Source organism: Alnus glutinosa, chromosome 12, assembly GCF_958979055.1.
Source record: "Alnus glutinosa chromosome 12, dhAlnGlut1.1, whole genome shotgun sequence".
NCBI lineage: Eukaryota > Viridiplantae > Streptophyta > Magnoliopsida > Fagales > Betulaceae > Alnus > Alnus glutinosa.
This window is the reverse complement of record NC_084897.1, coordinates 24,333,555-24,390,991: the sequence shown is the minus strand read 5'-3', so window position 1 is coordinate 24,390,991 and position 57,437 is coordinate 24,333,555. Positions and strand designations below refer to the sequence as shown.

The 57,437-nt window shown below is 37.0% G+C and overlaps 7 protein-coding genes and 2 long non-coding RNA genes across 10 annotated transcripts; 3 read left to right on the top strand and 6 right to left on the bottom strand.

Annotated features, from left to right (window-relative positions):
- Positions 1-5,639: 5,639 nt before the first annotated feature.
- Positions 5,640-8,168, top strand: LOC133852256 (uncharacterized). The gene is made up of 2 exons (XR_009895908.1): positions 5,640-6,110; positions 7,736-8,168. It is a non-coding gene; the product is annotated as an uncharacterized LOC133852256 (long non-coding RNA).
- A 185-nt stretch (positions 8,169-8,353) lies between these two features.
- Positions 8,354-10,606, bottom strand: LOC133852384 (uncharacterized). Of its 2 annotated transcripts, none has more exons than XM_062289130.1 (3): positions 10,302-10,606; positions 9,098-9,217; positions 8,354-8,902 (listed from the first exon to the last, which is right to left on the bottom strand). In XM_062289130.1, the coding sequence occupies exons 1-3, from the start codon at positions 10,308-10,310 to the stop codon at positions 8,555-8,557; spliced, it is 477 nt and encodes a 158-aa protein (XP_062145114.1). In that variant the 5' UTR covers positions 10,311-10,606; the 3' UTR covers positions 8,354-8,554. The 2 variants fall into 2 exon arrangements, with proteins under 2 accessions (XP_062145114.1, XP_062145113.1); XM_062289129.1 differs by having other exon boundaries at positions 10,406-10,606.
- An 825-nt stretch (positions 10,607-11,431) lies between these two features.
- LOC133851064 (uncharacterized) lies at positions 11,432-14,833 on the top strand. The gene is made up of 4 exons (XR_009895733.1): positions 11,432-11,609; positions 13,180-13,271; positions 13,967-14,102; positions 14,176-14,833. It is a non-coding gene; the product is annotated as an uncharacterized LOC133851064 (long non-coding RNA).
- Positions 14,834-15,850: 1,017 nt separating this feature from the next.
- On the bottom strand, positions 15,851-17,696 carry LOC133852275 (vacuolar protein sorting-associated protein 51 homolog). Its single transcript, XM_062289001.1, has 6 exons — positions 17,597-17,696; positions 17,030-17,101; positions 16,878-16,928; positions 16,429-16,656; positions 16,168-16,344; positions 15,851-16,021 (listed from the first exon to the last, which is right to left on the bottom strand). Exons 2-6 carry the CDS (start codon positions 17,090-17,092, stop codon positions 15,893-15,895), a joined length of 648 nt encoding a protein of 215 aa, XP_062144985.1. The 5' UTR covers positions 17,093-17,101; positions 17,597-17,696; the 3' UTR covers positions 15,851-15,892.
- A 1,102-nt stretch (positions 17,697-18,798) lies between these two features.
- Positions 18,799-22,353, bottom strand: LOC133852702 (protein FAR1-RELATED SEQUENCE 8-like). Its single transcript, XM_062289460.1, has 9 exons — positions 22,275-22,353; positions 21,586-22,186; positions 21,102-21,396; positions 19,944-21,005; positions 19,724-19,843; positions 19,568-19,636; positions 19,353-19,478; positions 18,973-19,271; positions 18,799-18,883 (listed from the first exon to the last, which is right to left on the bottom strand). The coding sequence occupies exons 1-8, from the start codon at positions 22,351-22,353 to the stop codon at positions 18,993-18,995; spliced, it is 2,631 nt and encodes an 876-aa protein (XP_062145444.1). The 3' UTR covers positions 18,799-18,883; positions 18,973-18,992.
- A 2,252-nt stretch (positions 22,354-24,605) lies between these two features.
- LOC133851615 (peroxidase 72-like) lies at positions 24,606-30,657 on the top strand. The gene is made up of 4 exons (XM_062288108.1): positions 24,606-24,884; positions 25,030-25,221; positions 25,310-25,475; positions 30,206-30,657. The coding sequence occupies exons 1-4, from the start codon at positions 24,660-24,662 to the stop codon at positions 30,616-30,618; spliced, it is 996 nt and encodes a 331-aa protein (XP_062144092.1). The 5' UTR covers positions 24,606-24,659; the 3' UTR covers positions 30,619-30,657.
- Positions 30,658-33,665: 3,008 nt separating this feature from the next.
- LOC133852454 (probable mannitol dehydrogenase) lies at positions 33,666-45,253 on the bottom strand. The gene is made up of 5 exons (XM_062289214.1): positions 45,028-45,253; positions 44,475-44,588; positions 34,555-35,068; positions 34,283-34,436; positions 33,666-34,095 (listed from the first exon to the last, which is right to left on the bottom strand). The coding sequence occupies exons 1-5, from the start codon at positions 45,123-45,125 to the stop codon at positions 33,890-33,892; spliced, it is 1,086 nt and encodes a 361-aa protein (XP_062145198.1). The 5' UTR covers positions 45,126-45,253; the 3' UTR covers positions 33,666-33,889.
- LOC133852455 (uncharacterized) lies at positions 41,197-44,412 on the bottom strand. Its single transcript, XM_062289216.1, has 3 exons — positions 43,811-44,412; positions 42,172-42,602; positions 41,197-42,075 (listed from the first exon to the last, which is right to left on the bottom strand). Exons 2-3 carry the CDS (start codon positions 42,598-42,600, stop codon positions 41,491-41,493), a joined length of 1,014 nt encoding a protein of 337 aa, XP_062145200.1. The 5' UTR covers positions 42,601-42,602; positions 43,811-44,412; the 3' UTR covers positions 41,197-41,490.
- Positions 45,254-51,798: 6,545 nt separating the features above from the next.
- Positions 51,799-54,105, bottom strand: LOC133852453 (probable mannitol dehydrogenase). The gene is made up of 5 exons (XM_062289213.1): positions 53,893-54,105; positions 53,642-53,755; positions 52,461-52,974; positions 52,205-52,358; positions 51,799-52,099 (listed from the first exon to the last, which is right to left on the bottom strand). The coding sequence occupies exons 1-5, from the start codon at positions 53,991-53,993 to the stop codon at positions 51,891-51,893; spliced, it is 1,092 nt and encodes a 363-aa protein (XP_062145197.1). The 5' UTR covers positions 53,994-54,105; the 3' UTR covers positions 51,799-51,890.
- Positions 54,106-57,437: the final 3,332 nt, after the last annotated feature.

Sequence of the window (57,437 nt, the reverse complement as noted above, 5' to 3'; positions counted from 1 at the left end):
TCCACTACAAAACAAAACTTTTTCAATTTTCTATAAAACATTCTCAAATTTATATCACATCAATCACTTCTTACTATACAACATACAAATATTCCACAACACAATTACTTACCAACACAATTACTTATACAACATATTCCACAAATATTCAATCACTTCTTACTTCCGCGTGTACGGTCATAATTGGCAATTTGGCATTGCTGTCGGGAAAAGTTGCTCCGATCAATCAAATTAGCCGCGGTGAAAGATTCTTTGGTATTTTTTTTAAAATTTTTTTTTAATAATAATAAAAAGTGGTTGATGTAATATAAAGTAAAAGATATTTATGTATAAAAAAGGAAAATTTTGTTTTGTGTTAATTTTTTTATTTGAATATAATAAAAAATGATTAATTTGATATAAAAAGTAAAACAAAATGATAATGCTCTTAAGCCTAATTAAAGGCGAACAATATACTAATAAGAGCATTTTCAGCAATTTTTTAACTATTTTTTTAAATATAGGAACAAAATTATTTTTTAGTTCCATATCAAAAAACATCTCATAGCAGCTTTCTTTCATTTTTCCCTATATCATTAAAATATTATTTTTTTAAACTTTAACTTTAATTAAAAGTAGAAAATAATTAAAAAAAAATAAAGTAGGAGAGAGATAATATATTTTTGGAATAAACAATTTAATGCGAAGTGAATAGTATTTCTCAATGCATTGGGAATCACTATTTACTTTCAGGGAAATAAAAATTTTAAGAAAATTATTGTAGAGAGATTTTTATAATTTTTCTTGAAACTTAAGGAACAAATTCGTTTAAGAAAAGTGGATGTGAATGTTCTTGGATTAGAGTTAAAAAGCCTAAAGAGAAAAATCCAATCAACTTGGGAAGGGATACATACGGATAATAATATGCTCTTTGATTGAGAGAGTGCCTACAAAAGAAGGCTTGCAATTTAAGAATTATAGCAAAAAGTTAAAGGAGTAGCTGTCCAACCCCAGCAATTAAATCTTAAATTACATCGTCGGTGGGGATGGATTGGAGGAACCTAATATTCTCTTTATTTTTGTTTCATACTAGCTATAATATTGTATTTTCCTTTTCTATATATATATATATATATATATATATATGACCTTACGTATACAACAACAGTCAAATACCTCCTATTATTATAATTGATTGAAATCAAAAGGAGAAGACGGGTTTCTTTTCGGGCCTTGATTCATGTACAACTCCACCCCAACTCTTACACAACTCCAAGGCACATTGGAGTGTGGCTCACATAATGGGTCTCATCCCAATGTACCTTAAAGTTGTGCAATAGTTGAATAGAAGTTGTAATTTTAACATTTTCTTTTCTTTTCATACGTCCCAACTAATGGCAACATGTGAACAGAAGAAGAAATAAAAAAAATTACCCCACGGGCCCAACAAAAAAGGTCAAATATAAAGGGATTATATAATATAATATAATATTTTATTTTATTATATATTATAAAAATATATTTCTTTACATTATGGAGTCTATTTTGCATACATCTTCCTTAAGTTGGATTGATTAATTCACCATTGATAGTTTTTTTTTTCTTTTTAAATTACGGGTAGATGGAGCATGCCAACCCACGGGATGTGAATGCAAGATGGATGCTAGAATGCAAGAAGCATTTCTCATGTTTTTATCTCACTTGTTTGGTATGACATTGTCTGTCATTGTTTAAAAATAAATAAATAATTTAAAGGCTGATTGACAATATCATATTAGTAAAGCGAAATAAAAAGTGTGGTGTATAATATTACTCAAAGGAAAAATTACTATGTACAACAACATATGAGGGGGATTAGGACTTGAAACGAAGAGGATTCACTTCGTTATCTAATTTTGTTTTGTCGTATATAATAATATATAGTGTTACGTTATTTAAAATTTTTGAATGACGTGACAACATATTCATCCGGAAGCAATATATACATCATTAGATATGTGAAAAATCATATTGACTAGGGGTGAAAATGTGGGCGGATAAAAACTGCTTGCATCCACTATTCGGACATGCGGATAACAGATGTGGTTATCAAAACCTATTATCCCGTATATACGGATGTGAATAGCGGTTTTAGGGTATGCGGATACGGTTAATAACCGCACCCGCATTCCCTTTTATATATAATATATATTTAATTAAATTCACTAAAATGAGGTTGTTTTGAATTTGATAAGTTTATGATCCTTAAGTTATGCATTATAGGTTTTTTTCACTAACATCTTAAAGTCACACCTCACTGTATTTACTTTTTCTTTTCTTTTCTTTGGGCAATTCAAAACCGATTATTCTAATAATGACAATCTATGGTTGATAATCGTGAATTATGTAACAAATGAAATCTTAATTTATTTAAGCTTTCATATAGTAGTAACTGCATTATTTAATATTGCATATAGATTTAGATAGTAATTCAAAATATTTCATTACCTCATATACGGATAACGGGTAAAAACTGCACGGATGTGAATAGTAATCACATGATGTAGATGAGGGCGTGGATACCTGAAATAACTGCATTATGAGGATGCGAATAGTGCAAATAACCGCATCCGCTTTCGCATTTTCACCCCTAAATTATTGACCATGAAATGATTCATTGGATCCTACACTAGATAAAGGTCCCCTAAAATTCCCTTAAATTGTTGGAGCATGCAATTTAAGGAATTCAGCCCTTCTTTACATCGAACAATCTCAAATATGTCATGTTAGTGTCTATTAAAATCTTGAATTTCACTAACTAGTTTTAAAACATTTATGCCAAAATTAAAAAAGTTTAAAAGTACTCCCCCTTTATTTTAGCCAAAAACCACACGCATTTTTGCTTACCTCCACCAACTTAGAATCTAGATGATGCAAGGACTACAAATATCCGTCGTATTGACGCCATCAAAGTTCAAACCCAACAACTATTGACGCCATCAACCCTGCCTCGAGGAGTGGTTGCACAACTATGTTTAAAGAAATGGGGTAATTTTTTTTTTTTTTCGAACAGGATAGCATGTGCTACCATATATTACTGAACGTCTCAAGGGCAAGTACAAGGATAGAGGTACAAGACCTCCCCTAAACCTTAAGTCAGAAACAAGTCTGACTTGAAGCAGTTGCCTAAAGACAATACACAAATATTACAAGAACACCAAATAAATCACCTCTTTACAGTTAAAGCCCATACAAACAACATAAGATGACTGACCTAGTCTACCCCAGACACCAAATAAGCCCATGAACATTTGTGCATTACAAATAGATAAACTGTGATCCACAGTAAACACATGAGGTAATTACTTGTTGAAATATGACAGAGTAAAACTTTGACCCAAAAAAGAAGAAACAAAACTATAGGAAACAAAAGTCGTTTATATTAATTAGATCGAGAATTGATTAAATAATTAAGTGTATATTCAAATCTTTAATTTCATTAACTATTTTTAAACATATATGCCAAAATTTTAAAAAAAAGTTTAAAACTACTCTCTACTTTTTCTTTTTCTTTTTTGGTTAAATCACCATTTATCCTAAAAGCTTATGCTGATAGGAAGATGTCAATTTAAGAGTAATACTACATATCATCCTTATGTCCACCTTTTTGTCCCCTCCCATAATTGATGTGACTCTTAAAATCACCATTGGATAAAAATTCAATAGTGGTCTATCATAAATTCAATAGTGATTTTAAGAGCTACATCAATTATGGCGGGACAAAAGAGGGACACAAGGGTGATATGTAGCATTACTCGTTAATTACTTAATCAATACTTTAACACTTCTCCCTCACCTGTGAGTTTAAACTAACTATTAATAGGTGAGGTCAACACGTGGTTTACAATTGAAAATATGGTGAATGATGGAGTTAAGGTTCAAACTCAAGATCTTTGCCTTTGATACCATGTTAAATCACAATTTATTCTAAAAGTTTAAACTGATAAAAAAAAAAAAAAAAAATTTAGTCACTTAATCAATACTTTAACATATTTTAGGCAAAAATCACCAATAAAAATTATTTCCACCAACTTAGAATCTAGAAGATGCAAGGACTGCAAATAGCCATCGCATTGACGCCATCAAACCCAACAACCATTGATTGCATCAAGGCTCGAGAGTGGTCGCACAACTATGTTTATATAAATGGAGTAATTACCTATTAAAATATGACGGAGTAAACGTATGTGACCCGAAAAAGAAAAAACAAAACCATAGTAAACAAAAGTTGTTCATATTAATTAAAATAATCGACTAAATAATTACTATTTCATTTGAAATAAGTGATGAGATTGAACGGTTTAAGTTACCAAGCGCATGAAAGATTCAAAATGCTGCAATTCTATTTTAAGTTGGTCACACTTTGAATACACCTATAATTTTGAGTTCACTGATTTCGTCAACAGAGCAGGTAAGTCCACTTTTGGAGCTACTAGAAATAAATACCTGCAGGCTGACCATGACTCTGACATGCCTTCAATTTTATTATTTTTGCTATGACTCGAACATGCATGCATTTAATTAAATTATAAAGTTAATTGTCTGGCTCATGTGGAATTAGTGAACACCTCTAATCTAATCGCGTCAAGGAGACCAAAAAACAACAAGTGGAACTTGATTTTAATGTGGAGGCTAGGCTTCATGACCATATATGGTTTGTACTCGTTAAAATGCTCCTATAATGGGTATAATAAGAAAAATTGACTAATTCTATCGCTCCGTTTGTCAATTGTTTTTTCTAAGAAACTTTTTAGCTTTTGTTTGAAAAAGTGTTTTGACATGATATGCATAAAAGTGAAAAATAATTTAAAGTTTTTTGTATTATAAGATCTATTTGAGTTTACGATTTTGAAATCGTGCAATTTGAAAATAACAATTTTAAAGCATTAAATTTGAAATAGCAGTAAGATTACAATTTAAGCTTTAAAATTATATTTTAGCCTTTTAAAAAGCGTGCGATTTTTTTAAAACATGCCCATTGACTAGAATTTTAAAACCGTAATTATTACAAAACGTACTCCGAGCAACCAAAACTTGCTAAAAAAAACAAAACCAGAATTTTGTTGTGGGGTGAAGCAATGAGCATAATATGCTAATAATTAAGCAAAGGCTCGTGATTTAGACCACACTTTCCTCCAAAAATGAACATAAGAACGATCAAAGGCTCAAAGCAATTCTTCTCTAGTTCCTATGTTAAATTAACCAAGGAAACTTTAGTTTGCTATACAAGTCAAAAGTTTGCTTCCCTGTAATCAGCTACGAGCTTATCATGATGAACCTAGTTAGCTACCAACTATAGCCTTCTTTTTTTTTAATTTTGAGGAATGCTACATATTATTCCCTTGTCCTTCTTTTGTCCTCCTAAAATTGATGTGGCTCTTAAAATTACCATTGAATTTATGATAGATCATTGTTGGATTTTGATCCAATGGTGATTTTAAGAGCCACATCAATTTTAGGAGGATAAGGAGATAATATGTAGCATTCCTCTTTAATTTTTCTCTCTCTCTTGGGAAATGTTAAACATGAGACTTTCTTCCGTCTCATGTCCGTCCCTTTCCAGCGTGGCAATGACAATTTATTAAAAAATTGTAATCATTTGGGAAAGAGAAATACTGAGACAAACCCAACCCGCACATTCGACATTTTCCCCCCAAAATTTTTCCCCATTTCCGGTTGATCTCCTCCTTTTCCGGCGCTCCGATTTTTCCCCATTTTCCGGCAGATCTCCTTCCTTTTCCGGCGCCGACCGCGAAATCTGCCCATCTCCACCGCTGACCGAGCTCCCCCCTTTTCCGGTGCCGACCCGCGATCTCTGCCCGTCTCCACCGCTGACCGAGCTCTCCACTTCCGGTGCCGACCGATCTCAGCCCGTCTCCAAGATCTCCACTTCCTTCTCCAAGATCTCTGAAATTAGGGACTTGTCAAAGACCCAGTGCCAGCTTCTAAAATTAAGCACACAACAACTAAGACCCAGTGCCAGCTTCGCTTTCCTCCATTTGCTCCCCATTTTTCGCTTTCAGATCTCAAACAAGCAAACCCAGAACAAGAATCCACAAAACCGAACCCAGGTTTACTTCCATTTGTACCAGGTTTGAAGCTCTCTTACTTCTTATTTCATACTTCATTTTACTCTGGCATTGTTAGAACAATCTTAAAACCTGTTGAAAGATTGCATGAAAATTATATCAACACAGAATTTCATTTTAGTAAGGTAGAATTACAAAATATTAAAGAGTGGAATTTTAAGCAAGAAGCCAGGAAGAAGAATTTAACTTTGCCTGCATATAGTTTTAACTGTACTGATATAGCTATTATATATATATATATTTATGTTTGATTTACTTTTTGGTACACAAGATTTATACATGCAAATTAATTAACAATTTGGATTTGTAATTAAATTATGTGATTACAGATCATGTAAATGATGTTTTTGTTGTCTTTTTTTGGTTCTTGAAGATGCTCGCCGGGTGTTCGACAAAATGTCTGAACTGAATTGTGCTTGGTTTTGTTGTTGTAGAAAAAGTTGTCACATTGCTAGTGTTTAAGTTTAATCCACTTCATTTGCAGAAAAACGAATCTGTAAAAATCTACAATTTTCTGCAATCTCTTACCCTCTCAAAACTTTAAGCCTTTAATCTTATACAAAAAAACTTTAAGCCTTTTCTGCAATCCCTTTCTGTTGATTTTTTGTTATCTGATTTTCTGGTATTGAATTTTCTGTTGATTTGGTAGCTCATTTGCTTTTTTTTGTTAATGTTTCTGTTAACCAAAAGAACTCTAGAACTTACTTGAATTAAGCTTGGTGAATTGCATTATCACTCTCTCTTATTGCAAGCCAAACTAGTTGTCGAACATTGTGCGAAGAATCTACCACCGATCTATAGGGGCAGTGTTGATGACTTAACTCAAGTTATCTGCATGGTAGAGTGCATGTTTCAATGTATACAACAGGATATAGCATCCAAGCCTCACATATTTGGTCTTTGAAATGTAAACACACGGCATTGGGGTGTTGATTGTGAAGCATTTGCTGGTTTTACCTTTCCTGGATCATCTCCTCCAAGAAGTACAAAATAAATAAATAAGAAAAAAATGAGTACTAGGTAGAATAACCTCCTCTTAGAGAGAGAGAGAGAGAGAGAGAGAGAGAGAGAGAGAGATTAGTTCCTCCCTGGATCCTCGGATCATTAGATGAATTCTATGCTTTCCTAGGGATTGTATCCATTGGCATTAAGGGAATGTTATTAATTGTATGGCCTTCCATAGGTACTAGTGTCATGGGGTAAATTTTCTGTTTACTGTCTTCTTTGGTTCTGATTGAATTCTTGGGGTGAATATCGCCCGCAATGTTCCACCATATGGGAGAGTGGGCTTTTCACGTTAATTATTGTTAACGTGAATACTTTACAGACAATTTAGTGTCAGGATATAGCTTGTATGGCCCTAGATCGAACTGATAGACAATTTCATGTACCCATACAATGCTCAAACCTTACCTTATTTTTGTCCTAGTTCGAAAGCATGTACCCATAAAGGTTTTATATCCATTTATTTGTTGCATATATATGATATGTTTTATTCCCTTGATTTGTAATGGAATTCTTCTAAATTCTAATTGATTGTTTGTTTATATTGCCTTTGTTTGGACACATAAATTCTTTTTTTTTTTTTTTTTAATTTTTTATGTTTTTCATCCTTTTGGTTCTCACAGCAGCTAGAGGGAGAATAATTGCAAGGAAGAAGAAGCTTACGGTTGCTTGGCTTGTTAAGCCCTTGATGGAATTCTTATATTTCAACCAATTCTAGATGTTGGCCATTGTTGATTACTGCTGGAGGCTGTTGACACCTCAATTTAAGCTAAATGCCTGAACCTAATTCAAGTGCTAGATTTTGCTACACTAATGTTAGTCTAATGGGTAAAGTGGATTAGGTACTGTGAAAAAGCTTCTTATGTGGTCAAGTATAGCAGCGTTCTTTGTATCACAAAAAAATATCATGGCATTGCTATGGAATCCAGCTAAAGACTTATTATTAGCTTATTTTCTTCATCTTTTTTAGAGTTTACTGTTTATTTGGAAGGATTCTGGAATTGTTGATTTTATGTTATTACAAATAAAGACAATTATAGCAGGATCATTATTATATCCACGCTGTGAATAATTCAAAAATAATCGAAAAAGGCAAAATAATATATGATCCAACTTTTGCAGCTAACATGATATATTTGTGAGAAATTACATGAAAAAGACCTTAATTAATTCCTTAGAAGTCGAGACGTATAAAGCACAGAATGGTAAGATTATGGGTGTTTTCTCATTAATTAATCAATATAAGAAATGTTAATAACAGATTGATTGTGTAGAGACCCAATTCTACAATCCTTTCCTGAAAGAATAAAAAATAATAATTAAAAAAAAAAAAGAAGACATTCCTCCAAAACCCTAACATGTGATTGCATGCACTTCATCATCTTCTTTTCTGCTGTTTGCATCGGTCACTTCACTGGAGCAAACTGATCCAACAGAAATCTTCATCTGCAGACGGATTCTTCTTGAGCAGTGCCTAGAGATCCAAAATTGTTCAAAATTGGTTGTTGTTGAGGTTGTCGGGTCCTAATCTTGATTCCGGTTCCGCCAACAGGAATGCTGCCATTGTTAACGCGATTCGTCTTATCAGCTAGTTCTTTCAAGTTGAGCGCACTGGATGAAACATATTGCACCGGATTATCCCAAATGTCCCACTCAATCTTCCTATTAAGTTCTTGGTCAACAAGTGGAACATGAGCTTGGGAAGATCCAAATAAAGGTTGCATTTGCAATAACTCCCTCTCATCAACATGTCCATTGAACCATCCAGAAGCTCCCTTCTCAAAATCACGCTGACAATAACAAACCAACATGTTAATTTTAACGTTAGAATATTTCATTAGTCAACTACATCAAATGGTCATAAAAGCAAAATAAAAATACCACTGCCAGAATTCAAAGATAACGCAATCTGCAGTCTAAACTGGAAACAGCCAAGGATTACCAACAAGGTGGCCAACACAATACAGAAGAGTTAATTTGTTTACCTGTACTTGAGCCATTTCAGTAGCTGTAGGAGAGGACCCAGTATTCTCCACTTCATCATACTTTGAAACGTCTGCCTTTTCCTCTTGCTTTCGAAACAAGCGACACAGAACAAAAGGACTCTGCATAATATAAATGAATTTGAAAGCTGGGTGTCATTAATGATTAACACTATTCTCATCATGCTCACACAATCTCCAGCCTAGATTAGGAATAAAACTTCGTTTTGAAGTAACTAACCATGAAAAAGAAACAATAGTCACTCTAAATGCCAACCAAGCAAAATTAAAATGGCCAGATATAGTGCAAACAAAATGTAGCAGAATTGCTACAATCAATTTAGTCAGTGTCAATGCAAAGCCCCCAATGCTTCAAAGATTTCTGTGACGGGCTACTAGCACTTCATTCATATAAGCAATGTGGAGCAAGAGTTGTGTAATTTTCTGCAAATTATCAAAACAAAACTAACTACAAGGACATCACACCAGATGAGGAGAAAGTCATAAACAAGCTAATCATTAAGCTTATTGCATTGACAATAATCAAAAAGATGAAGGTCATGATTGTAGACCAAATCCAAGTTAGAAACCCTTAACTGCATATAGCAAAGATACACAAAAATTTAAGCCTGGCCTGATGGTGATGTAATGGGCAATTCCATCAAAGAATAATCCATATCCAATGAGAAAAGGTTACGTCTAAGAAATCCTCCACATATCAGTATCATCCTATTCAGATATGATGAAATATACACGCTTAACTTAACGGTTAAAACTGCATATTGTGCAATCCATGACATTCAATCATCAATATTGATTCCGAAACATAAGCCAATCAGGCATAATTAGAGGGACCTTAAATGTACGTAAATCATCTTATTCCCTTGCTTTAATTTTAAGCGAGAAGGTCACCATCAATTATCTTTTCGCATTTATTTTTATTTATTAGTTTACATCTGATTCACAAGTATTATTAATAAGCAAAGCAAGAACATTGACCTTGTACCTAAGAAGTTTCCCAAATCCGGATTCTAGATCTGTCTCCTCACTCAAATCAAACTCCTAAAGTTATGCCGAAACTCACGTGAAAATACATCAGACCCATATTAACACACCTACAATAAGACATCTTATCTCACACTCACGCACACACACACATGCCAAAGCCTGTCATTTTCCATATCAAAAGCATGTATTAAAAACTCACCTCCAACATTCAACAACAATCAAAACCCAGAATCAAAAACCAAGAATTGTCCTCAAAACATGAATACAAATGCACATCTATCAACCCAGCAGCTCAGATCTGACTCTTGAGGAAAAATGGAAAATGAGATCCTTGCGGAGCAACGGTGTCGGGGACCACAAATAGCGCATTGAGAGAGAGAGAGAGAGCTGGGCAAGGGACGGTGTCGGGGAAGCGGGGCGCCGGTCGTTGGGCGGCAATCGGTCGGTCGGGGGTCGATCGGTCGGTGGGGAAGGGATGGTGGAGAGAGAGATTTGGGAAATGGGGGGAAATGTCTGAAATGAATCTCAAATGTCGATCCCCCCAGTTTTCAACCTTTTTTTTAAAATAAAAAATAAAAACAAAAAACAAAAAGCCACGTTGGAAAACCGACGGAAGAGAGACGGACGAAAGTCTCATGTGTAGAACAACTCGATGTTGAGATATGATCTACACACTACTCTTCCACAACACTTTCACAACACGCCTACGTGGCATTCATATTTTATTGTTTTTTTTTGTACTTTCGTTCACGCTCTGCTAGAAATGATCTATACACTGAAAATCCTCAAATTTCAAATTTCCCACGAAGACATCTCTCTCTCTCTGAAACCTCTCTCTCTCTCTCTGAAATCTCTCTGCCCGTGAAGATCTGATTTTTCTCCGTGGAGCGTCGTCCGTCGTCCGCCTCCGGTCAGTGACGTCGCCGGCTCTCTCCCAGCCACTCCGGCATATATCTGCTCTCCGGTCAGTGACGTCGCCGGCTCTCTCCCTCTCCCCGGCATATATCTGCTCTCCGGTCAGTGACGTCGCCGGCTTCGTCGTCCGGCGGTTCCGTCGTCCGGTGCCCTTCTCCGTCGTCCGTTGTCCGGTGCTTCCGCTCTCTCCCTCTCTCCGTACAGATCTGCTCTCCGGTCAGTGACGTCGCCGGCTTCTCTCTTGGCGGTAGGCGTCCTCCGTCGTCCGGCGTCCCCACTCCGTCGTCCGTTGTTCGGTGCTTCCGCTCGGTCTCTCTCTCCCTCTCTCCGTACAGATCTGCTCTCCGGTCAGTGACGTCGCCGGCTTCTCTCTTGGCGGTAGGCGTCCTCCGTCGTCCGGCGTCCCCACTCCGTCGTCCGTTGTCCGGTGCTTCCGCTCGGTCTCTCTCTCCCTCTCTCCGTACAGATCTGCTCTCCGGTCAGTGACGTCGCCAGCTTCTCTCTTGGCGGTAGGCGTCCTCCGTCGTCCGGCGTCCCCACTCCGGCAGATTTCGTCTCAGTCCAGCTCTGTCTCCGGCCGGCCACGCTAGGGGTGATCTCCTCTCCCCTTTTCCCAGCTCTTTTGTTTTGCATTTTGATTTATTAAAATTTTTGGGTTGTTTTTCCATTGCACACAAGGTGCTTGATAAAATGCTCCACTGAGCTGGCTAGTAGATTTCAGACATGTTGTAGATTTTCGTGGATTTGGACTAATTTACTGGCTAGTAGATTTGTTTGTTTGTAAAATGGAAGGAAGAAAGGCCTTTGCTCGACATCATTTGAGCAATGATGGCAGAAATTTTGTCAATGATAATAATGATAATGCACTCATTCTCTTGCATCAAAACGTGTTCATGTAATCACGGGGAGTGTAGTCCATTGGGGATCCATTTGTCTCAGGTGTTGTAAAAAATTTACAGAATTTTTTTTTTTTGTTTCTTAGAAGGTTTGGATTTAATTTTTGGGTTAAGTACCTTTTTATTTTTGGGTTAAGGTTTGGAAACTTGTGGAGGTGACCTTGGTGGGATGATGAGCTCAGAGTGGAAAAATAACCTCGATGGCTGTTCGTTAGGCATGGAGGGATAGAGATTGAGCTGTTTAGGTTCGGCGAGCATTCTGATGAGTTCTCTTTCCTCTCTCATTTCTTTCACTCTTTGCAGCTGCCTGAACCTCTCTTGCAAGAGAGCAATGGAGGAGGAGGAATGAATGACAGAGGAATCCTGCTCTTCCCTACCCATTTGAGAAAGTAGCTTCTTAAGGAGTTCTGAATAGCTTTAGGCATACATATATATATATAGGCAATTGGGTATTGTAAAGATCGTTCTTTTGAATTAAATTTAAGCGAGTGTAGTTGTTCGATAAATTTTAAATGATTTGGAAAAGGAATGAGAATCGGCAGCTAGGCTGTAAAGTCCAAAGAGAAGAGGTTGTGTGGCCAAATCTAAGGAGGTTGTTTGTAGTGTACGAGAGGAGAGAGGCAACAGCATTGCTAAAGAAGAAAAGGGTTTTGAGAAAAGTCCAAGAGAATGTTGAAACTAGCTCATGGAAGGGTGTGTTTGGAGGAATATTAAGTTGGATGATATCCCCTCCCTCCGCACCCAAAACTCTATTATTTTCTTCCAACTCTTCGAAGTTTGAAAGACGGGTTGAGAAGACATGTTTACATTGATTGATAGATAGAGAGAGAGGGCGTGCAATTAAAAATCTCCATTTTATCCATTTGCATTGGGTATAGAAATGCCCAGTTTAAGGGATCGGAGTGGCATGGCCTGAATTAAATAAGTGGGGATGCTATAATGCAATGCAAATAAGTGTTTATATGGGCCTTAGCTCCCACTACAGACATTTTGATTCGGAACTCTCACTGTCTCTTTCATTTTAATTTGTTTTTTTACAGTCTGTGCTTTGATATGGACAGTAGTGAAAAGCCAATGAAAAAGATTAGATTGATTCTATGAATCCATTATGACAATGTATTTTATATTGAAATTTGAATGATTTCTTTTGCACTTGATTAGATTGATTTTTGGGTTGTTTTTCCCGTGCACACAAGGTGCTTGATAAAATGCTCCACTGACCATTTTTATCTTCTCTTGTTATACATTTTCTCTCATGCCAAACAGTACCATTTAATTTCCAAGGATCATCAACTCTGTTCTGTTGCTAGGAGCGCTATTATGTAGAGAGGAATTTGTTGGGGTACTGTACGACCAAGGTAAGTAAACTCATGTACATGGAACTAGGCACAATTTTGTTACATGAAATTAGGCACAATTTTCTCTATGTTATGTGGGCTGGATTCTTTAGGGGGAGACCATTGGAATAATGACAACAAATTGGTCCTTTTTTTAAAAAAAAAAAAAAAAAATCTCTGGGAATCATGCCGGCCCTAGCTTCGACCCTAATTAGTCTCCATTAATATATATATATGCATTTGGATTATTTCAAAAATTTCCACTATATATATTGTAAGCATGCCTTTTTATTTCCCCCCCTCCATATTTCAGCTAAAACGATGAAAAGAAAGACAAATGCTGTCTTGGATTCTATGTAATAATTAAGAGCTTTGTTCGGAGAGCTTAATTCCCAACTCCCAAGTTTCTGTAGTGGAATAAATTCTTGCCCAACTGCAGAAGGGGTTATGGCTAAAGGTCGCCCAGTTGTCTCTTAAAGTTAAAACTAAATTATTGAATCATATTGTTTGAATTTGTTGGTGGTCTCTAATTCGGTTTGAGGGGAAAAAAATTCGGTCTTTCGTTTGTTGTTGCATAGTGTTAGTGATTTTGCTGGTTTCGATTGTTGGATGATGTTGATATATATGCTTGGTTCTGATTTAGTTTTAGGTTTTAAATAATATTCATATGTGTATATATATATATATATATATATAATTTTTTTTTTTTTGGGTAGGCTCGAAAAAATGTCGGTAAATAGTGATGCGTCAAGACCCCCTCCGTTATGTTACTGTGGAGTGCGTGCACGTCTAAGGTACTCATGGACTAGTGACAACCCCGGACGAAAGTGGTATGGCTGTATAAAGTATAAGGTAATTTTAAAATTAATTAATTGTGACTTATTCTTTTGTTAGTGGTTTATGACATTTGTTTGTTTTCACACAGGAACCTGGGGATTGTGATTTTTTTAGGTGGGCTGATAACGACATGACTTCTTATGAGAAGAGATTGGAGGAACATATGAGAGACATGGAGGAAGGGAGACGGGCTGATATTGAGAAAGTTGAGAAGATGACAATGGCCAGTATTGACAGACTTGAGAAGCTGATTGAAACAAAACACAATGAACAATATGCTAGACTTCGGTTGGAGTTGGGTCTGCGTCAAAGTAATAGAAAGATGTTTTGGGTAGCAGTAGTCGTAGTCATTTTGGGCCTTGTAATTTATCTCAGTGGTTATAGTGGTTCTAAAGTTAGCTACTTGATGTTAGAATGAAAAGATGGATACAAGAAGGTTGAAAATGATCATTGTCAAATATTTTATGTTGTATCCAGTTGAACAATAGAAATTCTGAATTTTAGTTATGATGGAAGTTGATCTGTAAAATCAGTGTTTGTAGATGGGTATTGATACTTTAAGTCATTTGATGATTGTCAACAAGCCCTATTTATTAGGAGATTCATTAACAATTTCAGCTGATTCATTAGAGTTCTCCCTTCCCTGGGACCTTAGCTTTAAGGGCCATGAATTCTACCTAAGTTTTGTTTGTATGCTTTAGCAATACGGAGTGTTGACATGGCTTTACCTCTTAATTATTACTTAATTGCTGTCCTTCCAATTGAAAATTTCTGCATTTTGTTTTGGTGACACTCCCAATCCCTCCCTGACCCTCAAATTATGAGATATGCTTCTTCATCAAGCATTGCAAGTCGGGGCAATTTCTCTCAGGTGCACCAGGTATTGGAGTCTGCCATGAGTCTTAAAGATTCCAATTAATGCAGGGTGACAACTGATTCCAGTGTGAGTATTAGGGCTTCAAACGAGGTGAGCTAAGCAAGCTTTTACTTGTTTGAGCTGAGCTAAGCTTGATTCAAGCTCAAAGTTTCATGTTTAGGATTAACTTGAGAAGTAATTAATGAGTTTGAGCTTGGGTTGAGCTGGGCTTATTTTGATAAGAGAAGTAATTTCAAGCTTGTGTTTCACTTTAAGCTTGATTCTTTCAACATTGATTTGAAGCCTGAAGTCAGACATGCATGTTTTAAGTTTAGAAGGACATTCAACAAACTTTTATGTTCATCCAATGAAATGACATTGTTAAATATAATTTTAATATCCCTTATAGTGTGTTGTGTGTGCGCATGCATATTTCCTCTTCAGGTTATTGGGCAAATTTTCAAGACTATAGGAAGTTGTTAGCAAGCTTGCTTGCGAGCCTAATAACAAACTTTGCATTGCTCAAGCTTGGCTTGTTTTTAAAATGGGCCAAGCAACCAAGCTTAAGTAATAATAGATCTAAGGAAAAATAAGAGTGGGTTTACTAATTCCATACTTCTGTTAAGACAAAATTCAATATAATAATAGATCTAAGGAAAAATAAGAGATATATTAATATCTGCAATATGAAATGAAAAATTTACTGGGCACACTACAGAACAGGCTAGTCTTAGCTTAATTAAACCCATGCCATACGCCTAATTAATTGATTCATGATGCAGTAGAAAGGACACAGGAAAACCATTTATTTTCAACCCTTTCTCATAAATTACTACAGACTTTGGTAATATAACCATCAAGTAAATGTAGGCCATTTCAAGGGCACTTGTATTTGTTGCCGTGAGAGACCAAGAATTAAAGGTCATTGTGATCACCGATCTCACCACCATCAGATGTTTATGGAGCGATTGGACTCTGATCCCTGTTTTTTTGCCAATTTTGCCTGTATAAGTTTGTCCAAAATGTGGGGTTCCAAAGGATTTGGATCCAGGCAACGCTCTGAAGCAGCAACAATCACCTGAGAGAGAGAGAGAGAGAAAGAGATCAGAGATGGTTTCCTAACTTTCCCCTTTATCTCTCTTGGAAAATATTTACACAATTTCTAATAGAAAAGTTATGGGAGGTCAAATGTTCAGAACCCATGGTCAAACTATTTTCTTTTACCTCATCAAGCAGAAAGTCAATGGCGGCTTCATCTTCAACAGTTTCCTTTAAAGAAGTCCTTAGGAACTGAATATCTAACTGTATTTGCTGGAATCCACTCCGATTGAAAGTCTGGAGTCGGACGAATTCTAGGAAACTTTTAAGGCACAATTTAACTACTGTTGTTACCACTGACTCCTGCAGTTTACAAGCGAGCTCAGTTCATGTTGTTGATGTGCCAATGCAATTATTTTCTCCACCAACACTAAGAGAACTCAGTACCTGTGTGTATTCAACTTTTGTGAAAATTTCAACTTTTTGCTTAAACAATTTTGCTAGATGAGTTTCCAAGAGCTGGCTCCTGGCCCTTTGGGTATTGGACCGACTCAGCCTTTCCTCTCGTAATGGATTGCTCCTTGATGAGGTAGTACTTCCATTGCTGTCATTGCGACGATGCCTTCGCAGCCCTTGAGGCAAAATCTGCTTTACTTCACCTTCTATTGCTTCGAGCTAGTAAAGAAGTCAAAGGAAGTTAAAGGTGTGTCTTGATTTTGCTGTGAATTAATTGGCATGTACGGGTTCATGCAATACAAGTTTAAATACTTGGGGTTTGCAGGAAAGTAACATTTATCAAAAACAGGCAGTCATACATACAATTCAGAAATCTTAACATTTAATTGGAAAGATATTAACCACAGAATTTAAACATGAAAATCAACAGATGTAATTACCTCTTGGAGAAATAAATCAACAAACATATGAACTTCTCTGGGCTCCTTATGCTGCACAAATTTTACGAATATCAGACAAGTTCAAAACCAAGCTATTCATATGGTGGGTATTTTCTTCAAATCAATGGAACATAGCCATAAAGCAAACTTACCTTGACCCAATTTGGTGTTGTAAACCTCTTCTTCAGGAGAAGTGATATCCTCTGAGTTCGCATATTTATATACTGGAAAGAAAAAATAAGATTATTATCTGTTGTCATATGTTTAAGCAACTGAATATAAAATATTCAAAACAGACCAAAGCCAAAGGCGCATACAAAAAAGATACGTCGGACAGTAAGTGGGAAATGGCATCACAAGGGTAACACTCTCAACGAACTCTTGATTAACCCAAATGGAATAAGGCATATTTACAGTTCCAAAGTGGATTTGTATTCTATAGACAGAGGCAGGCTAACATAAAGCCAATTTGCAATCCCCTATCTGGAAACCATCATCCTTTTTCAAAGCGACGGAATAAGTAATCAAAATCAAAGATCAACGTCATAAAATAGGTGCAGTATTCCTACTTTAGAAAATGAATGAACAAAAAGAGGACACATCAATGAGATGTAAGGAAAACATGATGTAATATCCTAATCCAAAACCCACATCATTGTTCCCTAATCTACTAGCCCAAATGAAACTAGAAACCAAACTACAGAAGTTTTAGCTCATACAAGGTGCAGAAACTTCTCTCCAGCTGAACGAAAAATTCGACAAATTTCCCCAGGAACAAAGGGAGGCCCATATTCGTAGCCTCTAGCACCTCAAACAAAATTTAACTCAAAACTTTTCAGCCTCTCCAAGGATAAGATTGAACTAACTCAAGCAAAGATGCTTGACTATTAAGATCTAATATTCAACATAACATGAAATATGCCAACCATCAATTTATTCTAAATATAAGAGTCTATGCCACTTTAAGGTGTTTCTATGTCCCAAGCAATAAACCAGCAGCTAACTCGTGGGACAGAGTTCTTTATCATTTTCTGTTCTTTTTTATTTTTATTTATTTATTTAAACACAAATCAATCCGTGTTTTTTAATGTCTTTCCTTTCGGATCAAATTGGAAAATTAAGATTTTCTTGGAAAAATTACAGTATAAATAACCTGAGATATTATGTAGAAGATGAGAAAATGTGCTGGCAACATACTGCCTGAGAGCAACCTTGGCAGCCTGAAACCATACAGGGGCAAATCAGTGGTACCAATTCATCCTTCAACAGGAAATCATTAAGAACATATAATGATAGGGGAGGGCAGAAGAAATGCAAGCACAGATTAACATCAATCAATAGTTCAGATGATTTTCAAAGAAAAACCTCCAAAGAATAATCAGGGAGAGCAGCCTCATGTAACACTTCATCCATCAGGAGTACATCTGTCCAAATAATTCCTACATGCAAATTGGCAATCATCGCAAGAAATGCAAAATGATAAGGAAATGACTTTAAATTATAATATTGAATTATTTTCATTAAACCTGCAATATAACTGATAAGAGAGCTACGGTCGAATTTATTCCATAATTAGCAAATACTATTTTTTTAAAGCACCATTCTACATTTCATAGACCATCATTCGAAGGAAGCAAAAGAAACCCTCTCATATCCCTAGTGGACTACAAACAGCCAATTGGAAGACACTACACCTAGCATTCAATAGGTAATGACACAAATGCAGCAAATGAGGTAATAACAAAACCGTATTTAGGGAATCACTAACATAATATACATAAAACTACATATACATGTATTTATAGAATAACATACACCATCCAAAATTCACCTCAACCTCTTTAGCTAGTACAAAACATATATGAACATCTTATAAGAACAACAAAAAAAGTAAAATAAAATAAAATAATGGAGTCAATCTTCATTACAACTCCATTACATCCAGGAGTCCATCTGAAAGCTAGCTCCATCCATTACAACTCCCACACAAAATATTCATTTTAGCTCTGCAAGAAAACACATACATATTATAAAACAAGACCATTATATTGTTCTGAAGAAAACATAACGATAACTAAAATAATAAATCAAATACCATTAACTATCATTTTTGTCTCAAGGTGGAAGTAAACCATTCATCAGAAGACGTATAGTTGACCGCACAGCATCAGTAATTGTGGGCATGACACTTATATGGTTGAGTGCGGCATAAACTTGATTGAAGATGGGCCGCACATGCATTTCAATTGCCGGATCAGTTGGGATTATGGAATTAAAAACGTGTGTCATCCAAGCAATTATTACGGCTGGCTTGGTATTGATACAATATGGTAAAAACCACAACAATTGAACCAATACTTCTTGACTCAAAGGGAGAGGATCCATAGTCAAGACCTGAAAATCAACTTTAATATTCAGACATCTAAAATCTAAAATGGATGCATTTTAATAACACAATACTATCAAGTGATTTACCTGGGAGCAAATCCAATTCACAATTGACACATCACGCATTTGTAAGGCTGTAGTTAAAGCCTCTTGGTATTTGTGTTGGCTTATCATTGTGGACAACAGATTTATGGGGTCAATCGACAAATTCACCTAATGAATGCACGCATGATTCGTTTCTCTTATTGTACGCATATAAATTCTAATCGAGAAACAATGACTTTAAAAAACACAAATTATACCTGAGAAAGAATAGAATGATGGTGACCACTGAAGGTGTGAGCAACTGTCGATGACGAAGCGACGGAATCCTGCAAAAACAAACATTAAATATCCTCGTGAAATATCAAATAATTATCAAAAATCAACTAATAAATAAAGAGATATTGGATAATCACCTGAGTACTATGATCGTGAGTTGCAGAAGGTACAGAAGGCAACGGAGATTGAGTTGCAGAAGGTACAGAAGGCAACGGAGATTGACTAGTATTGCCTTGATTTTCCGTTGATTTCGAGGCCTACAATTAAGAATGGTTTATGCAATGTGGGAAAGCACACATGTTTTTAAGCAAGTAAAATGTGGACATAAATATTTAAAAAAATAAAGAAATCACTAACTTGATTTTTTCGTCTCTTCGTTTTAGCATTGTTGTCTCTTGGTGGCTTGCTTGATACATTAGATTTCTTTACCACTGTTTCTATAACAGACACCTTTCTCTTTGTTCTTGGCCTCCCTTTACAAGTAACCTTATGAGGACTAAGCACCTTTTGACAACTAACAGTAGCTGGAATGCCAGAAGCTTGATTTTCGCAACGCCACAACTCCTTCATTTGATCAATTCTTTTCATTAGTTCCATGCAACGTTCCTCAGTGTTTTCTGATGCGAGCGACAGTAATTCCTCAAAATTGTTTCTCACCTTGTCATATATTTGGGCATGTGGATTATCACCAATGGCATCATAACTACTCTTAACCTTCGAGTACTCTCGCTTAATATCCTTCCTCCATCTATCAAGAACATATCTTTGTGGCAAAGTTGTCACTTTCTTTGTCCGTAACACGGAAAGTGAATGCTTACATAAGATGCCTCTTACTTCAAACAATGCACATGTGCACTTCACTTCCAATTCATCTTCATTGAAGTAAACAAGAAATATTTTTTCTATTAAGTGGTCTCCAACGACAACATATTCAATAACTTCAAACGTGGAAATTGCACCTTCACTTTTGAGATGAGAGTTATTACAGGACATCATTTTCACAAACTGCTCATGTACTTCTTTGAACTTCGCATTTGTGTAGACAACTTGAAACTGTTTCTCTAACGGCAAGGCGCTTATACATGAGATTGTGCGATTGAAAGAATCAAAATCAGCACGTGCCTCACTCTCGACCATTCTCCTCAAAGCATTATCATATTCATCAACAAATTCTTTTAATGTGGTTCGTGAGTGCACGTAACCATCAAAAAATGCGTTCATACTTTCACTTCGCTGTGTAGTGTTCATTCCCGCCCAAAACGTATCTTTCATGTATGCCGGCACCCAAAATGTCTTATCCTTATATAACCCATTCAACCATGCATTATCATGAAGGTTATACTTCTCCAGTAGATCTTTCCAGTTTTCCTCATATTCTTCACATGTTTGAGAGTCATACAAACATTTATTTATGGCACTCTTAATGCCATCAAAATTAGCATGTGATCCAAACTTTTCAGGGAATTTTTTCATAATGTGCCACATACAATATCTATGTCGACTTTCAGGAAAAACAATAGCAATTGCATTTTTCATAGCTCTATCCTGGTCTGTTATAATTGCTTTAGGGGCTTGGCCATTCATGCACTCCAACCAACATTTAAACAACCACACAAATGTGTCTGTATCCTCGCTTGAAATTAGTCCTGCCCCCAAAAGTATAGATTGACCATGATGATTCACTCCTACAAAAGGAGCAAATGGCATGTCATAGCTATTGGTCAAATACGTTGTGTCAAACGTAATAACATCTCCAAAGTAATCGTATGCTGCCCTACTCCGTGCATCCGCCCAAAAAACATTTCGTAACCTACAATCATCATCCATATCTATCATAAAGTAGAAGCCATTATTTTGCTTTTGCATTCTTCTGAAGTAATCACAAAGTGCTTGGGCACCCCCTTTACCAAGACGGAGTTCTTTTGCCTTATTAATATAATTCCGACAATCTCTCTCTCCAAAAGAAAGACTCTCAAACCCCCCACTTTCAACGACTAACGAATTGAAATTCTTACTCAGACGTATTCCTGCTCTATCATTTAGCTCAAGTCTTCTTTTTGCAGCATCATTGATTTTCCTATTGCTTCTAAAAAATCTTGCTTTACCCGGACTTAACGAATGATTATGCGTCAACTCAACTTTACTCAAAAACCACGTTCCATCACCACATAATTTCGCACAAATCCTAGCACCACACCTTGTTCTATTAGTTGTTGGAATTGGCTTCGCAACATCATTTGTAGCTCGCTCGTCACCTCCACGAGTACATATAAGCACTACGTAACTTTTTCTGCCATTCGTTTTTCTCGAAGTTCTATGAGCTACACCAAACCCAGCTTGCTTAGCATACCTCCTATAATAAGAGCAAACTTCTTCTATTGAACTGAAAGTCATTAATGACTTCGGTTCTTCAATTTTCTCATCATCCTTTAACACCACAGGTAAGACCACATTTTCCTCCTTATCACTCAACTCTTCATCTGAACTAAAAGTCATTAAATCCTTTGGTTCTTCAACTTTCTCATCATCCTTATCACTCAACTCTTCATCTGAAATAAACGTCGTTAAATCCTTCGGTTCTTCAATTTTGTCACCCACATCTATCCAAAAAAGAATACCAAGTGTATTTATAAAAAAAGCCTAGAATAATAATAAAGAAATAAAAACAAAAAAAGTCAAAAATCTAACCATTTTGATGGTCGTCTTGTTGGGTTAAAGCACCGTCAAATTGACCCTCGGTATCCAATCGTGAACTTGAAGAGTCCATTTTGGAAAATGCTATATTAAAAAGCACTACAAGTTAGTTGAATGGAAAAAATGTAAGAATTTGTTAATAATAATAAAATTCTATTACACATTAGAGAATTGTAGAAAAAATAAGACTAGACATGAAGAAAATTATAGTCAAATTTATTAGAGATGAGGGATTCAAGGTGGAAGAAAATTATAGTCAAATTTTTGTAATAGCATGCTAATTTAACACCACTTCTAATCCTAACTCATGGTGATCCCATCCACAACAAATTGAAGTTGGCTTGTCCATCGTATGGTTAGAAAAATCAATGCAAAGGACAACAGGGCATTTAATTTCGACGTACGACCAAATGCGAATACTTCCAAAGTAGATATTTGATAAGTGTTTTGAGTTTTGAAAAATATAAAATTTGAGAGGATAAGCTTGAAAAAAGTATTCTGAGGTCCAGAAATGAAAATTAGTTTGCTAAAATTTTGAAAAACCAGAAAATGATAAACATTTTTACAACTAATGTTTCGTTTTTTTGATGATTTTTGGTTTTTTTTTTTTTTTGAAGCTTAGTAGAATTCTTTCAATTGTAAAATAATATTGATGATTTTTGGTTTTTTTTTTTTTTTTTGAAGCTTAGTAGAATTCTTTCAATTGTAATGTAATGACCACAAAATGGCAGCAAATCACATGATCATTGTTGCTGCAATTTCTTGGGGCCAAAAATAAAAAGGTACTTAACCCAAAAATTAAATCCAAACCTTTTAAAAAACAAAAAAAAAAATTCTGTAAATTTTTTACAACACCTGAGCCAAATGGATCCCCAAAAATAAAAAGGTACTTAACCCAACGTGATTACATGAACATGTTTTGATGCAAGAGAATGAGTGCATTATCATTATTATCATTATTCAACATGGGCCAAACACTTTCAAAATATGGCATCTCAGTCAACAAGTGCTAAGGGATTGGGAATGAGAATTTTCAATATTCATCATAGGGAAGGCAATGATGTTGTTTAAGACAAAATTTCTGCCATCATTGCTCAAATGATGTCGAGCAAAGGCCTTTCTTCCTTCCATTTTACAAACAAACAAATAAAACTAGCCAGTAAATTAGTCCAAAACAAAGAGTGACGACCACAGCAAGAAGATGAAACAGAGAAGAGAAAGGTTAGAAAGGATGACGGAATAAGGATGAACCTCAACTTCACGGAAGGCTCTCAAAATATCTTGTTAAATACTCGGTATTATTTTTATGTCATATTATAATACAAAAAAAAAAAAAAAAAAAAAATGAGTCTTACAACAGGAACACGGCGAGACAGAGGGAGGGGGTTGCTCCAAAGAGAGAGAGATCCTTTTTTATGGGGACGCCGGAGTGGGGACGCCGGACGACGGAGGACGCCTACCGCCAAGAGAGAAGCCGGCGACGTCACTGACCGGAGAGCAGATCTGTACGGAGAGAGGGAGAGAGCGGAAGCACCGGACAACGGACGACGGAGAAGGGCACCGGACGACGGAACCGCCGGACGACGAAGCCGGCGACGTCACTGACCGGAGAGCAGATATATGCCGGGGAGAGGGAGAGAGCCGGCGACGTCACTGACCGGAGAGCAGATATATGCCGGAGTGGCTGGGAGAGAGCCGGCGACGTCACTGACCGGAGGCGGACGACGGACGACGCTCCACGGAGAAAAATCAGATCTTCACGGGCAGAGAGATTTCAGAGAGAGAGAGAGAGGTTTCAGAGAGAGAGAGATGTCTTCGTGGGAAATTTGAAATTTGAGGATTTTCAGTGTATAGATCATTTCTAGCAGAGCGTGAACGAAAGTACAAAAAAAAACAATAAAATATGAATGCCACGTAGGCGTGTTGTGAAAGTGTTGTGGAAGAGTAGTGTGTAGATCATATCTCCTCGATGTTTTCAGCTAGGAGCTATGATAGGCAGGGGACACTCATCCGTCCCCTGTCCTACTTTTAATAATATAATAATATATTATATTACTTTTTCATTTATTTTCTTTGATTTTATCACTTTTTGCTTATATAATATATTATTATATTATTAAAAGTAGGACAGGGGACGGATGAGTGTCCCCTGCCTACCATTTCCCTTCAGCTAGTTAGCTACCGACTCCAACTTTTTTGTTCCCTTCCCCCACATTTTACTCTTCTCTCCCTGCGTCTCTTATCTCTCAAGACTTTGTCAAAATGTCTACGAAGTTTCCTCTATAAATATATCCACAAGCCATTCATCACCTCTCATCATTGCAGGTATTGATAATTTCTCTGCATCAGGGTATTTTGACAAAAAAAGATACAGCAATAATGTCTCGGTTTACGAGTTTTCTCCTGGTCCTTTCTCTTTTTGCCTTTGCTCCCCTTTGCTTCGCTAGCAAGAAATATGGGGGTTACCTGTTCCCACAGTTTTATGACCATTCCTGCCCAAGAGCTCAACAGATCGTCAAGTCCGTCGTCGCCAAGGCTGTAGCCAAAGAAGCCCGCATGGCAGCTTCTTTGCTTAGGCTTGAGTTCCACGATTGCTTTGTCCAGGTCTCTCTCATTTTTGCCCATGCACGTCACCTTATAAGCAAAGCTATTTATACTTTTATATAACTGCTGTAAAATTGAAGCTGTCACGTTATTTTCACTGAGTAAAACTCTTTATAGTGGCTGATTTACTGGACACATATTGCAGGGCTGTGATGCATCGATACTGCTAGACAGCAGTGGGAGCATAACCAGTGAGAAGAGGTCAAATCCTAACAGGAATTCAGCACGAGGGTTTGAGGTCCTAGACGAGATCAAATCTGCTTTGGAGAAAGAGTGCCCTCATACAGTTTCTTGTGCTGATATTTTATCTCTTGCTGCTAGAGATTCCACCGTTCTAGTAAGTAGTACACTAGTACTGTAGTATTTCATAACCTTGTCGTACTTTTGCACGACAAAATAATAATCACAATCTTTTGAATATTTAGTCCGGCGGACCCAGCTGGGAGGTCCCACTGGGAAGAAGGGACTCCAGAAGTGCGAGCTTGAGTGGCTCCAACAACAACATTCCTGCTCCAAACAACACATTCCAGACCATCCTCACCAAGTTCAAGAGACAAGGGCTTGATGTTGTTGATCTTGTTACACTATCTGGTAATTGAAGAGCTTAATTAATAATGTTTCTAGCTTTTTGGCCATAATTTGGTGTTCCTTAATCTTAAGAATGTGGTTAATTTTGTTATGAATAATGGTTGATATGTGGGACATGTGGGGGCATGTGGGTGGAAATGGTAGATAATATATACTAAGAATGCACCAGAAAATATAATCTATTAGAGGGCATAAAAACATACTTATGATATTATGTTAAAATATATAAAAGAAAATAAATAATAGAAGATAGAACACACGAAAATACTGTTGTTTGACCTACACCAATGTTTCTTGACGACTTTGATTTCGGTACGTCTTTTGTTTTCTTAAGTCAAATACAATAACAAAAAAACAAAAAAATTTCTTTGGCTATGTTTGGTAACTTTTTTCTCCGCCCTACTTTTTATATTTCATTAGTCACTTTATCCCATCAATCACTTTTTTTTACTTAAAAAAAATTCATATCAACTATCTTTACAAAAAAACAACCAAAAACACAAAAAACTATTTTTGCCTTAATTTACAACGCATCAAAACACTTGTTTAAACCAAAAAAAAAAACAGCTTCAGGAATTCAGTTGATGTTTTGTTGTGCTTAATTTATAAGAAAAGTTTTACTACTCATGGCTGAAGTTTTAGCAATTGTAATATACAGGGTGTTGGGGATAAATCCCACTCAACCCGATCCAAAGAAGAGATTCAAAAGTCAAATAAGATCCAAACAGATAAGAATAATGATCAGATAAGAATAATGATCATATCAAAAGTCTAAGAAGATATCAGATTGAAAGTCTAAGAAGATATCAAATTAGAAGTCTAGTAAATGATTAAAGTCCAATTAGAACTCTGACAGCAGTTCTAGATCAACAAGGAGCAGGAGTCCTAATCCAGGTTTGACTCCACCTCTATGCCTATAAATAGGCTCATACCCCAGGTATAAACTAAGACTCAGTTTTTATGCATAGAGTATTATTTTTCTTACATAAGCTAATTTAGGCATCGGAGCGGGACCCCCGGAAGGGTCCCTAGGTTTTGTTGTTTTGCAAAGTTATTTAGAAGCGTGAAGAACATCAAAGGAACGTGCAGATTCACACCATACCGGAAACTGTACCAACAGTTTGGTGCCGTCTGTGGGAACGATTATTCGTTCCTCATAAAAGAAAAAGAAGATCCAGCATGGTGATGAACACACGTTCCGGAAGCCAGACCAATCGACAGCCCGTGGCCCCACAGGAACCGGTTATTCAGAATAATTTGCAGCCTCCACCGAACCCTCCCCCGGGGGGTGGAGATCAAGATCGCATAGCAGCGTTGGAAGCCCAGATTGAATCCATAACATAGCGGAATGCCGAGTTGCTGCGAAGGAGGCCGGAACAGCCCAATCCCGAGATGAACAGGGATGAGCGTGAGGAAGAAGATCACAACAGCAACATTAATCCTCGGAGGGAGGGTGACCACCAAGGAGATCTGAGCAGAGTTATTGCCGAGCTGGAGAGAAGGTGCACGTACATGGAGATGGTAAGAAAGGACAAAAGCAGATCCGTAATGGTGGACAAGCTCCTAATGGGTACAGACTCACCCTTCACCAGACGGGTGGCAGACTATCAGCTTCCCGATAAGTTTAAGGTACCCCAAATTCTAAGTTATGCAGGAGACAGAGATCCCTTGGATCACCTAGAGAATTTCAAAGCTCATCTAGACCTTCATGGGACACCCGATGAAGTAGCATGTCGTGCCTTCCCTCTTACTCTTTCGGGGAATGCCTGAGACTGGTTCAGGAAGCTGCCCCCGAATTCCGTTGATCAGTTCAAGGAATTGTCCAAGATATTCCTAACGGAGTTCTTGGCTTTCCGGACAAGGAAGAAGCCTTCGGGATATTTGCTATCATTGCACCAGCAGGGCAACGAGAGTCTTAAGGAGTTTATGGCTCGGTTCAACCGAGAGAAGGCTACGGTCGAAGATCCGACCGAGGATATGATCTTTGCTGCCATTTATCAGGGAATTTCACCCGAGGAGCCTTTGATGAAAAAGTTGATCCGGAAGCAACCGAGTACCTTGCAGGGCCTCATTGTGACGTCCCACATCGCCTGGGAATGAGGATGTGCTTATATGTATAAATGCACCCTTTATGACACAACGCGTTTTAAAGCCGTGATGGCCATGAACCGATCAGAACTCTGCAGTTAAGCGTGATGCTGCGAGAGCAATCTCAGGATGGGTGACCTCCTGGGAAGTTCTGTTTGGGGAGCCAAAAGCGGACAATATTGTGTCATTGGGGGTGGGTCGTTACAAATGGTATCAGAGCCATTGCCCAGCCTGAGATGGTGGGAGCGTGCACAAGCCCAAGAGGGTTGCCGGCGGGCACTCGCTGGGATGCCAAGAATGGGGTGATCCCATGAGGGTCGCCAGCGAGGACGCTGGGTCCCAAGGGGGGGTGCTTGTGACGACCCACATCGCCTGGGAATGAGGATGTGCTTATATGTATAAATGCACCCTTTATGACACAACGCGTTTTAAAGCCGTGATGGCCATGAACCGATCAGAACTCCGCAATTAAGCGTGCTGCTGCGAGAGCAATCTCATGATGGGTGACCTCCTGGGAAGTTCTGTTTGGGGAGCCAAAAGCGGACAATATTGTGTCATTGGGGGTGGGTCGTTACACTCATGGATAAGGTAGAAGAATTCATTAATTAGGAAGAGACGCTGAAGTGTATGGCCAGCTCTAGACTACCCCGAGAGACAGCCCCAGAAAAGAAAAGGAAAGAATTCAGGAAAGCTGATGGGGAAGAGCAGAGGCAGGTAAAGAAGTTCAAAGATTACAACTTTACACCTCTCAATGCCGAGATATCAGAAGTCCTCATGGAGATCAAGAGAGATCCGGCGTTTCGGGAACCGCAAAAGATACCAGGTAATCCTCCTTATAGGAATGCAGGGAAGTATTGTGATTTCCATAAACAAGCAGGTCATTACACCGAGGGGTGCGTAACCCTAAGGTTGTTAATAGAAGAATTCATAAAGAATGGCAAGCTAGTTCGGTTCTTGGGAGAGCGACGGAACCATCCAGGAAATAACAAGCCTCGGAATCATCAGGACTATCAGCCTCGAGATCAACAGCCACGGGATTACTATCCCCGAGACCGTCCTCAGCTAGATGAGAGGCATCAAGAGAATGCTCCCCGAGATGACATAGAACGAAGAGAGGACCGAAGAAGCAGAAGCCCACAGCATAAAGAGCCGAGGCAACAGCAGTATTTGCCCGTGATCCCATAAAAAGAACTCTCGGGAATTTCAGGCTTGCTTTTATTTTTTAGTATTTATATTTGCAAAGAACTAGACTTTTATTTTTAATTCAGACTAGACAGAAAATTCCCCAGATTTTGGGAATAAGTATTTTCAGAATAAATGAATAAAACTGACTTAAGCATCGGAGTGTTCCCGGTCTAGGGGGACCGGGAACCCGTTGATGTCGCTTCTTTTGCAGGCAAAAACTCTCGGATCAGTTCTACCCGAGAGTCTCGGATCAGTCCTAGCCGAGTGCAAGAAGAAATCTCTCGGATCAGTCCTAGCCGAGAGTCTCGGATTAGTCCTAGCCGAGTATAAGAAGAAACTTCTCTGACCAGTCCTAGCCGAGAAGGAGGCTCTCGGATCAGTCCTAGCCGAGAGCAAGAAAAAACTTCTCGGATCAGTTCTAGCCGAGAGCAAGAAGAAACTTCTCGGATCAGTCCTAGCCGAGAAGGAGCCTCTCGGATCAGTCCTAGCCGAGAGCAAGAAGAAACTTCTCGGATCAGTCCTAGCCGAGAAGGAGCCTCTCGGATCAGTCCTAGCCGAGAGCAAGAAGAAAAACTCTCGGATCAGTCCTAGCCGAGACCAAGAAGAAAACTCTCGGATCAGTCATAACCGAGAGCAAGAAAAAACTTCTCGGATCAGTCCTAGCCGAGAAGGAGCCTCTCGGATCAGTCCTAGCCGAGAGAAAGAAGAAAACTCTCGGATCAGTCCTAGCCGAGAGCAAGAAGAAAGGGGGGTCGGATTTAACCCTCGATTTTTGCAGGTTTTTCAGGAGTTAGCCATTCCAAGAGACAGGGAGAAAACCCTGAGGAAAACACAAGAAAGTAATGGGGGGTTAAGATTTAACCCTCAGGTTTTGCAGGTTAGCAAGTTTTCAGAATGAGACAAAGATCGGGTTTCCTTAGACATGGAATTCTCATTATTCAAGCAAGCTTCGGATAAGGGAATTGGGGGGTAACTGTTGGGGATAAATCTCACTCAACCCGATCCAAAGAGGAGATTCAAAAATCAAATAAGGTCCAAACAGATAAGAATAATGATCAGATAAGAATAATGATCATATCAGAAGTCTAAGAAGATATCAGATCAGAAGTCTAAGAAGATATCAGATTGGAAGTCGAAGAAGATATCCAATTAGAAGTCTAGTAAAGGATTAAAGTCCAATTAGAACTCTGACAGCAGTTCTAGATCAACAAGGAGCAGGAGTCCTAATCCAGGTTTGACTCCACCTCTATGCCTATAAATAGGCTCATACCCCAGGTATAAACTAAGACTCAGTTTTTATGCATAGAGTATTATTTTTCTTACATAAGCTAATTTAGGCATCGGAGCGGGACCCCCGGAAGGATCCCTAGGTTTTGTTGTTTTGCAGAGTTATTTAGAAGCGTGAAGAACATCAAAGGAACATGCAGATTCACACCATACCGGAAACTGTACCAACACAGGGAGCCACACCATAGGAAATGCCCGGTGCACCAGCTTCAGGCAGAGACTCTACAACCAGTCAGGCAACGGGCAACCTGACTACACACTTGACCAATCATATGTTGCCCAATTGCGTGGAAGATGCCCAAGATCCGGCGGTGACAGTAACCTGTTTTTCTTGGACTTTGTCAGCCCAACAAAGTTTGACAACAGTTACTTCAAGAACATATTGGCTTACAAAGGCCTCTTAAGCTCTGACCAAGTTCTCTTCACAAAGAATGAAGCATCCAGGGAACTGGTGAAGAAGTACGCGGAGAACAACCAGCTCTTCTTTGAGCAGTTCGCCAAGTCCATGGTTAAGTTGGGAAACATTTCTCCGTTGACAGGTTCAAGGGGAGAGATTAGAAAGAACTGCAGGAAGATTAACTCTTGATATATGCCGGAGTACTATCCTGGTGCAGTTCCGGCCGGCCAGCTGAGAGTTTAATAAAAGTTGTCTGTAGAGAGAAGGCGGATAGTCTCTCTTTAAAAAAAAACTTGTACGCAGAGTTAGGTCACCAAAGTTAAGAGGGGTCATATATATGGATGTTTTTTCTTTTTTTCTTTTTTGAAGGGAAAAGAGAAAATCTCATTAATCACTCCAGAGGGTAACAGATTACAATCAAACTGAGACAAAGCTCAGAAACCATCAAATTGACACAAGCTCAGAACAACACAGGGACTCACATTATAGGTACCCCGTTACAGTTACAGTTACCCTAAAAAATACAGATTATACCAACAATTGCTACGAATAAGCCTAGCCAACAGAAAGGTGCCTCTGCGATAACATAGAAACTGCTACTTGCGCTATGGAGTCAGTCAAAACAATCTGTGCACAAAGCAATGACTAGGAAAGATTGACACAGAGCAAAAGTTAAGTACAATCTGAAAAAACAACAAAACCACCCAACAGAAGCACCCGTCAGAGGAGCTGCCGTCGGCGCCGACGCGTGTGGCACACGCGCCACCGTTGAGCCTCACCCTCCCAAGACCCGTAACACCCCAGCACACCGGAACCACCAAACACGCCAAACGGGACAGAGCGTAGCTCTCACGCGAAGTCGAGGAGAGAAAGCACCCGGGCACGTGAGAACCACGCGCCGGGCTCCGGCGATCATTTCGGTCGTTACGACGCGGCGGCAAGACCAGAAGGCGGCGGCGAGCGAGGCTGGAGGGCGCGTGTCGACCTGAGAACGGCAGAACTTTGTAGATCTGGAACCAAAACCTTGCCACCGAAGACACGAGCGGCGGAAGCATCCCCTGGGGCCTTCTTTCAAATGATTTCCTGTCATCCAACAAATAAGAAACGGAAAAACCACTACACAAACCTCCCAAGTCCGCTAGGACTTGGAGGACCAAAACAGCCACCGCCAGATCTGAGACCGGGGGGACGAAAACCCATCGCCGAAACTAATCCGGGTGGAACAAAAACTCCCCAGTCATAGAGACTGGGAACCTCAAACCTCCATTGAGAAAACCCAAGGAGGACCGAAAGATCCCTTAGTCCAGGAAGACCAAGGGTACCAAAAAACTATGCCGGGGGGAGAGAGATCTCTCCTCGGCAACACCAACCCTTCCGCTCTCAGCCAATAATATGAGCCTCCCCAATGCCGGGTAATGACCTACACCGACATTCATATACATATGGATGTTGTTGACAGAAATTGAGCACAATTTTGCAAAGAAAAGTCCACGTGCGTTGTAGGCGAGTATCATTCGGGAATGGAATTGTAGGGGAGTATAATTTCGTAACAGTAAGCTTTAGGTCATTGTTGAGTGGCATGCACCGACCATCCCACTTTTGTCCAAACAAACCACTGCAACTCAAATTCAAATGTCATGAAGTGTATGATTTTTATACCGGAGATATTATTAACCTTTAGGCTGCCAACATACAGATACGTATGCCAAAAAAAATTAAGCTGAGTTTATTCTGACGTAATATATATATATATATATATATATATATTGAATTGTTTGATAGTTGATAGTAATCGGTACAATCGAAAACCATCGTCAAATCCAAAACTCTTTAATTTTTGTAAGATGATTTCTCATTTTTAAAATAATAAAGAATTTTTCGAGTTTAGTTTCTCTCTCTCTCACACGCGCTCTCTCTCAATTTATTTTCTGCCGTCACCGCTAGAATTTATCACTAGAATCTATCGTCAAATTTGATATTTCTCAGCGAGTGCCCGCTAACGACCCTCATGAGCTTGTGCTCACTAAACTGTAACGCCCCCAGATTGTTAGGATTAGGTTCATTTATTTACTTATTCAGAAACGGAAAGAATAATAATGTCTGTCAGAAAATTTAATTAACATGCTGAATTATTAAAGTAAAAGAAAATAGTTTTAATTCAAAACCTCAATAATTGCAAAAACGATTATCTTAAATAACATTTATGTTCGAAAGCATAAATAAAAACCCAATCAAAACATAAGTTCTATGCTAGTGCACTTATTACGGGGAATTCCATAAATTCCATACATTAATCTTAATTGACCATAACACACCTATGCACTTATTATGGGGAATTCCATAAATTCCATGCATTAATCTTAATTGACCATAACACACCTGGATCCGGCTTCGGTGCTGTAGTTAAACTACAGCACAATCTGCTGTAATAAAATTAAAGGCTCAGATTGAATTTAAGTCAAACTGTGTCGTTTTGAGTCTAAAACATATCAAGCAAACGTCTGACGCCGTAAGAAAATAAAAATCTCTCACTCAAACTTTCTCTCTCTAATCTGAACCTGATATCTGACGAAGCTCTCGTGACTCCCGTCCTTTTCTCTCTTGCTTGGTTTCTCTCTTAGGTAAACAAAACCAGGTGGTGCTTGAGGGCTTCTGAATCTCCTAACTTTTTTTTCAAACTTCTTGTTTTTTGAATGTAGTTCAAGCTTCCATATTTGAAAAGTTGTTAAACCCCTTGTTATTTGGGATGATGTTGTCAGGTTAGGGGTGAACTGTTGAAGCAGAGGAATTTACGTGCTAATCTTTGTAGGTTGACCTTGAGCTCCTCTGTCTATAATATTTGGAGGAATATAAATGAGCTAAGACATGGATCAACTTCCAAATCTGAAAGAGCGACTCTTGAAAAATATTTCTTGAGAAGTCATATCCAAAATTTTGAATAAAGGATGATTTCATAGAAATTAAGAAAATATTTATTTGTGCCTATTGCTGAAGAGCTGTTGGTTTAACTCTCTGTTTCTGTGGTGGTTTTTTTGTTTTGTTTGTAGATAGGTGAGTCTTGAGTTGTTTCAATTGGCTTTTGTTGTCATGGGTGGTTTCTCTTTTGGAGCCAGGTTTGTAGTCTCTGCAAGTTGATTTTGTGTTTTAGCCGTTTCTGTGGTAGTGCCTTTTCTTTTCTTACGGCGTCAACCGTTAGACATTTTCTTGATATGAAGCTCAGACACAAAACGACACGGTTTCACTTAAATTAGATCTGGACCTTTTATTTTTTTTACAGCATCTACTGTAGTTTTAAGTACAGCACTTAAGCCGGATCCAACACACCTATCTCCCAAGTTATGACGCTGCCCATGCCTCTAATAAAGGGAAAAGATCACAAGGCTCACAATATCCCACTAAATCTTAAAAATCCCAAACCAAAATATCCTTCAGAATCTTTTATTATCCCAAAATGCAGAATTCAAACGCTCGACTTCAATGAGTTCCCAATGTCGATGACAAAACGGTATCTCACATCTGCTTTCGAGAGGCGCTCCATGGCAGTGTTCACATAATCAATTGGGATAACCTCAATGTCAGCTGTTATGTTGTGTTTGGCTGCAAAATCAACCATTTCTTGTGTCTCCTTCATGCCTCCAATGCCACTACCACCTACCATCTTCCTTCCTGCATGTGATTCCATGATAATAGACAATCTCTGATCAGTTGAAATTCACAGGCAACAGCCATAAGAAGCTGCCGCCCAATAACAACGAAGAAGTGCATGCGACAAAGACAGCATGGATGTGAATCATGATCAATGCAAATCAGCACCTTCAAATGTCGTAATTGTTAAAGCCGTATGGTTGCTTACCCATTAGCAAAGGAAAGACTGGTAGCTCTAGTGGCTTCTCTGGCGCACCAACAATGACGAGCTTTCCATGTGACTTCAACAGGCCAATTAGAGGCAGGAGAGGATGCTTTGCCGAGACCGTATCAATGATACCATCCAATGTGCCCTGGGCAGCCTATACAATTGATAAAATCAGAAATTTAGATACAATACACATATCGGTAACTCGAATATATGATATACTTCAAAGTTCAGTTTTTGGATAAACGGTGATTTAATAAAGAACTCCTTACCTGCATCTGATCTTGGTCAGTGCTGACCAAAAACGAGTTGGCGCCAAGATGTTCCAAAGCTTCCTTCTCCTTCTTGGGTGAGGTACTGATCACTGTCACCTTAACCCCCATAGCTTTAGCGAACTTCACAGCCACATGGCCTAGCCCGCCAAGGCCAACCACACCCAATTGCATGCCAGGTTTGTCAAGTCCATAAAATCTCAACGGGCTGTACACAGTAATCCCAGCACAAAGGAGGGGAGCCCCAGCATCAAGCGGTAGGTTGTCTGGAATACGGACGACAAAGTGCTCGTCCGCAACCATGATGTCGGAGTAGCCACCATATGTTGTGGTCCCATCATAGTACTTGGCACCATAGGTGAGGATCAATTTTGGGCAGTAATTTTCAAGGTTGTTCGAGCAGTTATCGCAAGAGTGACAAGCTCCAACCATGCAGCCTACGCCAACGTTGTCTCCAACTTTGAATTTCTGTACCTTGCTCCCCACCTCTGTCACTACACCCACAAACTCATGCCTGCATTATCCATTAATTCAGTTGACATGATTTAGATATGGGATAATAAAAAGACTAGAAAGTGAAATCCATGCACTCCATTAATTCGTTGATAAGATTTTATGTAATGGACAAATAGCATGTAACCAAATATGAAATCAGAAACACACGGTAGGGCTGGTAACTTGAGTATTGTTGAGAGTACTGAAAAGGTTATAACATCTGTGAAATGACGCCATATATATATATATATATATATATATATATATATATATATATATATATATATATATATATATATATATATATATATATATATTTTGCAATGGAACATAAAAATAAAAGTAATTAATTTTGAGCATTTAGTGTTTTGAATCGTTTCTATTACTTTCGCTTTTTTACTAAAAAGCAAAAGGCAACCCTAAAAGACGACAAGAAGTTATCAGATTGAAAAAAAAAAAAAAAAAAGCCAAACTCTTTTATTCACATTACCAAACAACTTTCTTCACTTTTCTCTTAAAAAAATCAAAACTCATTTTACCTTTACAAGGGATGGAGCCAAATATTTTAATGGGAAGGGGTGAAGTAATATATATAAGCAAATTTTAAGTAAATTAAATATAACTCATTTTGATATTTTTATTATTCCCTTTAAATTAAAAATCAATAAGCATTTAAGCTATTTAATAATTCTTACCTTTATTCATTTTTTCTTTTTTAATTAACTCATTAACTCTACTTGGACCACTTTCCAAACCCCAACTTCCAAACTATCATTCACGAATATCATTCAAAGAGACAAAATTTAATTACAAATCACAATATGACAAATTGACAATAATTTTACTTTCACACTGTTTTTAAAGAGTTAAAACTTTCTCAAATTTTAAATACCACTTTAAACATTATTATAATTTATCAACAACACAAATTAGTCGCACAAATGACAAAAATAATCAATCACACTGTTCTCACGGTTCACGAGTCAATCGAGAGTGGAAGAGTGTACAAATTACAGTTTCTTTCGAGTCTTTTTTTCCTTAGTCAATATCGGTCTAGGTCTAAACCCTTTATTTCTCTTATTTTACATTTTGTCTGACTCTCTTTCTCTAGACTTTTCTTCTCTTCCAAGACTTGCTTTTCTAGACTCTTCTTCCGAATTATACAAAGGAAAAGGCAAAATAAATGATAAAAAAAGAGGACACAAACGACTCTTCCTCTTCTAAAAGACTAGGAGTATAGTATAGTAGGCAGGCGAGTCTCCAAACCTAGCCTAATCTAATAGGCATTCCAGGCCTGAAAACACCGATGCAACATGGTTTAATAGTGTAGGATGGCTCTTCTCAGAACTTCTTCACTCAATTATCAAGATTAGAGAACAACGCCAGCCCAGCCAGGCTGCCTCCGACCGAGAAGCAGATCCCAGCTTAGAAAGCGAGGCTGGTATTCGTTCAGAAGCAGGCCTCGAAACCCACATCAGCACTTCTGATCAGCTTAAACCCCCTGGAGCCCTTTTGTGAATACTTTGTTTGAACTGTGAGCCCTATTGTATCAACTTACTCAGCATCTCGATTAGGTGACCTGGTTGAATTTGGTCTCGAAGTAAAATCCAATCTTCCTCTTTAGTTTACCTTCACTTTTTCAGTTTTCGGTCTTTTTTTAAATTTTTTTTTTTTTTTTAAGAAATGGTTAGGGTGGGGGGATGGCCCCTATTGGCCCCCCCTCCCTCCATCTCTATCCTTTATATCATATCTAAAATGTAACGACAAAAAAAAAAAAAAAAAAAAAAAAAAAAACATTAATTACATTTGCGTTATTATTTCAAAAAAATTAATTAATTTGGAACTTTTCTAAAATCCTTATAAAATTTAGTTTCACCTAGTAACTAAGAAAATAAGACTTAATACTCATAAATATCTTTATAAACCATTTATTTTATGTGAGCTATTCATCTCTTCCTCAAATAAAACCAAAGTGTTACCAATAAAATCTTATTTTTCTCCAAAAGAAAAAAAAGTCAAACTTCTTTTTTCACATCACCAAACAATTTTCTCTATTTTTCTCTAAAAAATATAAATAAAAAAAATTCAAGACTCTTTTCATCTTTAAATTCTATCAATTAATTCTTATTACTATTCCAAAACAGAAAATAAAAAATAATAGTGGGTTGCCAAGTTCCAATCTGAATATTTACTTTTGAAATAATTAATGATGTAAGAGCACTTGTAGTGAACTCACCAAAGTTTAGTCAGATTTTGGCTAAAAAATGCACTTTAGTTATTTTAGCTACCCACTTTTCAAAGACATCAAATAACAAACTCTCTAAATATTCTCTATTTCAAATAAATACTATTTTTTATTGGTTTTAAAACAACCACTTCCAACCACTTTTAACTACCATGAAACCAAAATTTATTAAAATTTCAATGTCCATACAGCTCCAACGTCCAACGCCCATACATGCTCCAACGTCATTTTGTGAATTAATGACAATTGATGAGTATAGCTCCAACGCTCATATAAGCTTCAACGCTCATTTTACTCTTAAAGACAATTGATAATCCGTACAAAAATCAACACCATTTTATGCTAAGAATTAATGGAAGTAGTTGGATGTTTGGCTCTTAATGACAATTTAATGAGCTGAAAAATGAAAAACCAAAGCCCATACACGCATAGGAGTAATGGAAGCCCCTGGATGGTTTAATACCAACGTTCATACATGATAAGAAGTAATGGAAGTGGTTGGATGTTTGGCTCTTAATGACCATTAATGAATTAAAAAATGAAAAACCAAAGCCCATACATGCAAAGAAGTAATGGAAGTCCCTGGATGCTTTAATACCAACGTCCATACATGATAAGAAGTAATGGAAGTCCTGGATGCTTCAATACCAACGCCTATAATAATTAATTGAAGTGGTTGGAACTACAATTTCCAACGTTTGTTCACATGAAAATTCAACGCCCATCTTGCTTTATTTATAGTGCACAACCTTTTGTTCACTACATACTCAGAAAATTACATATTTTTCACTTTTGATCTTTGTTTTCTTTCTATGGATCGCTCTCTTTTTCAAAAAATGCTTCTTATTGAATCTGACTCTGATGAAGAGCTAGAGATAATTGCAAAACTTGCTATGGAAGAAGAAAAATCAACATTACATAGTCCTTCTAAACGGCGTCGCACATTCATCATGCGTGATCGCTTGCAAGCTGGAAAAGATCTTTTTCGCGACTATTTTGCTGAACAGCCATTATATCCTCACAAATATTTTCGAAGGAGGTTTCGGATGAGTCGTCGTCTTTTTTGCCGTATTCAAAACGCGGTTGAAGCTCACGATATTTATTTTGTCCAACGAAGAGATGGTTCCAAAAGACTCGGTTTTTCTTCCATTCAGAAGATTACTGCGGCACTTAGGATGCTTGCATATGGTGTTACCGCTGACTTTATGGATGAATACTTGAAGATTGGAGAGCCCACTGTATTAGAGAGTTTAAAAAAATTTGTTAAAGCGGTGATTTCAATTTTTTCAGAAGAATACTTAAGGTCACCCAACAATCAAGACATCGCTAGATTGTTAGCGGAAGGTGAAAAGCGTGGATTTCCAGGCATGTTGGGGAGCATTGATTGCATGCACTGGAAATGGAAGAACTGTCCAACTTCGTGGCAAGGTATGTATTCTGGTCATATCCACGAACCAACTATTATTTTGGAAGCAGTAGCTTCATATGATCTTTGGATATGGCATGCTTTTTTTGGGTTACCTGGGTCTCATAATGATATAAACGTGCTAGATAGATCTTTTTTATTTTCTGACCTTGCTCAAGGACGTGCTCCTCCTATTAACTACACAATTAATGATCATAACTATACAATGGGATATTACCTCGCTGATGGCATATATCCACAATGGGCAACATTTGTAAAAACAATTTCATCTCCCCAAGGGAATAGGAGAAAACATTTTGCTGCAGCCCAAGAGTCGGCAAGGAAGGATGTGGAGCGTGCCTTCGGAGTACTTCAAGCACGATTTGCAATAGTGCGTGGGCCTGCACGATTTTTTTACCCTGAAACGCTCAAAGACATTATGATAGCATGCGTAATTTTACATAATATGATTGTTGAAGATGAGCGGGATAACAATGGAGAAGAAGACTTCGAGTATGAACAATTCAACCAACCACTTGAACCAGTGACCTCTGGGCCTACAAATGACTTTAGGGAGTTCATTCAAAGTCATCATTGTATTAGAGATACGGAAACTCACTCTCAACTCCAGTTGGACCTTGTCGAGCACTTATGGCAACTACATAGTGAGGCATAAGAACTTGTTATGATCATTATTATTGGTTATTTAGACAAACTTTTGTTGTTTAGGATCTTCTCATGATCACTTTTGGTTTGTGTTAATGAATATGTACTAGTTTGCATGAGCAAATAGGTTTTCCCCTCTAGATTTCAATATCATATGTAAAACTAATTAATTATCGGTATGCTTTTCAATTTGCAAGTATATAGTTTCATGTCACAAGCACGGTTTAATGGTGAAGGCACTGACACGAAACAATTATTGCATTTGGTGCACACTTCATCACGAAGTTCCGCCTGTCCTTGAGTGTATAGATGCAACACATGCCCTATCAACAAGTCATGTGGTCAAAATGAAGGGTGAATCCTAATACATAAATTTTGTCCTTCACGATATGCGGATTTCGTAGTCAAATATGATAAGGAAAAAAAAAAAAAGAAGAAGAAAAAAGAAACACAAATATCAGTAAAGAGAAATGGACTGCAAGAGCATTTCATTCCTCTCCTATTTGATCTTATTGGTGCTGGCCATGGACTGCAAGTAAAGAGAAATGTATATAAATGAAGGAAAAGACAATAACTCATGCATAAACTACCAGAAGTCATGCAACAGCACAATTAAGTTCAAAATTGCATTTAGAAATATAAAAAATGAATTCCAGTTTGAATTTTAATCATATTGCTAGATAGAAATCCCATCATTGCTTAAATCGTGAATGATTAAGTGCTCTACCCAGAACCAAAAAATGAAAACACAAAGTACAAGGATCAATCCTCTGTCAATCATATTATAGCTCTGTACAACAAAGACCAATATGGCAGGAATATCTATACTGGAAAAGGATTCTCTGCAACCAACTGCAATGCAATTCCATCCAGAACATAATTATAAAAGGAATTGCAACACCACCAATAACTGAAATGGAAGAAAAACTCAGTATTTTCAATATGCATTCCAAACTTAACCTGAGAAACAACCTAACTAGAGCTTTCTTTGTGAACAACCACAACCTGAGGTAAGGTTGGGTTATGAGACATTTGCTCAACTATATGGGTTGAACTCAAGCTAGGCTTCAACCCAATTCAACCCCAAAGTTGCAGCTCAATGCACCAAAAGAACTCTGACAACCCATACCAACCCACCTATGAAGCTATAATGAAACCCAATCTTAGAAAATCACTGCAAACCAGGGCACAAAGCTATAATGCTAGAGTCAATCAGAGGCAAACCACCACCAGAAGCAAATCTACAGTGTTTCTACATGCAATTAGCCCATCACCAACCAAAAAGTAAGATGGTTTATAATTATCATTTACCTAGTAGACAAACAATACAAAACAAAGGCAGTATTTCTTTTCCAAAGCAAGAAAGCTCAAGTCGGGACCTAGTAATTATAATTATCTTTTCCAAAGCAAGAAAGCAACAAAGGCAGTAATTATCATTTACCTAGTAGACAAATAAATATCTTTTGTCCTCCACCATATGCCAGGACCTTCAAAGATAGTTTTGAATCACAAAATGTTTCTATGTCTTCAATGAACTCAAAATTTACCAATATCAGTGAACACTTTCAAGGACAGTCACATAGTTATCCATCGAAATTTTTCCTGTTCTCAAGCAGATTTTGCGAAATCAATGATAAGCACGCACAAGCAAAAATCAATAACACCAAACTTTTTATGAAGAGTTGCTTATTATTCTAGAATGCAAAATCAGTAAATGATGCAGGTTTCATAATTCGTATCATCTCGGACAGTTGATTCACACCAAAAACTGTTTTAGGCAGAATCGATATCATATTTAAGAAGTACTTTAAGCAGGACTAGTATCACAGTATTAAGGGTTGGTGTAAGAGAACACCAAGTTAAGACAATATTTTCATTATCAAAAAGACTATGTTTTTTGGCCTTCAGCATAAGAGAACACCAAGTTAGTTACAAGGGCTACAAGATACACAAGCGGCTAGAGGCAAAATAAAACATCAAGATCCACCTATGCAAGGCATCATGACTTTCAGTAGCTACAAAATTAAACCTCTAGGGCGCACTAGCAAAATAGAATAGAACTTAAACTAAAACTAGTGCCTTCAAAAGTAAAGAGCTAACAAAAAATAGAGTGAAATTTTGGCCTTCAAAGATTGCCAATTTGACGTTCAAGAATTGCCTTTTTGCGTCGACGAACATATTCTTGCCCATCTTCATCTAAACCACTTGAATCCATGAACATAAACTCTTTTTCCTCTCTCTCTTCTTTCAACCGAAGCGCTTTTTCTCTCAAGCGTAAATCTCCATCTCTAAGGCGGACTTCATCTTGCTTAAGGCGCACTTCCTCTTTCTTAAGAAGAAACATTTCTTTGTCCAACTCACGTGCTTCCTCAAATAGTCTTGTTTTCTTCTTCTTATCTTCATTTATGTCATTCAATATCACAACAACGCCTGGATTCGTTTTCTCGGTACTCTTTCGTTTGTTCTTCTCGGCTTTCCGGCCAATTGGTCGCTCCAAGTTTATAAAAGCTTCGGGTGAGGCCTCGTCTTCCTCTAGATTTATTGAATCTTGAGTATTAGTACGAGCTTTCACAACAGATTTTTTCTTTGGTTTTGTAGTAGTTTCTTTATGAGCCAACCATTTTGGATGAAACCTCAACAATAACCAACAATGTTCAAAGTGAAATGTTGTCCCTTGAAACTCGTGATACATGAGTTTTGCCTTCCCAATCTGAAAAAATTAAAAAAATTTAACCTAATTAGAATCTTTTGGAATAAATAGAACATATTCCAAAAATATTGATAAGTAGTCATAATTAGAACATACCTTATCTTGCTCATTCATACCACTTTGGGGCCTTAATTCAACTTGGGCTAAGTAACCACAAAACTTATTTACCGCTTGTTGAATCACAGACCACCTATTCATTAAAGAGTTCGGAGTACGGTTCGAATTAAAGGTCTTGTGCCCATGAAAGTACTCCCAAATTCTACCCCAATATTTCTTATGTTTTTGTTCATTTCCTTGAACCGCATCCATGGTAATTTCAATCCACGAAGATATTAGCATATTGTCTTCGTCCATGTTGAAGTTGCCACCCCGTAATGGTTTTTTAACAATGACTTCAACCTCCTCCTCCATTTGGGGTGAAGGCTCTTCGTGTTCAAACATTGTGCTTGTAGTTTCTATGAAAATGTCATCAACACTATCAACACTAAGAAGATTGGTGAAGTACGGGACTTGGTTTGAATCCATCCCTAAAATCAAACATCCATGGATCACAAACAGATTTTATGGTCTCATAAAGTAACCAAATTGCAACAGATATTGATAAACATCCACCATCAGCCATGAACAAAATAAATCACACTTAAGTTTACTAGATTCAAAATAAAGTGAAGGCCAAAATTTGTAGAATTGCAGCATTGTCTTTCTTAACTTTTAGTATCAATCAAAGAAGCCAAACCAGTCTTCTTAGCACTAATTGTACTTTGAACTTCTTTTTGTTCGGAGGGATGGTTCAAACCCCTTACATTCCAAACAAGCATGTTCATGAATGAGGTGAGAAGCCCCTCATCAATCACTCCTACTCCTCCTCCTCCAATTTTGCTTTCCCTTTATCAACTGGGCAGGATGGTGTACGATCCATCTCTTCATCCAATAAAAGTTGGAGAGCCTCATTTGATATGATGATTTCACTATCATCATACTTCTTGCCCTTAGCCTGAGCCAATAGCTAAAAAGAGTTGGTCCAATGCTTGCTGTTATCAACAGCAGCATTTCGGGACTTTGGAGTTCTCTTGAACCTACTCACCACAGTCAACTGATCAGCACTAGAAGAACCCGGTTTATCATTCCCACCCTATTTAGGAAGGACCTTAGGGGCAGCTCTTGCCTGAACTTTTGGAACAGGTCCTGTTTGAGCTGGTTACTTCCTACGAGGAAGCCAAACAGCTTTCTCAATCTTAGTACAAGTGTGAGTAGCATGCCCAAAAGTGTTACACTTCTTACACTTTATTGGCAGCCATGGATACTCAATTCCGACTTTGGTTACACCTCCATTTATTCCTATAATCTCTCTTTCTTTTGGAAAGTCAGAGTCAACATCGACTTCCACCAAAAAACAAGCAAATCCAATCCTAAGCTACTCTTCTGTTACCGAGTCAGCACAAATAGGCACACCACATTCACCAAATTGGCAAAGACAGAGAGAGTAGCAACACCAACATTCCAATGAAACAAATATATCCAAGAAACCCATAACCAAAACCCAGTAAATCATTTGTAACCCCTTCAACCACAAAGTTTCTGTTGATGGAGACAAAATTAACTAAAAATTATCACGCAACTCAGCCACAGACAAGAGGAAGAGAGATTCAAAACCCACACACTAAAATCAAAATATGAGATTCAAAATCAAAACCCATAAACCAAATCAAACCAAACCCATAAAAGCAAAACAAACCTGGGATTCAAAAGCTTGCAGAGGTGATTTGTGAGAAAAGGTGCGAAGGAGCTCCAATTTTCGCTTCAGGAGATCGAGAGCGCGGGAAGGGTAATAAACAAATGAAAAGTAAGAAGAGACGAGAGGAAATCGGCTCAGCAGAGCAGACGAGCCAAATCGGCACTCACCAAATTTCCTGTAGCAGAGACGAGTTCGTTGCAGACAGGAAATGGATGAAGCTCGTCTGATTTTCACGATTTCGTCTCTTTGGTGAGTTCACTACAAGTGCTCTAAGTCTCTAGAGTCATCGATCTGTCGCACACAACTGGTACACGAAACAAACATCTGACTCTGCAACGCGTGAGCCTAGCTAGCTTAGCTCTCTATATCTCAGAAAGCGACAGGCTAGAGAAAATTGAATTCGAAGAGCAGTGAGCTGAAGAAAAAGAAAAAGGTTCAGTGTATGGTTCTCAAACGTCCATTTGTGTGGCTCTAAAAGCAGCCTCAGATGGTGTTGAACAAAACTCTATCAATATGTATGATCAGTAACTTTCATCAGAATCATCACAAACCAGTCAGTCAAGGGCAGCATTTTCCCAAATAATAATAATAATAAGCAATTAGAACACAAAAAAAAAAAAAAAAAATAGTATATACTTCTGTACGTGGTTTCTGGAAAACATACCCAGGTATAAGGGGGTAAAAGGACGTGCCCCATTCATTCTTGAGCGAGTGAAGGTCCGAGTGGCATATCCCACAGTAAAGAACTTTGAATGTTACGTCCTTGTCTCCGGTTGCCCTGCACGCATTCCATTTTGAAAAGCACAGATCATAGTCAATATATAGTTGTTGATCAATCACCATTCACCAGCGCCAAATTGTCAATCGATGCATGAATTTAATTAAGCCTAACTCGTTTCCAATCAAATGAACCCGAAAGTCTCTAATTTCATAATCATGTGGATTAACAACATCTTGAATCAGATTTTATTTTTGATTTGCCTTTAGAAAGTAGAAGAAAAATGAAGAACATGTGTAACAGATTGCGTATACATTTCAAACATTTTCCATTCCAACCCGTTTTATTTTTCAAGAACCAAAGTTTTAGATCAAACGAAAACCAATCAAGCAAAGAAATTCAATTAATAAAAGTTTTCCCCTCCGGTCCAATTAATGCTCTTTATTTTTCTTGAAATAAAATTCTAGATTGAAACAAAAACGAATGAGAGAAAGAGCACCTTCTCGAGAATTTGAAGGGGGAGAGGACTCCGGAAGAATCCCTGGCAGCCCATCCAAATGCCTTAATGGGGTGCTCTTGCTCTGGTGATTTCGCCATTAATCCTATTCCTCTCTTTTATCGCACGTTGAAAGCAACTATAAAGAAACAAACAATCGGAATAGTAACAAAAATGGAGTGATTAAAAGTAAGTGCAGAAAATGATTTGTGTTTCGTGGTGTGTAGGGCACGAGGGTGTGTGATTTTACAGCTTTATATAAAGAGTGGGATTTACTATTTGGGTAGCTGACGTATTCGGTGAGCTCATGAGATGGCCGCCACAGTTCCTGTTTCTGTTCCTGTTCCTGTTACGTTTTTTTGGAACTCTCTAGAGGGCATTTTCAGTTGGAGGTATTTTACCTAATCAAAACTATTTTTTATTTTATCTATTTATTTTTTTCATATCAATTTCAGAGGATTTTTTATTTTATTTAAATGTTATTTAAGTATTATTCTCAGAGAGAGTGAGAGACAAAATATATTTTATTTACAATATTTTAATGGTATAATTTAATTCATTTTTTTTTTTTTTAACTTCAATTTGAGAAATGATTGAGGGGACCTTTAACCGGCCCCCCTCCCCCCTTTTGAGTAAACAATGCCATTTTATTTACATGTTTTGCAAATTTGCAATAAAATGACATTGTTTACTCAAAAGAGGGGGAGGCGGGGGGAAGGGGGCCGATTAAAGGTCTCCCTCAATCATGTCTCCTTCGGTCCATATAAAAAAATAGTGTGCAAAGTAAGACATTAATTCTAAGGAAAATGATTTTTTTACATCACATTACCATATATCAATCTTACACCAAGACATATAGGGTGTGAGATCCATGTATGTAGGTCTCATATATATGGGTTTTATATACATGGGCCTCACACCTAATGTGTCTTGGTGTAGGATTGATGTAGGGTAATGTGATGTAGAAATAACACATCCCTAACCCTAATAACAATTGGCAAATTGAATGACGACCAACCGAACACTCATAAAAACTAAAGAAAAGAGATATCTAAGTAGTTACGAAACATTATAATAAATAATGTGTGTTGTAAACAAAGTGTGTGTTAAACAAATTTTATTTTATTTTTTATTTTTAAAAAAAAATGAATACAACAAGCATTACCCTTTGCTAATATACTCAACTTGGAATAAAAATCTAAATGGAAACCAATTTAATATTTGTGAAATTCTCGTTGTTTTTTTATTTTTTTTATATATAGATACTTTGAAACAAACATATAGGGAAAGCAAGAAAACTAGGTGGAAAGACTCCTGCCATCACTAAGGATGGAGAGGGGGTCTTTACCACTTACAATAGGAAGTGAAGAAAAAGGAAGGGGAGAACTGGGAATGTTACCAGAAAAAGATCTGGTTGCGGCCCAACGTGCCACATGGTGGGCACAGAAATTTGCACTTCTAGAAATTTTGTGAGCTTTCCAAGAGGAAGAGGCTGAGATGGAGCCAACTGTGTTCATGATGAGAGAAGAGATCCTCCAATCTTGAGTGATAGACGGATTATGTAAAGCAGAAATGACAACTTGTGAATCACCTTTCTAAATAAAAAGATCAAGATGATGAGATGAAGCCATTGAGACAGCTAACTTTGCAGCAAGGGCTTCTTCATAATTTGGTTGACAAGGGGGGGAGAGCAAAGAAGCCATATGAATAATTTTTCCATGTGAATTGCGACAGACCACAGCTTGAATTGAGAAGGAGCCTCTGGTAGCTGTATCAAAATTAATTTTCACCAAGGGATGTGGAGGAGGCTGCCATTTCTCCATAACAATGGGAAGAAAAGGATGCCCAGCATTGAAGTGCTCCATAGTAACCTTATTGATATGCTGAGAGATAAGGTGAACATCAATGCTGATTCCTTCATGATGAAATTTATTTCTGTAAAACCACAGGAGATCACAAGCCATTGCTGCAAAGATCTGAAATTTATGATGATCCATTGGAGGAATATGCAGAGAAGTCCCTGGAGAAATAATCTGTTGAACCCAATGTGCCATAGTGCTGAAGTTGAAGGATGAAGAATCTAGAGGCCAAAAGGAATTTCGCCACACAAAGCGGGCAATAATACAGTTGAAAAATAAGTGATGTAGAGAATCATCACCAATTTTACAAAGTGAACAAACTGGTAATCTATTAGGGAAAGGTAATATGGAATTAATTCTGGAGGTTGTGGGAAGGATATTCCAGGCAACTTTCCACAAGAAAAATCTCAGCCTATCATTTAGTTTTAATTTCCAAAGATGTTTCCCAAAGGGTTGAGAAGAAATGACAATCAACTCAGGATGATTAGTAGTTAGGATAGAAAGATAAGCTGAGCTAATTGAAAATTTCCTTGAATTAGCAGGAGTCCAGATATAATTAGATGCGGAAGAAGGATATATCTGAATTTTGAGAATTTCTTGTGCCGAAAGATCGTCAAACAGGGACAGAATTTTAGAAATATTCCACATAGATGATCCTGGAATTAAAAGATCTGAAATAAACAAAGAAATTTTGGACTAGGTCTGAAATTTGGTAAGGTAGGAATCCAAGAAGTGGTCCATATAGGGAAGTGAGAATTGATAGAAACATGTAGACATGCTCCAGAGGTGAGAAGTGACTTGCAATGAAGAATACATTTCCATAACCAAGAAGCATTAGACACCACTGGCGAAGATAAGAAGGTTCCATAATAAATATATTTCTCCCGAAGCTGATTAACCCAAAGACAATCAAGATTGGATAAAAGCTTCCAACCAAGTTTTGTAACCAGAGCTAGATTGACATCATACATATTGCGAATACCCAAGCCTCCTAGATGACGAGGAATGCAAATAGAGCGCCAAGATTTGAGCGAGAGATTACGAGATTTCCCTTTAGGAAATCCCCACAAAAATCCTTTGAAAGATTTATCCAAAGCTGTACAGAAAGATTTTGGAAGAAGGAAGGTACTCATTGTGTATGAAGGGATGGAAGAAGCAGTAGCTTTGATGAGTACAGTCCTACTGGCTTGAGATAAAGTTTTGGCTCGCCAGCCTTCAATTTTCCCGAGCACTCTTGTCAAGATATCTTGGAAAGCCTCCTTTTTTGATTTCCCAATGAACAGAGGAAGTCCCAGATATTTAGCTGTTGCTGAAGTAGCTTTAAAAGGAAGAATGCCTTTGATACTGTTGATGGGCGAAGCTGTAGTATTTTTACTGAACAGTATCAAAGATTTAGTAGTATCCTATTCTTTTTCAAAAAGAAAAGAAAAAAAAAAAGCTTTTATCTATATTCTTTTTCTTTTTTCGTTGTTGGCTCTTGCCTATCAAAACTTGCTGTTGTGGTGGGTGCATGTTGTTGTCAAAAAGACTTTACTTAACAATTCCATTTCCACATTTTTCTGTCAAATTGTAAGGAAATGACAACCATTATTGCCAACCAAAATCAATATAAAAATTTGGGTTCAATATTATTTAACTCTCTAAACTAATTGTCATTTTTTTTTTTTTATGAAGTATCACGAACTAATAAATGTCATGATTTGGTCGTTTAAATTGTTAATCTGTTATTATTTAGTCTTATCTATTAGTCTTGACCGTTATGTTCGATTGGAAATTAAATTTGACCAAAATGTTCCGAAAATACAATAATTTTGACTATTGAAAAACCAAAATTACCCTTTATTTTTTTTATATATTTTTTTTAAAAAAAAGTTGACATTAACAATAAAGTGGTAGTTTGATGGCGATATGTATACTTTTTCCTAAAAAAATTAATAATTTGTTAATGTAATTTTTTTTTCTACTAATTAATAAATAAAAAGGCTAATTTTTGGTTTTACAATTGTCAAAATAAGAGTATTTTAGGAATGTTTTTGTCAAATTTGAATTTCCATTTAACATAACGGTTAAGACTAAAGATGTGGGTAAGTTACAACAAATTGATAATTTAAAAAGTCAAAACATGACACTTGTCAATTTTTTATGTTTTATAAAAAAATTATCTAAATAATAATTAACCCAAAAATAAATTTGTTGCCATGTCATCTTCAAGAAAGTGCAGACTCGGTGACTGGCCACCGAAAATTGTTCAACAATTTGTTTTCCTCTGTTGCCATTGTTTAACTAGCATGCTTCCATTGCAGTTGAAGAAAGAATAAAAAGAGATCAATTTAAGAAATATGAATTGACAATAGTTGAATTGTAAATAGGGATAATTGCATTATTGGTCTTTTTAGGGTTGGCTTAAATTACGAATCATTCATTGTGGTACAAAGAGTTTATAGAGGGTCATTGTGGTAAACTATAATTACAAATCACTCTCTTAACACGTTTTTTGTTCACCAAGTCAACAGAGTCCGTTAGTAGATTGCAATACAAATGATATTTAGAGGTTGTCTCACTATTTATATGACAAAGCAAACTAACGGATTATATTAATTTGGTGGACGGAAAACTGGTTCAGGGAGTGATTCGTAATTATAGTTTACCACAATGACCCTCCATGAATTTTTTGTACCACAGAGAGTGATTCGTAATTTAGGCCAACTTTAAGGACCAGTGGTACAATTATCCATCGTAAATAAGTAAATAGTTTGGGCATGTTTGGATAATACTTGTTTTTATTATTATTATATTTTATTATTTTTCAACATGTTTGAGTTGTTTTTTTGAGTTAAAATCCTACTAAAATTTTATTCATTTTTTTTTAAAAAAAATTTTATCTCAAGTTTTTTAAACTATCCAAACATAATTTCAGAACAAAATTTTTTTCAATATTCACAATTTTAAATATATTAAAAAAAAAAAAAATCACACAGCAAAACGAATTCAAACATTCAGTTGCAAGACAAGTTTTTGCGATGCACAATAAACACGAACTTATAGTTTGTAACTGTACAAGATAATAGTTTTTGACACAAATATCAAAAAGGACCGACACCATTTTTATTTATTTATTAATTTTTTTTTAAACAAGTAGCATGTGCTATGATACATTACTGAAAAAGTCCGAAGGCTTACATATTGAGACAAGAGGTACAAGACCCTTGAACTCTAAGTCAGAAGAATCTGACTTAAAAATAGCTGCCTATGCAGAACACAAATCTTACAAGAATAAACATTTGAGCCTCCCTTTACAACAACGCTCACTCTCAAAAATAAAAGGGGGCCGATCTAGCAACAAGCCAACCAATATTCCCATTAAAACAAGGGTATTGCAATGGCAGATTGTATCGTAGACACAAAAAGAATACACACACAACAGACAGAAACACCCAATCCAAGTCTGAAGCAGAGAGGCAGAGGCAGTCCTCGTCAGACGACAGCGCGTGTGGGACACGCGCCGCCATTGACAACCCCCAAACAGCAGATTGGTTGTCCTAAACCCCAGAAACCACCGTACATGGCTTGAAAAATTGGAACATGACCCACACGCGCGGCCCAGGGAACAAAGCTCCATGGCGCGTGAAAGCCACACGCCATGCTCCGACGATTGGCACGACCACTGCTTTCGGCGGCTAGAGCAAAGAACAACGGACAATGCTGCTGGGCAGCGCGTGTTTACCAGAAATCAACGAGGATGCGTAGATCTGGCTTCAAAAAATAAAAAAAAGTGAAGGTTCGGCCAGAGAACCACTGTCGATGAAACAGCACAGAGCAGTCTCTCTCCCAATTGGTCGGCTTGAACTTAAGTCTTCATGCCTGAATCAAAAGAAATAAACTAGAAGAAAAACAAAGAAGCAACAACCACCATAGCCCAAACAAAGACTAGGGGAAAACAGCCGTCACCGGAACTACCGGGGGGAACAAAACTCCACAATCCAAATGACTGGGAGAAAACCTAACCTCCATTGGTACACACTATGGAGGAGCAAAATCACTCCATAGCCCGAGAGGGCTAAGAGAAAGCGCTTACCGGGAGGAGGGAGGCGTGAAGCCACCCTCCCATGGCGACAAACTTAAACGAACGGCTTTCTCTCTCACAGTGAAAAAACGAGAGCTTCTTTCTCCTCAAAAGTATGGTTTATTAAGCATTACTCAACGGGAAATGCTGGATGGGGGACACTCATCCGTCCTCCATCACCCATATATAATAAAAAAATAAATTTTTATTAAAAAAGTTGGCTTTGATGGGACATCAAAGCCAATTTTTTAATAAAAAATTATTTTTTTATAATAAAATGCTCACAGGGGACAGATGAGCGTCCCCTGTGTAGCAAGTCTCTTACTCAACACAATTCGTTCTAAAAGACTTGAAATATTGGGTTGGTGGATGAATTTAGGCCACAACGGTCCCTTCGACAGCATCACTCTTCACAGCATTCCCTTGTCTCAGCTCTTTTCCCGGCGGCTGCACGTTGGCACCATCTCACACGCAATTAGTTTCTGCCCCATGCATAAAACGCTTCTCGGTCAGTTTCTCTCACTTCAGCCTTGAAGAAATGTAGGATGATCGACGAAATGTGGCACTTCTCCCACGCCACGTGTTCTTTTCTTTTCTCACTTTTTTGATGGGTGTATGAAAAGTCAAAGTTGTTTTCAATTGTTGTACGTAACCGCCTTGTTTTTCACACCGACTGAATAGCCGTAAACGACTAGGAACTCAATTAACTCATGGAAGCTCTTTTATTTAATTAGAATTTTGCTATATTAAATTGATTTTTTTTAAAAATTTGGGGCAATAATTAGAAAAATAATAAAAATTTAAGGAGTTAAGCGAAGATGTGCATGTAAGGGTGCGCAAATAATCTTATAATGGTAGGAATGTTCCAACTTTTCATTTTACTGAAGGTTATTCGAATTGAAAGTACAAAAGTAGATAAATTTTTTTAATTTTTTTTTGGGTCTTCAAGGCTTGGTAGCAGCCAACGTGTTTCCAACGTCGATTACAAATCGGTACCGAACATCACCCTTAGCAAGGCGCTCCATTGCCGTGTTCACGTACTCCATCGAAATAACCTCAATGTCCGCCGTGATGTTATGTTTTGCCGCAAAGTCAATCATCTCTTGTGTCTCCTTCATTCCGCCCAAAGCACTCCCCACAACCATCTTCCTTCCTGTTTTCACAAATACTTTTAAATCAATAAAATAAAAGAGGAATCTAACATAAATATATATATAACGATGACAAAATTTGTCATTTGTCTTGTATATGAAATTACCCAAAAGCAGAGGAAAGACTGGTAGCTCGAGCGGCTTGTCCGGCGCACCCAGCAAAACAAGTTTTCCATGGGACTTCAACAGACCTATTAATGGCAAAATTGGGTGCACAGCAGATACCGTATCGATGATACCATCCATTGTGTTCATGGCAGCCTGCACGAATTTAATACGTAATCAAAATTACGAACCCAATCTTTGGAAACGCATACAGGAAATAGCATCAATCACAGAAATTGCAAAACAAGAGAAATTTACCTGCATTTGTTCTTGGTCACGGCTAATTAAAAATGAGTCAGCACCAAAATGTTCCAAGGCTTCGTCCTTCTTGGTAATGGAGCTGCTAATTACCGTCACTTTGACCCCAAAAGCCTTTGCAAATTTAACAGCGAGATGGCCAAGGCCACCCAGGCCGACAATCCCAATATGCTTACCCGGCTCGACAAGACCAAAATATTTTAGGGGACTGTAAACTGTGATTCCAGCACATAGGAGTGGAGCTCCGGCGTCAAGTGGCATGTTTTCGGGGAAGCGAACGATGTAGCGCTCGTTAGCTACCATTGTGTCTGAGTAGCCTCCATATGTGATTGTTTTGTCGTGGTAAACGGAATTGTAGGTGAACAACATTTCTGAACAATAAACTTCAAGGTCATTGTTGCAGTTCTCGCAGGAGTGGCATGCACCGACGATGAATCCAACACCCACTTTCTCTCCCACTTTAACTTTCTTCACCTTGCTCCCCACTTCTGTGACTTCTCCAACGATTTCGTGCCTGCAAGTCAAAATTTTAATTAACAAAAGCTTTTTCTAATTAACGGAGATGCAAAGAAACTCGTAATTTTTCTTTAATAAAAATGTCCGCTTAATTTCAATAATAAAATAAAAAGATAAGGACATAATAAAGAGACCCGGCCATTATGGGTCGTCCAACATAAAAGGGTCGGTTGTATACTAGGTTGACCGTGAACATCAGATACTTTTTTTTATTTTTTGTTCACTAAATTAAATAAATAAAATTAATTTTAACTTCAATGTGCAATTTGTAAATTAAGTCAACTAAGAGATTTTCAAAATAATTTTAATATTAGATATAACGATTTGTAATTTAAACTAACTACAAGGATCAATAATACAATTTTTTCTTAAATAAGTTTGTATTGGTTCCCATTTAATAATAAAGACGACAATGGTACTTTAGTGGACTCTTAAAACTAAAATTATTGAGAAATGTAAAATAAGTTTATTTATCTCAAAATCATGAACACTTGAATATTGGTCGCATTTACAATAAGAATTTTTTTTTTATGAATTGTCTGCACTTAAATATATGCAACTACGGCAAGGCCCATAATTTTATTTATTTTTTATTTTTTTTTAAAAAAAGAAAAACAAATCTAATCGATCCTGGATTTTAGAATATTGAAGTGAAAAGTGCGTACCCAGGAACAATAGGGTAAGTTGAGATGCCCCAATCGTTCTTGATGCTGTGAAGGTCGCTGTGACAGATTCCACAATACAACACCTTAAACCTTACATCATCATCGTTTGTTGCCCTGCATATATATATACATATATAAACAAAAATCATTTATATTATCGTCATCGTCATCGCAGTTGTACTGGTAGTGATTTTGTAATAGTAAATATTTATTAACGCAAGATAATAAATTAAAATGGAGACTTTAATTACCTTCGAGAGAAGTTGAACGGAGAGAGATGGCCAGACTGGTCTGTAGCAGCCCAGCCAAAGGCCTTCACCGGGTGTTCTTCTGCTGGTGCCTTTGTGATCATATTGAGATCGAGAGAGTTTTAGCGTTAAGAGAACTGAGTGTGTTGCTTGCTTGAACTAGATGGAGAGAAAAAGGAATATGGATTTGCTGGTCTAGCTTGAGTCGTCTCTTGATGAAGATGTGCTTTATATAGAAAAAAACAGAAGGAAAAAGCAAAGAAGAGATGGCGAAATAGCTAGTGTAAACGGTAGGTGGTACGTGGTCGGTGGTCACAACTCGATCCGAGCATGTAACTTCATTTTCAATATTAAACGACATGGTCCACAGCTCCTTTGGCCATGACTTATTAAAATAGAGGGGATGCCAAATTGCCAATAATTTAGTATTTAGTATACCTGGTGTACGTCTGGTGAGAACGGGCTGTGTTTCAGCCTTTCAGGCTTTGTCTGGAGTGATCCAGTTGTAACAGATTCTTAAGTGGGAAAAGATCCTTTCACTGTGCACAATCACAAACATTAGTAGGACCATGTGAGTGGGTGGATCCCACCAAACCTCAAACAAGACCACCACACTATCCAGTCATCATTATCAGTTGATGCCATTTATTTATTTATCTTTCATTTCTTATAGGATCTTTAATCTTCTCTTCGAGTAGGTTAAGAAGCAGGAAAGATACAATCTTGTAATCCTTTTCCCACATTCAATTAGAAAAAAAAAAAAAAAAAAAAAAAATCTAATATGCCAAGATTAGTATATATTAATTGGTCAAAGTCATTTCATAGTATTAGAGGAAGCTCTTTCTCTTATAACTTATAATAAGCCCAACGCAACAATCTTGTTTTTGTCGTTAGTGAAGATTGCTAGCTCCCAGGAAAATACTCAACAACTTCGTCCAACAATCATGTTTTTGGCGTTGAATGAATGACCTGCATGAGAAGATACTTAACAACTTCGTTCATCTATATAAAAAAAAACCAACTTCGTTTAATTTAATCGTTTTTTTCTTCATGGTTGTCTATCTCTAGACATCTTCTGCGCATTTTCTCATTTTAATTAATTTGAAACATTGATTTTAAATTGAAATTAACAAATATAATGAATGACATGTACATTGTACGTACGTACGTGATGTTAATGATACATAAATTAAGGTACATATTAAGTCAAAGTATGCTCCACCAATCTTGTTTTTGACGTTGATATATGAGTGAGTGGCCCTGAGAAGATACCTAATATTTAATTAATCGTTTTTGTCACTGTCTATAGATAATAGATATCTTCTGTGCAGTTTCTCATTTTAAATATTTATTTTAAATTGAAATTAACAAATATAATAATTGATTGCGATCGATGATGTTAATGATATATATATATATAGAGGTTCATATTTGGACAAGTATATATATAAAATATTTAGTGTGATTAGGGTAGTTAAAGCAAGCTGGCCGCTCTCGTACAAGCTTTAGTTTGGTTTAGATAAACCCAGTTAATTTCACTCGGTTAATATTTGTGAAAACTACTCGTATAATGTGCGATTTAAAAAAGTGATTTTTAAAAACGCAGTTAAGTGTTTGGTAAAATCGCAGTTTGGTCTTTAAAATCGCAGTTTAACCTTTTAAAATACTGCGTTTTCAAAAAAGCATCACATTGCCTGCGATTTGAATACACACTTTTTTGCGTTTTCAAATCGCAATTTTTTAAAAACGCAGTTTCCAAACGGTTCATTTTCTGCGATTTGGTTTAAAATCGCACTTTTTCTCTACGAAATCGCAATCCCAAATGCACCCTTAGTCTATATCTTTCAAGACTTTTACGGAGAGCGTCTCTTTCTCCTTTCAATATATATATATATATATATATATATATATATTTTTTTTTTTTATTGGCGTCAAAATGTCTATTATGAGTTGTAATATTGGCATAAAAAAAATCAATAATCCAAAACAATTATCTCCATTGTCCACACACTCGCATGCACTAACATATAAATGAAAATTCAAATAATAAAATCCAACATAAACATATTCACTTCCACTTCCGCCCACTTTCATTCCTATTTCCTACTTAAGTGGATTGAAACAAATAAAGTTTAGTTGAAAAATTCAACCAATAAGACAATAACAACAACAAAAGCGACAACGACCAGACTCCCATTTGATCTTCTAGGAAAATCATGTAGAGATAACAACAAGAAATATTATAAACTTCAAAAAAAAAAAAAAAAATTGACAACCTAAGCAATTACATTGTAATATAAATATTATGATAAATCAAAAAATGATAACCTTCATTTAAGCATAAGATGTTTAATTCCTTGAATTTGAAGGTTGATTGTGAGGCTCATCTACAATAGAAAAAGTTTGAGTTAAATAAATAAATAATAAAAAGTAAAATGAATTTATAAATAAATAATTCATAAACATTTACCATGCTTATCATAGCTTGCCATAAAGTCTTCCAACTCTTCCTTCTTGTTGATTGAGCGGTTCTTTAACCAGTCTTGCGAGCAATTAAGACCTCAATGGTGAATGGAGACAATGAACTCCTAAAGGGATCCAATACACGTCCATCTTTATTAAAGACAGACTCTGAGGCAACAGTGAAAATAGGGATGATCAATACGTACATCACGTGCTAGCTCTGTGAGAATAGGATATTTTGATGCATTAACTTCCCACCAAGTTATGATGTATATCAAAATCTATAATATCTGCTTTACATCTATTTAACAAATATCGATTCACTTCCGACCTATATTTCAAGTTATTTTCTGCCACAAGGTATTGGGAGAATATCTTTCTGCGTTTGGTTCGTAGTGATATTCAATATTCGAACTGGGTTTTTATTCAAAAACCCATACCCGGATCCAAGTTGAATAAAACACATGGGTTACTTGAATAAAGTTTGAATAGTTTGAATAAACTCATCATATATTTTTTTTAATTATTTTTTACCATACCAATTATTATACACAATTTTTCATACAATCCAATCTTTTTCAATCATTTTATACTATTATAAAACACTTTTTTAAAACCCATCATATATTTTTATTATTATTTTTTACCATACCAATCATTATACACAACTTTTCATACAATCCAATCATTTCCAATCACTTTATACTATTATAAAACACTTTTTTTCAATCTTTCAAATTCAACACCCAAACACATATTCAAAAGAATCTAAATTATATTCAACATCCAAATACATTTTCATTGCCTTGAAATCCGTGATCAGATTCTGAATATTATTCATATTTGAAATATTCGATACCCAAACGCACTATAAATTGTCTTTCTCTATCTTACTACTATCATTACGAACATTCAAAGAATCGATAATATTTGATATTCCTATATCGACAACAATGTTAGATAACCGTAGATTATTTAAAGGATTGACAGTTGATATGATCTGTGAGCCAAGACTCAAATAGGTCATGCCAATTTTTAATTAATTTGGCCCATTTCCAATAATTTTAGGATTTATTTGCACAGTA

Excerpts from the sequence above, each read along its gene's own strand:
- LOC133852384 (XM_062289129.1), bottom strand. The coding sequence starts at position 10,471 with ATGCGCTATTTGTGGTCCCCGACACCGTTGCTCCGCAAGGATCTCATT. Across the intron at positions 9,218-10,405 it reads TTTTCCATTTTTCCTCAAGA|AGTCCTTTTGTTCTGTGTCG; the intron begins GTCAGATCTGAG and ends TATATTATGCAG. Across the intron at positions 8,903-9,097 it reads CTGAAATGGCTCAAGTACAG|CGTGATTTTGAGAAGGGAGC; the intron begins GTAAACAAATTA and ends TGTTATTGTCAG.
- LOC133852275 (XM_062289001.1), bottom strand. The coding sequence starts at position 17,092 with ATGCGAACTCAGAGGATATCACTTCTCCTGAAGAAGAGGTTTACAACA. Across the intron at positions 16,345-16,428 it reads CAAAAGTTGAATACACACAG|GAGTCAGTGGTAACAACAGT; the intron begins GTACTGAGTTCT and ends TGTAAACTGCAG. Across the intron at positions 16,022-16,167 it reads TTGACTTTCTGCTTGATGAG|GTGATTGTTGCTGCTTCAGA; the intron begins GTAAAAGAAAAT and ends TCTCTCTCTCAG.
- LOC133852702 (XM_062289460.1), bottom strand. The coding sequence starts at position 22,353 with ATGGACTCTTCAAGTTCACGATTGGATACCGAGGGTCAATTTGACGGT. Across the intron at positions 22,187-22,274 it reads ACAAGACGACCATCAAAATG|ATGTGGGTGACAAAATTGAA; the intron begins GTTAGATTTTTG and ends TTTTTTGGATAG. Across the intron at positions 19,272-19,352 it reads TGAATTGGATTTGCTCCCAG|GTCTTGACTATGGATCCTCT; the intron begins GTAAATCACTTG and ends GTTGATTTTCAG.
- LOC133851615 (XM_062288108.1), top strand. The coding sequence starts at position 24,660 with ATGTCTCGGTTTACGAGTTTTCTCCTGGTCCTTTCTCTTTTTGCCTTT. Across the intron at positions 24,885-25,029 it reads TCCACGATTGCTTTGTCCAG|GGCTGTGATGCATCGATACT; the intron begins GTCTCTCTCATT and ends CACATATTGCAG. Across the intron at positions 25,222-25,309 it reads CTAGAGATTCCACCGTTCTA|TCCGGCGGACCCAGCTGGGA; the intron begins GTAAGTAGTACA and ends TTGAATATTTAG.
- LOC133852455 (XM_062289216.1), bottom strand. The coding sequence starts at position 42,600 with ATGGATTCAAACCAAGTCCCGTACTTCACCAATCTTCTTAGTGTTGAT. Across the intron at positions 42,076-42,171 it reads GTATGAATGAGCAAGATAAG|ATTGGGAAGGCAAAACTCAT; the intron begins GTATGTTCTAAT and ends TAATTTTTTCAG.
- LOC133852454 (XM_062289214.1), bottom strand. The coding sequence starts at position 45,125 with ATGGCGAAATCACCAGAGCAAGAGCACCCCATTAAGGCATTTGGATGG. Across the intron at positions 44,589-45,027 it reads CCCTTCAAATTCTCGAGAAG|GGCAACCGGAGACAAGGACG; the intron begins GTGCTCTTTCTC and ends GAATGCGTGCAG. Across the intron at positions 34,096-34,282 it reads AGTCTTTCCTTTGCTAATGG|GAAGGAAGATGGTAGGTGGT; the intron begins GTAAGCAACCAT and ends AATCACATGCAG.
- LOC133852453 (XM_062289213.1), bottom strand. The coding sequence starts at position 53,993 with ATGATCACAAAGGCACCAGCAGAAGAACACCCGGTGAAGGCCTTTGGC. Across the intron at positions 52,359-52,460 it reads GTGACCAAGAACAAATGCAG|GCTGCCATGAACACAATGGA; the intron begins GTAAATTTCTCT and ends AAATTCGTGCAG. Across the intron at positions 52,100-52,204 it reads AGTCTTTCCTCTGCTTTTGG|GAAGGAAGATGGTTGTGGGG; the intron begins GTAATTTCATAT and ends TTGTGAAAACAG.